This window comes from Calonectris borealis, chromosome 2 (genome assembly GCF_964195595.1).
Source record: "Calonectris borealis chromosome 2, bCalBor7.hap1.2, whole genome shotgun sequence".
NCBI classification, from domain to species: Eukaryota; Metazoa; Chordata; class Aves; order Procellariiformes; family Procellariidae; genus Calonectris; species Calonectris borealis.
The window spans coordinates 95,275,111-95,347,199 of NC_134313.1; the positions used below are offsets into that span (position 1 = coordinate 95,275,111).

The 72,089-nt window shown below is 44.0% G+C and overlaps 1 protein-coding gene across 1 annotated transcript; it reads right to left on the bottom strand.

Moving 5' to 3' along the window:
• Window positions 1-892: 892 nt before the first annotated feature.
• Window positions 893-28,349, bottom strand: PXDC1 (PX domain containing 1). Its single transcript, XM_075142596.1, has 5 exons — window positions 27,966-28,349; window positions 14,697-14,788; window positions 14,305-14,422; window positions 10,310-10,421; window positions 893-3,312 (listed from the first exon to the last, which is right to left on the bottom strand). The coding sequence occupies exons 1-5, from the start codon at window positions 28,219-28,221 to the stop codon at window positions 3,195-3,197; spliced, it is 696 nt and encodes a 231-aa protein (XP_074998697.1). The 5' UTR covers window positions 28,222-28,349; the 3' UTR covers window positions 893-3,194.
• Between the last annotated feature and the right edge of the window lie 43,740 nt (window positions 28,350-72,089).

Sequence of the window (72,089 nt, forward strand, 5' to 3'; positions counted from 1 at the left end):
AACCGTTATGCGTGATGGAGCCCTGCTTTCCTGGAGATGGCTGAACACCTGCCTGCCGATGGGAAGTAGTAAATGAATTCCTTCCTTTGCTTTCCTTGCGTGCGTGGCTTTTCCTTTGCCTGTTAAACTGTCTTTATCTCAACCCACGAGTTTTCTCACTTCTACTCTTTCAATTGTCTCCCCCATCCCACTGGGGGGGAGTGAGCGAGCAGCTCTGTGGGGCTTAGTTGCCGGCTGGGGTTAAACCACAACAGGGACGGTCTTCCTTACTCTTTGTATTTCTTCCATTAGACATAAACTGTTGTCCAAGTCTGAGACTAAGATTGGACCTGGCCACACCTAAGCTCCATCAGGAGTTTAGAAAGCAAGGGGGTGCACTCTGAACTTTGTGACTCAGTGGGAGGGTCTTCTTTACCCTTTGCGTCTCCGATCTCTGTGTGAATCATTCTAACTCGATTCTAACCCAATTTTCCTTTGTATGTTTTTTCCATGCAGTAATTAATAAAGTGAACTTGCCATCAAACTTAATGAACCTTGGTAAACCACTGTTAAACTTTGTTAAATTCAAATTATTATTTTACCTCAATAAAACATATTGCTGCTTCTCTCTTCTGAGTGAGGTGTATTCCACATTTTACGACACGAAGTAATATACATGGTCATTTGCATTCCTTTAATTTATCAAATAAACATACTTCAGCTGAGAGAAATAAATCACATGACATCATCTCTGGAAACTACTTGATCAAAATGGCTTTTGAAAAATCCCAGTGAAATGGGTGCAACGTCTGTTTGTAGATTAGTTCCTTTGCATTAGACTCCCTTCCCTGAAGACTTTACCGTGTACGCAGCTTAGCTGGTTTTCATATGAGGAATGTGGTTGTACATTTTAAAAATTAGCAATACTTCTCTGTTTATTTTTTAATCTATAGATTTTAAAGTGCTTTAAAAAAGATACGTAGTTATCATGTGGTTAAAATTCATAGAAACATTCAAATGAGCCAGGGGACATACTGCATCAAAAGCCAATGACACCTGGTGCTCTTCAAAATATTAATCAAGGAAAAACTCAGGGATAGGGAAATGAAGTAGGATTACCCAAAGCAGCATGGTAGGCTGACAGCAGGGCCAGGAATTGAAATCAAATATTCCAATTCCCAATCCACTGCACATGTTTACTAGATGCTATTTCTACCCCACCATGGTTAACTGAAAGCACTGACAAAAGATTTAAAACTAATGAAAGTAAAACAAATAAACAAACGACAAACCACCCTAATTCCAATTCAAGAGGCTGCTCGGAAAGCCTTTGCATGAGTGAGGACATATCCTTTTCTACTCCAGAAATTTAACATATAAGAATCCGCTTTATCTTCAAAAAGAATAACTGCCAGATTCAATTTCACTTATAGTCTTGAAAATGCAGAATTCCTCTACTAAACTGCGTGGCATTAAATCACATACACCTAGACACAAGATCTGCGTTCGTTATGCGGAGAGGTTTCTCATGAGTATACACTATACTTACAGTATGGGCAACAGCACATGGAGCACAGAAAGAATTGCCAAAACTTAGCATGTTTCCAAAACTACTAGAGAAAGAAAGAAAGAATTTGGCATGGTTGGGAAAGCGTCCTCAAAGGAGAAAAAAAAAAAAGTCGCTGTTTTAAGCTGCAGAAAGTGTATTGAAGGTGAGTTATATTTTATTTCATTAAAATATATTTTAAAAACATACTGTGTAAAAGAATTAGGATTCTCAATAATTTATTATTTACATTAGCAAATTCTGTTTGACTGTTATTCTATAGGTAGAAATGAAAAGTCTGCAGAAGGGAGTTATATCAACTTCTTCAGGACCAAGCAAGCCTCTTTACCAAGAAAGAAGTCCAAAATGCATTCCTTCCTGTTTCGATCCCTTCAAATTCATGTTTGCCAACAGACTGCAAAAAGCTCAATGAAAGGTGATGTTGGCGAGCGTTGAGCACTCACAGTGAGAGCCGGGATTTCGGAGCGCTCTGCAAGAGAGAGACCCTGAGGAGATTTTAACGTTGCACTACTCAGTAGTCAAGAGGCTGCAGGGTCCAATCCCACTCTTGCTCCCACTGTCCTACCTCCACTGAAATCCACAGATGACAACAAGGCCTGCACCCGGCCCTGCAGGTGGATCCTGGAAAGCTAGACAGACTCCTTGAGCCAGGCTGGCAGCGGAGAGAGTGTTTTTCCTGCCACTGTAGACACACTATAGCTTATCATTCTTTTTCAGTCCAAACACAATATAAATCTCATTATCTTCCTCCCCATCCTCTGGGGAGAAATATGCATAGGGAATTATCTCTCTGATGTAAACAACTGTAAGCACCATTCACATTTGCTGGTCCACATGAAAAAATACCATATCCAAGAGCCTGCCATAGCCTTGACCCTTCTTAGCAGGGCAGCTCAGCTTTCCAGATCTCTGAAATCATATGGGTACCCAAACATCATGCACAGTCCATTGCAATGCCAGCTGCTGTCTGCTTTACTATTCCAGGAAAGAGTAGTCGCCTCTTCAGCGATTATATAAAAACCCATGATTAAAAGAAGCAAAGTGGTCAGGTCATGTGTTCTGTTTCCTGGAGGCACTCAATGGTATTTCTGACATCTCGTGTAAGGCACCAGTCATCCGGTAGCTGAGCCAAAAGTGACCCACAAGACCTCCACTAAGCAACCGCAGAGGGAACTGACAAAATTCAGCTGCTTTGCTCGCCTTCTTGCTTACGCAGCATAAAAAGTGTGGTCACGCCATCTGGGGAAGTTTCTGGTGGTATCCTAAAAGAGGAAGCCTCAACTTGCACTGCAAGCTAAGGAGCATGGGTGACAATGTACTACAGCGCAAGTTTCCGATGGCTGCGTCAGAGTGGCAATTCCCACAGAGACAGTAGAGATTTCCTTGAGCCCCAAGAGGACTCTGCTGCCTTGCTTTCACGGAAAACGAGTTTTTTGTCAACTGAACCAGTTACCTCCTTACAAGATGTCTCCATAACACACAACGGAGGGCCAGACTACAAAACCAGCTTTGTGGCGTACTTGCTGCAACTTCTCTGCTGTTGGTCTTGCCCGCACAGCCTTATTCACAGAGATGCAATGCCAGAGATAGCAGAGCCTATGGACGAAGAGGTCGGCTGGATGCTGGCTGACTGCATCACTGAGCAGCCTCAGTCCAGAATATCAGTCTCAAATGGGACCAGGTGGTAGTATGTCAAATTGGTGACATAAGCTGTTGGATCATCACTGTCTTCTAGCTCTGAGGTAAAGTCACTAACACTTTCGAACCTAAGGAGAAATAAGTTAAAAAAAAGCAAAAGGCATTAAGTCATTAATGTTCATTTAGAAAATCAAAGTCAAAAGAATTGGAAGAAAAGTACTGAGGGAGAGGGAGAAGGCTAGGATATCTGAAGACTGACCCCTGGAAATTCTGAAAAACAACATTTGTGAGGGCACTACTTGGAAAAAGGGTTGCAGGCAAGAATGCTTCTGCTGGCACTGCAAGTTAAAGTTCTGAGTAAATGTTATATGTGGACTTGCTTCACACCACAGCAGTGTTGCAGTAGAAGTATTTCTAACGCTGTTTGCAGCTTCAGCTTTATGAAGCTCAGTTTGCAAGACAAAGAGCTAGAGTTCCAACTCTTTTTCCAAAGCTTCAGTATCTCACTCCCTCTCTTGGCAGCCTTAAATTCGAATTCATACTAGAAGTTGTCAAGGAAGCTCTGTGCAGATCAACTATGAATCATGAAGCTATAGTTTCTCTGACATCAGCCTCTGTATTACTATGCTAGCATAACCTACTGGAGACACCAGCGATGACATCTACTGTCACTTTCATAAAGCAAGATTCAATACTTCCTTGAGAGAGTTGAGAAGTAAATGGAAACCATTGCTCTCCATGTCCTTAAATAAACAGAAAGCCTGTTTCTTTATAACCTATGGAAATGAATGGGCTGAAGATTTTGCTTTCAGTAAAACAGGATGGCTATTCCCTTTTAAAACTGTGCTAAAACACAGCTGCGCAGCATACTAGGAGAGCAAGTTCTCATCTCTTTAGATAGCAGTCTTCAGTAAAAGGGACTTTTATGACTCTTCACAGTACTTGTCATTATAATACCTGAACTTCATATCTCATGACACCCGGTTACCACATCGCGTCTAAGATGAGCTGGATCAGAAACATTATTAATTTGTTTTCAGGCCCCAGGGCTCCCCTCCTGCTAACAAATGAATGATTTCCTGGGACATAGCCTTTCTTGTCAGGCAATTCTGGATACCTCTACAATGAGATTTTTACGAGTCTAGAAAAGCTTTCACTGTGGTGTGGGAAAATCTTCACAGAAAGTACTCAGAGCTGATCCCATTCACACCTCCTCCTCCCCACACCCATGCGTATATGAATAAACCACAGGGCAATGAGAACCATAGTGCATGCAAGCAAATCATCTTGTTACCCCTGACTTTCAAAGCTACTAGTGAGGAAGGAAGGAAGCAGCAAGTGAGCTCTGGAAGAGTGAATCATGCAGCTGAGGTCCACATCCTTCCATTTTGTTCTCACAGCATGTGGCAGCAACACAAAATGCCTCAGTTCCCACACAAAAATGGAAAGGAAACTGCCTTTGTTTCCTGTCTGAACTTGGACTCTCACCCTTTCACTTTACAGGTGCCTTCTCTGGGTTTGGCTTTTGTATGAGGCCAAACATCTAACACAAATAGGAAACAATGACTACAGCTTCCTTCCTCCAGAGCCTTGCTGTCCTCCCCATGGCATGAGATTTAGGTTTTGACAAACAGAGAATATCCAAATATAAAGAGATTCCCAAATTTAGTTGCTCTTGTTTTGGTATTTTCCTTTCCAATTCCTAACTCCTGTGTTATAATCTGAACTTTTGCAAGGATTACCCACTGTTTCATGCCTACTCTCAACTAGAAGGCATCTTGTTAAAACCTACACTTTCCTCAGTTACACACATTCCCATTCCAAGGAGGCTTGAATTTCTGCAGTAAGAAGACCTTTTACTTCTTTCCAGATAGCCTAGCAGTTAAAGGCAGTCACTGCAGGCCAAGGATTACATCTCATCTCAGTTCAAGCAAGGGACTTGAAGAACTGTCAAGTTTCTTTTTCCACCACTCTGCCTTTAATATTTCGAAAGAACTTGCAGTCATTCTGACAGAGAGAAAAAAATGAAATAGAAACTCAAAAATTGCACAAGATGGAAAAAGAAATCCTAACCTAGCTCTGAGTATAGGATGTGTCTCTAATACCTTTTTAGGCTGGCGTACTGCAGCTCTCTGACTAGCAGATAAACAGATGAAGCTTTAAAATAATTCGGTTTAAAACTGCATCTCACCTACACATGAACTAGTTAGACTCCTTTAGTTAAGTGAGGCAACTGCAGACATCCCTCTAACCTCACCCTAGAGAGCCCAAAGAGTCAGGTACTTCAGAGGACCCGAAGAAGAGTGGTAGGGTAAACGAACAGATAAATCTCCCTTTCCCATCTCTCCCCAAAACCTTCTTTAGAAGCATCACGGGTTATTGGATAGCATGGCCTATACACCCTGCAATGTATGGACACAGCTCTGTCTTTTCCACACTCCTACCTGGTCCTTCTCACCTCTTTTTTAACTAGGAGGACCACAATGTTTTCTGAGCAGAAAGTCATGGATTTTCTCCTGCAGTGCTGTTACTATACACTTTACTTACAATGAAACAGAAATGAATCTGAACTTTGAACGTTTATTACCCTCATTCCTCTACTCCCTCCAGGCTGTTTGCTTGCCTGCATGTGTGGGAACATGTGCAGAAGGGAGTTGACTTGGTATCTTACAAACACTTCACAGATCACGTTGTGCTGTCTTATGGACTGCTAGTGATCCAGAAACAACAGATTATGAAATCCAGAAACAACAGATTATGAATACCAGACAGAACGAAGAAAGCAGAAGAGGAGTCAAGAAGGCTATTCAGATTCTGCTCTCCTTCTCTTGTCAATTGTATAAAACTAGATTATTACAACTGGAAGGCCCACAGATTTTGTGGTTCTTCAGCCTCACTGATGTGTAGTACAGCAGCATATGAGGTACAAAGCAGTGGCATTCACATGCTGTGGTTATGCAGAAAGCTTTCCTTGCCTCCAAAACGGAAGCGTGGGCACAGAAGTCTGCAAAGCACTGCTCTAGAGTGCTCATATGAAACCAAACCCAATAAACCACGACTGTTTACTACAGCTAGCAGCTGTATAGGACACTCAACAGTCAAAATGCTTTTGTGCTGTTACCAACAGGTCTTCTTCCCAAAATAAACTCTGCAAACTGCTATGGACATGCAGATTCCTAAGTGCCCAAACTGCTCCCCTGCTATTTTTTCCCCAAAGTACCTGGACAGACACACTGTCCTTCACAAGGGCCTACTTCTTGTGCTGTAAGACAACCTTCTTTATCATTTTAACCTCTGTTAATGCATTAGAGTTGCTGCTCACATTCGCCAGGAAGCGAGAAACAAGGTACATCATAGAAGCTAATGGCTTGGACGGGCATACTCTTTGCTAGGTAAAAAACTGGCTGGACGGCCGGACCCAGAGAGTTGTGGTGAACGGAGTTAAATCCAGTTGGCCCTGTTCCCCAGGGCTCAGTTTTGGGGCCGGTCCTGTTCAATATCTTTATCAATGATCTGGACAAGGGGATCGAGTGCTCCCTCAGTCAGTTCGCAGACGACACCAAGTTGGGCGGGAGTGTTGATCTGCTGGAGGGCAGGAAGGCTCTGCAGAGGGACCTGGACAGGCTGGATCGATGGGCCGAGGCCAACTGTATGAGGTTCAACAAGGCCAAGTGCCGGGTCCTGCACTTGGGCCACAACAACCCCAGGCAATGCTACAGGCTTGGGGAAGAGTGGCTGGAAAGCTGCCCGGAGGAAAAGGACCTGGGGGTATTGAATGGCTGGCTGAATATGAGCTGGCAGTGTGCCCAGGTGGCCAAGAGGCCAACAGCATCCTGGCCTGTATCAGAAACAGCATGGCCAGCAGGACTAGGGAAGTGATCGTGCCCCTGTACTCAGCACTGGTGAGGCCGCACCTCGAATACTGTGTTCAGTTTTGGGCCCCTCACTACAAGAAGGACATTGAGGTGCTGGAGCGTGTCCAGAGAAGGGCAACGAAGCTGGTGAAGGGTCTGGAGCACAAGTCTTATGAAAAGCAGCTGAGGGAACTGGGGTTGTTTAGTCTGGAGAAGAGGGGCACTCAGGGGAGACCTCATCGCGCTCTACAACTACCTGAAAGGAGGTTGTAGTGAGGTAGGTGTCGATCTCTTCCCCCAAGTAACAAGCAATAGGACAAAAGGAAACAGCCTCAAGTTGCTCCAGGGGAGGTTTAGATTGGATATTAGGAAAAATTCCTTCACCGAAAGGGTTGCCAAGCACTGGAACAGGCTGCCTGGGGAAGTGGTTGAATCACCATCCCTGGAGGTATTTAAAAGACATGCAGATGTGGCGCTTAGGGACATGGTTTAGTGGTGGACTTGGCAGTGTTAGGTTTACCCAATGTTAGGTTGGACTCGATGATCTTAAGGGTCTTTTCCAACCTAAATGATTCTGTGATTTTATGATGCTTCTCGTTAACTCACAGGAGTAACCCCAGTGTAAACATGGTGTGAGACAACAGCCCAGCTCCTCTCATCACCTTAGGTACAAGCAGTACCTGAACAGATCTCCTCCCATCTAAGACTAAAAAGTACAGGGGAAGTATTTTCTTTTCCTGTCAAGAGTAGGATTTTGTTTTCCTGGAAAAATTTTGTATCTAATTTCAGCATCTCTGTGCTGCTTTTGCATTGCCACCCATGAAAGTCTCTCCTGTGGAACTCAAGATGCTTGTGACAATAGTAGCACCGTCGTGAAAATGTACATCTAGTACTGGAGTGAATCTGCCAAAAAGGTAGCATGTCCAATGCCACAGCCTCTGCTGCTGGCCCGAAAGACAGAAGTGCAAACAGTCCTGGCAGGGGAAGGCATCTGTAACAAAGCCAAAGCATAAGTTTGAATGCATTTATGCAATCCTTTTCTTTCAAAAGGACTGCAGAGTACTCCAAGAACCACGCATAAAAGGACTATTTATGCCACATGGATGCTGAGCACACTGGGTTCACCACATTTTGCAACAGTATGGTGTACTGCCAGCTAAAATTAGACAGAAAATGAAAGAAGCAGAAAGCAACTACTTCAGAACAGAGTAAGCAACTCCAACTTGCAAAAATGCTATAGTTTCTTTTGCAACAAGTATGAAACTTTTCAGCTGATGGATCACTAGGTAGGTAATGCACTGCTGCAGGCCACAACCAGTGCAGCGGAACCTCAGGGAATGAATGCTACCTGCTGAAGCTCCAAGTGCTTCTCTCCAAAAAATACAGGTTTGCTTTGCAAAATGTCTGATTCAAGTACATCAGCAACCAAACCCAAAAGTCATACAGAGTTTAATCTTGCCGAAAGGAAAAAATTCCCATCTGAGGATACATAAATCCACAAGGAATTAACTCTGACTTTAGAATAGAAAACACCAATCCCGTAAATCCAATTTTACAGAGACCAAAAAGGAACTACATCGGATTTTGAAAGATTTTAAAGCTTCATTTCTGGGCTACTAACCTACATTTAAAGCAACAGTATAGAAAACTTCTGCTTTTAAAAAAAGTTCAATTTTTACAAAACAGCTGTGCTACACAAGTGCCATTATCTCCTAGCTATTACTTCTTGGGTATAAAATACAGCTACAGGATGGGCAAATTTAGGCCACCATGTAAAACAGACATTTGAAATTTATTAACGTCTTGACTCTTGATTTAACTTCCTTCAGGGAAGTTAAAATACAAATGCACAAAGCCAGGCTGTTATCCTAAATTTATTTCTTCCACCACAGTTTCTGGGAAACTATGCCTACCATACAGTTTTTATCATATTAGTATTTTCTGGTCTTAATAGTCTCTTACTTCAATGGGGTGACAGTTAGATGATGGCAGTTTCTGATCCCAGACCAGTAAGTTTTGCTTGGGCTGCAGCACATTCTTAAAATCAAAACTATATTTCAATTTTTTTTTTTTTTAATCAAAAATTTTTTAAATAATCAAAATAAGGCAGGAGAAGGCTTTCTTTGGTAATTTGCTCCTATTATTTGTCACTTCAGTACTAAAGAATGATGCACTATGAACTATGACAACTTTAAACTCCAGACATTGGCCTTACAGAATTACCTCCAGTGTGTTGCTTCAGCCTCATTAATAAAAGCTTATAAGCTTAAATGCTGTTAGTAAAGTCAAGGTTCAAAACACTAAGCGATAAGTTAATAGAAAGACTTCAAGAAATTACACCAGAGCCAGAGATACACTCCAGCCCCTGATAAAATCTTGTCAAGCTCTAAAGCTTTCCACAGACTGGCAATGACCACATTTCAAATGTGGCAAGACTGAGCACTGCATTCAAAGATAAAGCCTCCATAAGGCTTTTAGTAGTCTGTTTCCATCATTTTGACTGCTCTAATGAAAAAGTGGGTCAATGTTTCTCATTAAAAATATTTAAATGCTTCACTACCTGAGGCTCATGGAAATATCAATCATCCGCTATGACAGAAATCTGTAGGAGCAGATTTCTATCAATGTCATCTGTCAATACAGTCACTGACTTAAGGCATACATGAAAGCCCTCCTGGTTACAGGTCTCTGACCCCAGAATACCTACATGCATTAGGAGGCAGAATTACAAATAAGACTAATCTAACTTCCCTCTCCCCTAATAAAATACACATGCTTCACCAAGTCCTAGCATGCCGCAGCACCTGAGCAGCTGCTGAGCTTCCTTCGATTACTTTCAGAGGTGTGTTCCCTTCCTCTGAGGATGGTGTTTTCCTTCCCAAATAAAGCATACCCTTCATAGTAGGACATTCCATTTGTAAGGACGTTTGAGTTTCCAAATTTGGGCTCAAACCAGCTCTCATCACAGTCCTGAGAGAAAGAAAAAACTCCTCTATTCTCACCTGGCAGAACCCTATGACAACCACAGCTTTTTTTCATACACAGAGGACTGAGCTCCTTGGGGTCAATCATTCTCACCGACAGCCATTTTATCCATGTTAATAGAAAGAGCTGTGAAGCGTTAGCAATCAGGCCCAGTGATCTTTAACCAGTCAGAATGACAGCTGTACCAGCCTTGCTCCTAGGCAGAGGACAACATTTTGCTAGGGGGGTGGGAAAGCTACAGTTTATCTGAAGCTGACAGCATTACTTATGCACAAACCCCACTTACAAGTGTTCTGCTGAATCTACGTCCAGGTGCTTCTCTTTTCCATTGGGTATACTGTGGTCAATGACTATTGTTTCAGTGTTGGCTAAACAAAATCCATTTGATCGCATGATTTCTGTCGGGAGAAGAAAGAAAACAAGATGAAAAATAAAAAAAAAAGCTGGAAAACAACTGGAAAACAATGAGACGTGTGCATGACATTGAAAATCTACACATGAAAGCAGGAATGAAGAGTTGGTTTCATAGCTTCTTACATCTGCAAACTGCCAGTGCTTAAGCAATTTTATTCACACAATCAATTAATGACACAGAGCATTTGAAGCAAGGCCCAGTTTCAGACCTGTTATTGCCAGTAGCAAAATTCCCATCACCCTTCGCAGAATGGCAGCCCATCCATATATTGCAACCTACCACTACCAAAACAATTGTATTTTTCCTAGACAGTCCCAGGCTTAAGCCAGTTAAGCAAAAATCAAAAAGACAGGAAAAAGGAAATAAAAAGTGACCTTCCAAATGAATTCAACCACCATCTTTAAGTGATGTAAAGCAATGCCATCTTCTACACTGCCTTCAACTCTACTTATTTGTTTCTCACTGTGTAAGAAGCCTCTAATCCAGAATAGTTAAAATTTACACTTAATTCCACTGACTTACTACCATGGGGAGAGTTTATAATTAAAGAATAGTATTTGATGTGAATGAGAAGTTAATCCACGTCTGTGCTACATGGAAAGGCAAACTAGGCAAGTCACAAGGATTTCTTTCGGTCACACAATCTTAGACGAAGCTAGGGCCACCACAAAATGAACATACATGTCTATATAAATCAGCACTGACTTAAGTGGAATGACGCATGATCTGCTTTAGAGTATAAGGACCCTGTCTTACGGCGAGTATAAGGACCCTGTCTTACGGCCTTTCATTATCAGCACAAACAAAAGGAAATTAGTCTGTAGCAGAAAATATGGTAGGCACACAACATACGTACAGGGAACCCCTAAGACCTTGCCTCAGACAGACCAATTTCAACTATATGGTTGAAGTAATGAGCAGGAGAGGAGAGGTAATTTTTTTAAGTGTACATTTACATGTTCCTACATTAAGGTAAAGCCACTTCACTTCCCTATTTTTCTTCAGAAAGTCATCTTTGACTTTTAGTCTGTATTTTATTGCGACTCACTTTAGCAGAATACGTTTGGGGGTGGTAAAAACCACTGAATCCCAGTAGAATCACACTTCAGTCATGACTCATCTTGAACCAACATCGTACTGCAGAATAAGATTTACACCATAAATTCAAATTCAGCTTTCACCTAAGAGGGCGGCCCTTTCTCTCTTCCCTGACACCTGCCACTCTGAACAGGACCATGCAGGGGATAGTTTGTTTTTTCAGAGAATACAAAACATTTTTGCCTGCTTTTCTAAGTCTGCAAGCCATGTAGAAAGCTGCATTATGACTAACATGAATATCACAGTGTTTTCCTAGTGTCCTTGACATGACCCAAGAGTCACAGCATTTCATTGCTCTGTGAACTGCTTTAGACGTTAACATTTACTGCCATCTACTGACGCCAACAGACACTGAAACCATTTCTAGGGTGCAACATTCAGATGAGGCAAATATCAATTATTGTCAAATTTCTGCCTATGTTCTTAAATTCTTTGCAGCAATCACTTAAATGATAAAACTAATTGCCACAAGATGCTTTTGGATAGCTGCATAGGTAGGAAAATCTTCCTCCAATTAATTAGGTATGACTCGTCTCTACCAAAACTAATTTAGAATTAAAACAAAACATGTTATTATTCAGCTAACATGGTTTCCACAGCTCCTCTACGTACAGGCTGGCAGGAGGGTTCCCTTTGCTGCTAGCCTCTGTCCATCAGCCAGGCACCTGCACTCTGAATTTAAGTTCATCTTGACCATCTTCTCTCTGTGGTACCCACCACGTGACGTACTCAGTCATGCACACACAGAGTATGTGTGCCCTAAGGGGCTACACACCCTCACAAAAATTATATGAAACCCTTCCAAACAGCAAAAAGCCCCAAGCCAGAGCAACACTGCAGTTTCTAACCACTGCAATTCCAAATACATTCATTCTTGGTATTTGCCTGGTTGCAAAAAGAACAAGGTATCGCTGACAGAAGCCACCCTTTGAAACATTTTTACAGCATATAGTTTGGGGATCCTTCATTTCATAATGGGCAGGTGCTAGGATCCACTTTGCAGCTCCGGTCTCACGGAGTGGCAACATATTCAAACAAAACCAGTGAATATGCTCTCAAGGGTCAGTGCTGGGAACACGTCCTGGCATTCAGAAGCAAAGCGAGTAACTACATTCAGCCTTCGGAAGATGACTTATGTCAGGAACATATACATGAGGAATTTTACCTGAGGTTTCCACATCGACTCAAGACATCACCCAAATCTCCCTAGCGACAAATGGGGCGTGAGATACACACATCGGCTCCCGTCTCTCGCCCCCAGGAGGCCAGACCTACGTCACCCCGCTTTGCAGTAGGGCGCCGGGGGCTCTTCTTTACAATCCCTGTGCTGCACTGCAGCCTGGGCTCAGGGGCCCTACAAGAAGGCACCAGCCCAGATGGGCTGGCAAGACCACGCTTCTCACTGAGGGTCTGTATTACATGGTACACTTCTGAAGAATTATTGGTGGGCTTGTAAGCCATTTACCATTTCATTAAAAGAATATTTATTTAACAGAGGACTAGTGCGCTTAGAACCAGAGCTCAGGATCAATTACAAGAGTCTACCCTAGGTATAAGATCAATCCTTAAGACACACTGTTTACATCTTTAGCATGTTGACATGCTGACTGGCCATTAACCGATATACTGTTAGTACCTAAGAAAACTGATACCAGTTTCATGCTAAATACTTTATGCACCTTGGAGGACGATGTAGTATTTCACTTTATTTCACTCTCTGAAATAAACTCTTCCGGTGACACAAAACCAGCAGTTCAGTACAGAAATACAAAACCAGGCACAGCAAAAGTTCTCAAGCCTTTTAACAACAGTCAGTCGAAGATGAAGAGGGAAAAGGCGCAAAGAATAGGCAAGGACAGAGTAATACTACTCTCCATTTCACCCACCAGCAATCTGTGGTTTAGAAACTTCCTGTGTCTCCACCTGTGACAGGTCTCAATGTACTTTTCCTCCACTTGCTTGTCTAATTCCTTTTTGAAGTCATTTATGCTTTCAGTTCCACCATATCCTATGACAAGAGTTCCACTTCTTAATTGTGCTCCATATGGAAACAAAACAATATTATGACCTTTCTTTTGTTTGTTTAAAGCCTGTTGTCTGTCAACATTATTGTATAACCTATAGTTCTTGTTTCCTGAGAAGTACAGGGTAACTGACCTCCTTCTATTCACAGCTTTGTAGGCTTCCATCATATCCCCACTCTGTCGTCTCTTCTCAAAGTTGAAGTGTCCTTCTTTATTTAACCTTTTTCTTAGAGAAGCTGTTCAACAATTTGAATCCTTGTCCTTTAATTGCATGCTTTTAAATTCTATTATATCCTTTCTGAGATGGAGAGACCAGAATTGCGCACACTGTTTTCAAGATGGGGTGGTGCTCTTTTCTTCTGTTCTCCCCTCCTTTCCTAATAATATCTAATATTCTCACTGCTGGTTTTGCTCACTGCTTGGCACTGAGCTTGCATTTTTACAGAACTGTATCAATAGCCTCAAAATCTCCATCCTAAGTGCTAACAGCACTATGTGACAATAGTGAGAATTTCCTCACATCCACTTTTTTGCATTTATCAGCCTTCAATTTCATCTGCCGCTTTACTGCCTGAATGCATGTTGCATATTATGTCAAGGCTAATTATGTGGTTTATATTATTAGGCAGACTACGGAGAACTCTCTTTTGAATTGCTGGTAGAGAAAGAATGAGGGGAACAGAAAATAAAGTCATTTTCATTTTGTAATTCTTGTGTCAAATGTAGGAAGCTAATAACTCTTACCTGATATTTTAACTGGACTTTGAAAGCTTGGCTGAATCTTATGGACATTGTCATTTTTCAGAACCTGGTCCAAAGGAGATCTCTCAAAGAACGTGAGGACGACTTCAGATCTTGAATACTTAAAAAGAGAAAAAGAAACAGACATCCGTTTTTACCAGTAGTTTGCTTTGTCCCTCTTCCCCCTTCCCACCCCTTCACAGTACAACAGAAAGACTTATTACAAGCAACAGCGTGGAGACTGTTGTGGCACTCAACAGTTCTCCAAGATACTCAATAAATTGCTGCTTCTTTTAGAGTTTGGCAAAGCCCATCACTTTCTAATCTGCATGAGAGTGCGTGTCACCATCAAGCAGGAGTCAAGCTGGGCTAAATGTGGAACTTGGCTTACTTACCTTCCAGGGCATGTTTATAATAGTCTTCAGAAGCTTTTCCACTTCATTAAGTCTGGCTTCTATATCATGGGCTTCTTTTATTGTGATGAGCCCTAGAAACAAAGTAAACAGATCGTGAGCATAGACAAAAGCACACTTTCATGTGCACACAGACTCCAGCAGCCAGAAGCAGAGCAGCCGCTCAAGAAGATGTGGAACAACCTCAGATATCATGCCTCCCAGAAATGTCTTTTAACCCACACTGATGATAAAGTGTGTACCCTAAACTAGGTGGGTGTAGTTACAAGCAGAGTTGCAAGCCTGACACAAATTCAGCTGTTTATGATCATATTTAGGAGTTGCAAGACGAGCAGAAGTAGAACCACCTACTCCCTCACCCACAGTTTCACTACACAGCATTCCCAGCAGTGATAATCAAACACCCTGTTTTCTGCTTCCAAGAACCATGATTCATCCTTTTTTCTGTCAGTAAAAAAACAAAAGAAAACACAAGAAAACCAAAAAACACAACCCACAGATAAGAGAAAAGGACTAAACACAAGCTAAACGAAAGGCTTTGAGGGCAGTCTTGTATTTCTCTGAACGTAAGCCCCAGTGAGCAGTCCAAGTAAGATTTCTCAGTATCATGTTCTTCAAGTGCAAAACACCTTTTTTGATTTTTTTTTTTTTTAAATCACTGAATTATCACTGTGTTGCAGAAGGGATTAAAATGGAAATTTTGCTGTCCGGTGTCCAGAATGATGCATTACAATGCTTCTAATTTTGAATTGCTCAATATGGGGATCTTCAACTATAACACCGTATCTTGTATGTATAACCTGTAGGACATCTGTAACTTCCCTCTCCTCTAGCAGAGTCAGGGAAATATAGCACAGGTTATATGCACGTACAGGGGATATGAGGAGTAAACCCCAAAATCTTGCATCCCTCTAGCAGCACTTTTATTTCTGATCTTTGTAACCTACTTTTTCTAACCCAATCATCATTTCACCACATTTGGGCAACTTTTCCAAGAAACAGAATACATGCATGAAAATTAAATACCTAAGAGACTACTAAATTTACCAAGCTTCACTGGTAAAAAAAAATACAAAAGCTGGAGCAGAAAAAGACACAATAAATCAAAACCATCAAAACTAAAAATCTGCAAAGCAGTCTGTGAGAAACCACTTCGATATACTAAAATTGTGTTAAACTCTAAGTGCATCTCCATCTCCCTATTCAAAAGGCAAACGTACAGAAAGACCCATCAAACATGCACAGTGTGAGGACAACATCCATAGTTTCAGTCTGCATCAACCCTTGTTGTTTGTTACCGACAAGATATGATCCCATACAAACTTTCCGGACAGAAGTGTGACTTTGAAGCTGTCAGCTCTCCTCCAATTACAGCTCTAAATAAAACTTTATAACTCTAAATAAAACTCTGGAGATTGTCTCCAGAGCAACCAGGTTTGCTTGATGGTTGTCTCACAAAAGCAGTCTGGTTGCATAAGCCTTTCTACTACTCGACAGTCCCTCATTTTGCCTGTTTTTGTCGGCATCGCTACCACCTCACCTGGTACAGCTCGCTCCCTCTTATGACAGCAGAGGAGAGCGTACCAGCAGGCATGTAAGGAAGGCAGCAGCGTATCCTGCTTTGACTGACGTACACTACAATTGGGTAGTTTTGCATGGAAGTTCTCTGAAAGGCTGTACACGCGAATTAACTCATCGGCGTGGGTCCACAGACTGCGTATTAGCTGGGTTGTGCTTGATGTTACAGACCTGAATTGCAGACCAGCACCCTTCATCTTCCTAACTACTGGGTGTGAGCAGGCCTGGGTGGATCTGCTTCGCTCCTCCACAAATATGTTCCCATCCCACATCTGAATGAAGTTCAAACCTTTCAAAAAAAGTGTTTTCATCTTCCCTGAAAAGAAGCTGCAAAGCCCGACGGCTCAGGCACCCACCTATGATGTTAGAAACACACTGTCGCCCTGCTGTAGCCCACATCAGAGAAAACAGAGCTAGCCACCCCGGTGCTGGCTACCGTGGGGTGCCTCCACTTCTCCTGCTGGTCTTGCTCCAGTCCGCATAAATACTGACACAGTCAGAGCAGAGACTGCCCGACTGCAGCTCCCACCTTGCAGGCAAACACCTCATCGCTGACCCACCCGGGATTCGGCATTCAACTGCTCTCTCTCAAATCCACCCTCAACATCAGACACTTTCCCAAATAAGCATTTAGTGTTGAAACTAGTTTTTTACCAGGAAGAGGGATACTCTCAAACAAATGAAGATACTCAGGCCGGGGCAGGGGGGAGGAAAAAAAAAAGAAAAAAACCACCTCACCAACAACACTGAGCGTTTGTCCTGTGAGGAAAACCAGCCAAGCACTTAGGATTTTCTCTCATTAGTAATCAGGGAAAGCGTCTGCAGCTCCACACGGCCTTTTTATGCTTCAGCAAGAGAAGTCGGACAAGGCCATCAGCCTGTTGCACTGTCACAGATCACCCAGTAGGAGGTTTTACAGCTTCTTGCATTCACCAGGAATTTCCAGCCCTGGTATATTCCTCCTTCCAGCTCTTGGAACGGCACCAGCCATGCAAACCCACACTCCGACTTGGAAACTGGCAGAGATGACTTGCAACATCCGACACGATAAAAACTGTTCCTTACTGAAGCTTTTAGTAATATCAAAACCAAAATGCAGACAGTGTAGGAAGGAGAGTAAGTGATACATCTGCCTGGACAGCTTCCTGTATATGTGCTTAATGATTACAGATGCACAGCTTTGGGGTGTAAAGCTGCTGACCTTACATGAATTCCCCGTACAGGGAATTCAGTTTGGCTGGGCGAAAGCCTTCCTTTTCATACATCTACAGTCCAAATACACAGAAACCACTTGACTGGCTATATATACACATATTGAACCCTATAATTTCTTCTGCAATAGCCACAAAGTTTGTAAGGCCCTCATTTTTCTTAATTCTACAAGTCTGTTCTTAAGAGTTAACAGATGCCCTTGTGGTTTTCAGTTAGTTGTAGCCTCTGATCCCACCACCCGAGGGATTGCTCACAACCCCACAGCCACGCTACCCCGAGCAAGGCACTGCCTGCCCAAGCAGCCGGGGGGAGCGGAGGCCCCAGTCCCTCCTTTCGCCCCCTTTCAGCACTCGCTAACTGGCTGCTATCGTCAACCACCGCACATAGGTGCATGAGGAACACCGTGGTTTCGCCAGGTGAAGTCTCCGGTGGCAACACCGGTGCTCGCACCCTCCCCTGCAACTCATTTCCTCCCCCACACCGCAACACAGGGCTGCCTCTGCTTTGCCAGAACAATTAGGTGAGCAGCGGGGAATACCTCGAACCGCTCTTGTCAAAGGCTTCACCTCAGGAAACTCCAGCCTTAGCAGAAGCAGCAAGAGACTGCCGGTTAGGATGCCCGATTCAAACACCTTTCTCACTCAGGCACTACGTATTCATGCAAGGAGCCCGACGGAGTTTGAGCAGGAATCAGGACTTGTGTAAAGAAGGGCCACAGAACTGCACCCGAGCTTTCCGTCTCTGTTCTTCTCTTTGTGGGGGTTTCTCCCCTGCCTGTCGTCTTTTTCCTGTTTGGAAGCTTTGATGAGGCAGAGAGAAAGAAAAAAAAAAAAGGATCTCCAGATGCTGGAAAAGCCTGGACAAACAGATAGGAGGCACATGCCAGCTGACTCTGCAGACAGACCCCAGCACCTCCACCATTCATTAACCCTGACACCAACGCACCACAAGCTGGATGCCTCTGGAGTGCACGGGACTCACTGGCCACGTATACAGCATCTGTACAGCAGCTACAACATGTTCTGAGGCTGTTGTCTCTCTGCCCACGGACCATAAATACGTACCTATTTTTCCATCTGGGGCTTTTAGACCCCAAGAACCCTTATTCAGACAGTTTGCTATAAAATAAAAATAAGTCACCAATAAAGCAACCGGTCGCCTGGAACCAGTTGCGCTTTCTTCCACTTGTTCAGTCCTGCAACAGAGCTGAGCGCCGAGCTGGGAAATCTCTCTGTGAGGTCATGGTGAAAGGCTGTTCTCATGCCTTTTCCTCTGCCCTGGTCCCTGTCTGACTGCTAATGGAAAACATGCACAAACTCCTCCCAGGAAAACTTTCCACAGTTACCCGTACTGTGCTTGGACAATCAGCTATCATTTCAAGGGATTTAAATGCTACAAACACCTATGGTTATAGGGCTTGAGGTAAACTTGAGCCCCACGGGCTCCTTTTTTACCGCAAACTGTGTTGCCAAATACCACAAACCTCTAAGATTTCTTCACCCTGCACACAAGGGAGCCCACACACTGGGTGACAGGAGGGACAGTACAGCACACCGCCTAACCCAGGGTGCCAGGATATTTGCTTTTAGCAGGGTTCTGCTGTGCGCACAACCCCCGTAGTCAGTGACCTCGTTTTAAGAGAGGAGGAGGCAATTCCTTTGACATCTTCTCTGCCCCCTTCCTGACCAAAAGCCCCAAGCAGAGTCCTTAAGACTGGATGAAAAGGGTTTCCCCACAGTTTGAGACCACGCATACATAGCAACTTAACACATAGCAACACGTCTCTGGAAAAACACGGCACAAACAGCACCGGAGGCTTGCAGCATCCTTCCTGCTCTGGGACGCTGGTGCTGCAGCAGCTGCAGGAGGCTGAGAGCGCAGGCCAGCAGCTGCGTACCTGGCACGCTGGCTTATGGCGTGGGAGAGGGGCCCAGAGCCGCAAACGAGCAGGAAACGAGCTCAGCAGAGGAGGAGAACGAACTGGGAGCCAATTCCTGATGTCAACACACAAGCCTTGGTAGGCCTGTCCTATTACTGCCATGTGAGCCACCAAATCTGCAACTAATGATATTTTGATAACCACAAATAATGCGCCGCATGCTTCTACCAAACGAAGCACGACAGGAATCGCAGTGTGTGCTCCATGGCTCGTAAGGAAATCACAATGCAGTCCTGACGGTCAGTGTCCACGATGAGCACGTTGTCTCAACAATCTTCTAGTGCCTCCCAAGGAAGAGTAAGTTCATTCCTAAATCAAGTATGTCTCATATGCCATCTCTCAATGATGACACATAGAAGTCTGTTTTTCTGGAGATGTGTTGCTAAGTACAAGTCACTATGTATACATGATCTCAAACTGTGGGCAAACTCTATTTCTCCAATCTGAAGGACTCCACTTCAGGCTTGTGGCCAGGAGAGGAACGAAGAATGTCCAAGAGATCTCCTACTTTCTCAAAATCAGTTCAATATATATAGGAGGCTGAGCAAGAGCAGAAGCTGAGGCGTACTTTCTGAAGATGTGTGCAAGACGGAATGGTGATACTCCTAAATGCTGTGTATTTTAGTACATATATGAAGATTAAAATATTACATTGAGCCCTCCTCACCTAATCCTCTCTCCATCCCCTGTGGGAAGACTGCAGAGTAGGTATCTTACTGTGTTCTGCTAACCCACACTGCAAGAAAGATTTAAGGCCTGTAGACTCAGAACTTGAGCCCATCCTTATCTCTTTGCACAAGCCCATGAGCAGCAGTTAGGGATTTCAAATCTTCAGGGAAGACACAGAAGACTGCTACTCTGCCCCCTCTCCTGACCAGACTGTATGGCTTCATATATGGAGATATGCTCCTTTTCCCCAGTTACAGTATTCGTTAACACGGCAGTGCTCAATCTTTCTCATCTTGTACCCTCATTCCTCCTTCTTTCCCTCAGATATGTTCTAGCCCATGTGCACACACACAATTCAGGATGCAGATGGAGCAATAGCAGGAAGGTCCCAGCCGCAAGAGGAGGTATACAAAATCACAGACTAATGTCCAATGGAAGAGATTTCAGGCAGTCGTTTGGTTCATCCAAAGAAGGATCAAGTCCAAAGTCAGATCAGGCTGCTGATCTGTCATGTCACCATGTCAAGGTGACTTCTGGATATCCCTGAGGACTGATACTCCACAGAATCATGCAGGAACTGAAGCTACCCAGCTGGGATGTGGACCAGGGCTGAAAGGTGGCAACCCAGCCCAATGATATCTGCTGTTTCGCTCCTTTGCGCTGCTTCCCATTTCCTCCCTCTGCTGAACTGGGCTCTTCTCAATACCACTTCAGCTGGCATCTTTCCCTGCTTCACGGCCACGATGCCTCTCTCCTCCCCAGCAGCTGCCCTGGTAACATCCCTCCTCCCCGCAGACACACATGCCCTGAACCTCGCTGCCTGGGAACTATGGCATTAGCCATCTTAGACTGGACTCTGAAGAGGCCGAAACAGCTCCCACTTACAGCAGCCTCCTCTCTGACAGAGAACAGGATAAAAGGTTATTAGGAGGACAAAGGAATACTCAGTGGTATGTGAAGACAGGAAATTTAAAAAACCAGCAGATGGGAAAGCTTGTTTCACACAACTTTTTGTCAATAACTCTGCAGAAATAACACCACAGGAATCCCTTAAGTCCAAAGACTTGATAAGAACCAGAGAAGGGCAGATAATTACAGGCAATCAGGGATATCAGATCTCCAATTACTAGAGACCAGGACTGTCACTTTTCTGTTCTCTGCCGGTTATTTATGCTGTCTTCTGCAGCATCTGGTTCTTATCACTAGGGACAGGATCCCAGCGCTAGCTACAGCACCGGCCTGACTTAGTCTGGCAGCTCTGGCAACTCCTCTTTGATCCCTCTTGCCTAATTCTATGACACCTCTCTCTTGGGGCAGACACGCTTGCCCCTTGCCCTCATGGGGAAATTCATCCATCTCATACGACAAGAGTCCTCACAGTCTCTAAAGCCTTTACAAAGGGTTTACTATTTACGCAATAGTAAATGCATAATATGCACTGACAAGATCCATCTTGGTGGCATTACTCAGGGAGTAGCCAAAAGGATACGATGGAGTTGAAAAGAGGGGTGCAGGGAGGTGGATTTTTGAAATTTGTTACATGTTGTGCTGCCCTTCTTAAAGTTGATGTTGAGCAACAAAATAGGGACAGGTTTTTTAAAGAGGTATCAGTACACAAAGTGCATGTAAGTCACTCCATACTTTTAGAAGTCCCACTAGGTAGCAATGAGCATATTGAATATACTGAGAGAAATCTGTTAGATGCAGAAAGATAGCGAGCTTTCAAAACCTTGCCCGCACTGTGCTCTAACACAGGCCATTTCTTCTTTTGCAGTTCATATGCAGCAGATGTAAAAATACAAACAGAGCAAAGTCCTATCCAAACAACTGTCCAACTGAAATCCCCCAGAGCAGGGGTTGTGACCGTGACCACCTGAGGACCCTAGCACACCCAAATACCCATGCAAAGCACAGGAGGCAAGTTAAAAGCTGAGAATTCCAGACCTTCCAGCGGATGGGTTTTCCGCACATGTATTATTAGTTATGGGATCTCCCAGGATCTCTGGAGGGGAGACGGCACCTCCTGGTGACAGAACTCAGCAGACAGGCTTTCCCCGCAGAGCTCCCTGTCTTAATGCCTGATGAGCCACAACAAAAAGATGTCAAAGAAGCACAAGATAAAAGCGAACAAAGCAGTCAAAGCCTGATGAAAAATGCAAGCTCCTACAACCATTTTTAGCACTGGTTTCTTATCAGGTGAGAACTGTCATGAAAAAACAACCTCATTTCCATTCCTTTCCACCAAAAGCCTCCCAGACACATTGCCTCCGTCCGCCACAAAAAGGCAACTTGTGCCTAGCTTTATAATGACACAGCCAGCTTCATTTATCTCCATCATTACCGATGAACCATGAAATTCAGCTAATAAAAAACAAACCCAGAAGCCCCAAACTTAATTTTGGTTATACAGCGCTGCTAGAGCCTGATAACCAAGAGCTGCATCCTTTGTCTGCCAGACAGCAGCTCTGAGCAAGCTCCACTAATGAACTGTTGACAATGTCAACAATGAAAAGAGCACAATAGATGCAGTGTATTTATCTGTATTGTCACAGCACCGAAACAGCTGCTGTCTGTGGAAACCACTATGCTGTTTCTGTAGAGCTCCCTCTTCTCATAAATCACACTCCCAGATGGTCTTGTAAACAACAACAACAACACTATAATACAGCATATAGAAAACCGTAAGTTATGAATGTGACATTTGCAAGCAAACATAATGTTTGCTGGCTGGCTGGCTCTTCAGGAACTGCCTTTGCTTTGTGCATGTCCTTCCAACGGCAGTGCTGGAGGAGCTTCCCATGTGCTTCCTGGTGCACAGCCACTCGGACACAGAAAACAGCCGATCATCTGCTTCCCACATGAGGCAACCCCGCCGGAGGGCAGGCACAAGCCTCAGAGCTAGAGCTCAGCGTTAGTCGCCTGGGAGGGACTGCTCAGGGTCTGCTGCAGGTGAAGTGACTACCTCTACGCTACGAGGCAAGCTACAGATGCAAAGTTTCTATAGGAAATCTCCACCACTACTGGAGAACTTCTATGGATGGACAGAGGTTGAGTGCCAGCAAGGCAGAAGGGAATGGAAAAGTTCTGGAGAGCCACAGATATAACCATTGATGGCAGCAAGCTGGTGAGGGAAACCTGGAGGCACAGAAAGGGAACAGAAAGCGGCTCAGGGAAAGCAAATTGGAGAAGCAGAGAGAAAATAACAGAAAGGAGAGCAAGGGGAAAAAAGGCCACGACAGAGCAGAATGAGTCAGAGGAGGCATGGAAAGAAGGAAGGGGGAGGAAAATGAGCACTTTGGGAAGAGAGGGCCCATCTCGTAAAAAAAAAAAAAGTAATCTGTAAGACTGAAGAGAGTTTCTGACTTGACGGCTCAGCGCATCAGAGCAGGACCAGGCGCTACACGTAGGCACAGTATGAACAGTGACATTGGAAGAACATCTGAGCCTCTGTTCTGATGATAGACGCAACAAAACAGTGGCAGAGGAGGATTGCCAGAAACCACCCTGCCACTCCAAGGGCAAAACAAATCCCAACTTCGGAAGGCTGCTAACGCGCTCTTCTGGCTTCCCGGTCCAGCACTTAAGGGGCTGATCCTGCCCACACTGAAGTCTGAGGCAGATGTCTGACTGCTGACTGCACTGAAGCTGGATCAAGGTCTAGGATAAATCTTAGATGAGAACCCCTCAGAAGTAGTATTTAGAGAAAATAGGAGGGGAAAAAAGAGTACTTTTCCAGATTTATACTTCACTTCTGGTGTCTGTTGGGTCTGTTGCAACTATTTCTAAATCATCAATTTTAAGTCAGCTTCTAAGTCCATAGTACTGCCTTTCTCATGAAGACTGATTTAAATACAAAGGTTGTTTATTTTGCATATAGAAACAGACAGTTTAGTAACATTAGGCTGTCTTCTAGCTCTGCTAAGAGCGAACTTCTGTGATCCTCTTTTGTGCATTTGCCTAGAGCAAGGGATGGGCATATTTCAGACACAAATAAAATACTAGCAAGTTACTGATAACATCACAGTGAATCATACTTAATCACCCTGCAGGTATGCACATATCTAACCTTGTTTACCAGCTTACTAGTAAGATGCCTTGTGTCGTTGAACGTCCTTGGTCCTTAGCATCATAGTACGCTCCAGATGCGGAGAGTGCACTTTGCCACGTGTTCTTATTAGTTATCAAAGACAAGACCAGATTGTGTGAATGCCATACTTCCCCCCAGGACCTCCCCTCTTCTCATATCAAAGAAAGGGTAAAAGATAAACAGCCACTGCAGAAAACTATACCTCCCATCCTCTCCTCTGTAATCTCAAAGCACTCAGCAGCTCCGAGAAGTACGGAGAGGGAGAGCGTTGTGGAAGTCAGTCCAAGGTGACAAGGGGTGGAGAAGGGAAAGGAGAGGATGGTTTGCTGTTGCTGAGCAAGAAAAGGAGCACACTCCTGCTCAGTATGAGCTGTTTGCTGAAACCAGCAATAATGGTAACAACCAACTCTTTCTAATATTGCTGATGTTTTAAAAAAAAAAAAGATATCTTCTTTTAAGAAGTTAATAACATCAAATAGCTCAAGCTTTCACTCCTCAACCATATCCCTTAAATGTAATGTACTGCAGCTTGACTGAGCTGTAGGATAATGCTAGTCCTTTTAATGCTCCTTAGGCAAATCTGTAGGGACTTTGGAGTCCTTCAATGCAATGCAAATTTGGTTTGCAACATTTTACCACTTCCTCCAGATAAAAGGCACAGCTAATACTCACCTTCTTTCAGAAAGCCTAAGATAAACACACACACACACAAACTCACATACATACGCATATACATTTGTATGTATATAAAATACTCACACACAAACGTATATGACTGAACGCTACCACACACACAAGTGTGCTTTTGTCAGGTGTTTTTGTTGGGTTAAGTATATTGAGCTTCACTGTAGGCAGCAGGACGTCTGCATTTAAACAGGACATTAAGAAACCATGCTTACCCCATGAGTTTTGTAAAGACCAGACATGCCCCATGCAATCTCTTCTTACATCCAAAGCTTTGCATCAGTGTCACTTAGTTAAATGAGATTTTTATGTTTCAACTTCGTGAAGTTACACAAGGCTGTGGCCAGTCACTTTAAAATGCTGGTATGATGAAGTGTTCTCTATTCAGAGAAGCACACTCTGCAAAGTAATTTTCTTTAGCGCAGGAGCAGCGTAATTTAAAACAGAGTATTACTGAAATTGTGAAGCGTGCTGTGATTGCTTAGAAACTACACCTGATTTTTATTCTGTCTCTGTTGCAAAGTTAACCCCCGCTCCCTCACCAAGCTGAACAGATGATGATCTGCCTATATTGGGTTTCGATTTTTCAAATCCTGGACCGATGCTTTGCTCATTCCCGATTCTACTGAAGCCAGTATGCCTGTTCCTGAGATAAGGGTAAGTGAAGGTTGCTGGCTCCAGGTCTTAGGCAGCAACTGAGCGTCGCAGGCTGAGGATGCTTATTCTTTCCCAGCTGTTCATGCACTAATGGTGTATGTTACCAGGGACTGTCAAGTAAAGCCAGTGCAAGGGACTATAATCCCATCTGGCTCCAACTGCACAAACGAATGCCTCAGAGAGATGTGAAAACAGTTTAGTATTTTGCAAAAGCTTTGGCAGGTCTTGAGACAGGAGAGGAGCCACGCTCGCTTGAGAGAGGCGCTGAGGAATGAGAATGGCTTCAGGACGCGCAGGGGCTCCTGTGCCTAAGCGATGGCGAGGGAGCACGCTGGGAGGGGCAGGAGGCCAGGGCAGCAAGGACCGAGTCCATCTGTGGCCAGACCCAGCACACACCCCAGGCCAGCTGCCAAGCTACTCTTCAGAGCAAGTACAAGGACTACCGGCGCCCTGGGAAGTCAAATTTTAGTCACAGCACCCTGGCAGATGTTGTGCCCCGCAGGCCACAGGCAGGCTCGCTTCAGACCTACCCAGCATCCTCAAAAGTCGGGGCCCAGATGCCATGCTTAAAGGCCATGTTATTTAGAATTTACTGCCGCTCAGCACTACTAAAAATCACGCTTGGAGTACTTTAGGTAGGGCACCTGCAATGGATAATAAATTTTCACAATATTTTAGATCCCTGATCAGCAGCCTAATTGCAGGAGACACTATAAGCACGCTGTGCCGGGCACACAGCAGGGCTGAGAGGTGGGAGGGCAGGGATCTGCAGGAACAGCCAGAGGACTCCCCCATTCCCAGCCTGCACCCAAGTGGGGGGGGCGACAGCCCCCCTCCGGCACCCAACACCCGCAAGCATCTCCCATCCCGGAGCGGCCAGCAAGGGGATGGCGAGGCTGCCGCCACCCCGGCAGCCCTGCGCCCATCCCCGCCGTCTGCAGAGGGCACTCGGGGCCTGCGAGAGGCGGCGGAGCTCCCCCGGCGCCGGCGGAGCCGAGCTGCCACCTCCCCGCAGGGAGGGGGAAAAGCCCGGCGCCGGGGGACACCCGTCGGGGAGCGGGCTGCGGCTCCCGCGACGGGAAGAAGATACGGAGAAGGAAAGGTATGAGCGTTTTTAAATGAGACACAACCTCCCCCCTCGCCCCCCCCACCAGAGGTTAGGGATCTGGCAGGACAATAGAAAAAGACCCGTCTCACTTTAAGCCCCCGACAGAAAACATCCTCGGCGAGTCAGCCCGGGAGAGACCCGCTGGCGCTGCCTCCCCTCTCCGGGAACAGAGCCCGCTGTCACACAGGTACTTCTGAGCCCAGAAATAAGTCCGGTGGATTTACACCGGTATGCACGGTGGCGAACCAGCCCCGAGAATGTCAAAAGGCAGACCCTCTGCAAGGTGTGAGGCGAAGTGAGAGCAGGGAGAACTCCTCCATCCTCTCCCAGAGGAAAACATTCACAAAATACCAGCTTCTCCCCGCTCCTGTTCAATCAAATCATTTATGTGGTTGCTCAAACAACTGGGGAGACTGGAAGTGCTACGCACACATCCGTTTTCAGATGAGCGGATGCTCCGCACCACTCTACACGCTTGAAATATTTTAGAGCAAAACACGTAACTGTATCTAAAAAACACCCCAAACGTTAAACAAATTAAAACCAAACCCCAAGACAGCTTAACAGGTACAGTCTGCTTCTGCACAGAGAGGCCTGAGCATGGTCAACAATCCCCCGAGGTGGGTTAATCCACTTCAGAAACGAAAAGAGAAAACATGGCTCTAAAAGCTGGTGCAATTCCCCTGTTTTGCAGAAGTTATGCGAGGAATTATGCCAGCTCCCAGAGTCGCTCCGTCCACTGGCAAGCGCCGCTGCCTCTTTTTTTTTTCCCTTCTCCTTGTGGCAAACAACATACCAGCATGAGGAGATTTTTCAGCTTACAGCCCTTTTCCTGCCAGCAGCCCCCTCAGCTCTCCGTCGGGAAGCCTCGGGGAGGCCGGAGGCAGCGGGGAGGGGCAGCGCGAACAGGGACCCCTCTGCTCCCCCGGCCCAGCCCGGAGACCCCGTCCCCGCGGAGCTGGGCACAGCGGCGGGGCTGGGGTCTCCCTCCTGCGGGAGCCCGGAGCCCGCGGGGGTCGCTCCCCCGAGCTGCGGGGCGGCCCTTCACCCCCACCGTATATTTACCAAAAAGATAGAACAGAAATCAACAGCCCGGGAGGAATTTCCGACCGCAAAACGCCCGCGCAGCTTTCCTGTCCCTACCCACCCCCCCGCCCCGTCCGGTCCCGCAGCGGCTCCGGCTCCTCATCCCCCTTCCCTCCGCCGGAGGGGACCTCCCGCCCTGCCACCGCCACCCCCGGGGAAGCGGCAGCGGCTGAAAGCCAGCCAGCCCGCCCGCCCAGCAGCGAGGGCCGTGCCCGCGGAGGCTGCTCTAACCTTGGAGCAAGGGGGAGCGGGACAGCTCGGGCCGGTCCTCGGGGAAGGAGTCGAGGAGCCGCTTGAAGAGGCGGCCGAGGTCGGAGTAGCTGCGGTGCAGGTAGAGGATGTTGCGGTCCGACCACTCGGTGCGGATCTCGTAAAACTCCTCCTCGTCGCCCCGCCGGCTGATGATGAGCCGCCGGATCCCGTTCACCCAGCAGCCCCGCACGTACATGTTCACCAGCGAGGTGCCCTCAAACACGGCCGAGGCCATCCCGCCGCCGCCCGCGCATCCCCCGCCGCCGGCGGAGGGCGAAGCGCACCGCCCCACGCCGCCGCGGCCAAGTTAAGAGGAGGAGGAGGAGGAAGAGGAGAGGGAGGAGGAAGAAGAGAGAAGGGGGGTGCCACCCGCCGCACGGCCCCCCCTCCGGCCCGGCCCGCCGGGGCTGTGCCGCCTCCCGGCGCTGGAGGGAGGGCCCGCCGGCGCCTCATAGACGGCGGCCCGCAGCGAGGGGCCGGCCTGGGCACCCCAGCCCCTGCTCCGCCGAGCCCCCGGCACCGAGCAGGGCGGCTCTCACCCCTTCCCGGGGCGGGGAGCGGGGTGGCTCGGCCCCTTCTTCCCCGGCGCCGCAGGAAGGCAGCGCCCCTCCCGTCCCCGGCGGGGGGAGCGGGGCTGCCCGCGGCCGCTGTGACCCCCCCGGCCCCGCAGCCAGCGCCCACCCCCTGCGCCAAACACGCGGTCCCCGCGGCGGGATCCTCCTCTTCCTTCTCGGGACGATTTCGCAGACGCCACAGACACGACGAGGAAATTTTTTGTCCCCTCCCAGTGACCCCAGAAGTTTGGTTTGTTTTTTTTGGTTTTTTTTTGTGTGGTGTTTTTTTTTGTTTGTTTTTGTTTTTGTTTTTTTCCCCCGAAAACTTCCAGCCCGGCCAGCTGAGGGAGGAAGAAGAGGAATTGCTTACGAGGCTGTCAGCCCCCAGCAGCGTACACGGTTGAAAAGCGTCCCTCTGTGCCCTGGGAAGCCTAAACGGAGACCCCGGCAGCCGTGCCGGCATCTCCGGGGAGAGGGAGGTCCATTACAGAGGGGAAAAGCAGGAGAAAGGGAGTACGTGCCTGGGACTCCTTCGGCCTTTTCTTAATAGACGCCATCCCCGAAGGAGCCGCCAGTAGCATCGCATACGGGAGGAAGATGGGGAGGCCTGCGCTTGCAGGTACAGCCCCTCCGTCCCACGGGGACCCCAAGCACTGTCTTAAGGCACAGAGAGCAGGGCGCTGGGAGAGCTGGCGGGGGCTGCAGCAGTCAGAAGCAGTCATCTGCCAAAACCATAGATGCGCTGTAAAGCAAGGAAGTGTGTGGGAGACACATGGATGCCTGAAAATGCTTAGAAGCTGCAGGGTTAAGATATACATACTGAAGGTGAAGCGAATGACAGCGCGGTGACGTGGGATGCATCATCCGGGACGGGCCTCTGCTTGAAGGCAGTGGCCTCCGGCACAGGGCTTTCTGCTGTAGAGGGGCTTGGCAGGGTGGAGGGAGGCGGTGGGCGACTTTCTGGGGTCATGCCGTGGCCCGGGGCAGCAGTCACCCTTCCTGTCTGTATAATTTGGGGAGGTCGCAGGTCGTTGCACTCAAACTACGTATTATCAAATTTAAACCCGTTTTGGTCAGTGTGACATCTGTGGCTCAGGAGGCCAGGAATTCACATGGTAACAATTTGGGTGCTGTTTAACTACTCAGAAAAATCAGCAGAGCCCAGAGACAAGACCAGTGTTACGGGTATCAGCCAAAAAACAGTGCTTGGAGAATACTGGAGATCGCAGCTCGATCAGCTTGGAACAGTACAAATAAGCATGGCGGGGGGGGCACAGAGGTGAAAGATACTTAATAGTTTTCTGTAAAGTGCATAATTAAATAACTAAATCATGCTTTTTTGAATAGATAACACGTTGTTGCTAGTAACTGCCTAAATCATTCAGGTGCCACATGGCTCTGTGGTAAACCAACTCCAAACCAACAAATGCAATGATCCCAATCTCCCTATTCAGATACATAATTGTATATTTTCTCGATTTAACTTCTACGTAACAAAACTGGTTTTAGTTCACTCCGAAGCACAGTCATATGTAAAGAACGCGAACAACTGAGCCCCATCTCTCCAAACAGAAAGGCACGTGCCTGTTTACTGCAGCCTCGCTCTACAGTACCTGCAGACATTTCTTTAGAGAAATCTGCATTTTTCAGACTAGGACAGGCGATACTCAAGATGTCGGAGCGCATCCGGAGGCACTCACCAATTCCTGCCAAACCGACTTCACTGAGAACAGCGCTGGGCCTGTAGCTGCGATGCAAAACCAGACAAAGCAAACAACCTGAAGGCACACACTTTCCAAGGAGAGCTGTGTACCCCTGCCCGGAGAAAAGCGTGTGGCAGAGGCCCACCCACTTCACCTTGGATCACCACAAAAAGGGTTTTCACATCACTGTCGGGCTAGGCATCTCCTGAGTACCCCATATTAGCTGTTCAGAGTATTCAGCGTGGCTTCACAGGAAAAGAATTGTTGTGAACCTTTGTACTGTAGGAAGACCTCCACACAGCTCCTTTTGTTCGGGGCAGGCTTTTGTAATCCCTCTCCTTGTTCCAGTACATGGTGGTCTTCCCAGTTCTTCCGTGTAAAAACAAAACAAGAAAATGAAATGCCTTCTCTTCTGACAGTTGCTGTGGTAACCTGAATTAACCACATATCCTAAGGAAGCAAAACTTCTAGGAAGAGAACTGCGAGAGTAACCCCCCTTTTTTTTAAAAAAAAGCCAGCCTTGCGTTACTTCTATTTAAGCAAGGAAAGCACTTGACTTCTGCTCATTCCGACTGGTATTTTCTGCCTTTGCAATAGAATTATTTTTGCCATTGTCGGCCTGCCCACAAACTGCGTGTCACTCTATAGGCCTCCAAGGCTTTCAGCACCTTGTCAGAGCTCTGGCTTCAGCTGGATTCTGCAAGGTCTTGGTTGGGGGTTCCTCAGCTTCTGCTGGGCTAAGGGTGGCGTGCACCATCTTGTAGGCTTGAGCATTAAATGTTTGGTTCTATTTTTCACTTTCAGTCTGACTGGTGCCACGCTTCCAACTGAATTAAAATACTCAAATTACGCAAAACCCTCTGTGCCTGTCACTGCCTGCTCATGGAAAATGAGCCTATGCCGAAAATTCTACATATTGAAGCTGACATACTGATACCAGATCCTGAATTTCAGGAGTATGAAAGATAGAAGTACTCCTATGCCTAACGCTGCACATGCAGGATGAGTTCGTTATTCCCCCACGAATACGATCCTGTTCCAGAAAAAGGAATTTTAATCCAGTAAGTACAGAAGTACAACATCCCCTTTTTGGAGTGAAAAGTAAAACTGTGGCAGAGCTTTAAATCCTGCCACTGAGCACTTCTGGTGTGGCCACCCGTTGCCTGTGGGTGAGTCAGTAGCCCACCGCAACTTAATCTCGTTCTCAGCTCAGGCGGCAGGACATGTGTATATATGTCCTCTCACCTCCCGGGTACGCTTCTGGGAGTCCCTATTACAGGATTGTAATGCCGTCCAGCTATTGAATCTGGACACTACCGCTGTTCATGAAAGTTGAGTTAGTAATAATCATCTGTTACTGTGTGGCTCCAGAAAAGTTTTGCCGGAAAATGCTCACGCACAGAAAATAAATGTTTGCATTAGACTAGTGGTGTGCCAGGGAGGATGGCAGGACTCGCAAGATTATCTGCAGCACGGAATATAAAATGGACGTGCAGGAAGGTCAGATAGTCCCAAAGGACATCGACATCTTCCAGACGAAATTATTTTTTATTATCAGCACCTTTTATTGTTGCTCTACAAATTGTATCTGTCGTGCACTTTTGGAAGTACATACGGGGTGGGCATTTGCATTTGACAAGTTTTTCGTGTGTATGCAGCATGGTCAGAGGCACTGCACAGCAGCTGCTCTTCAGCAGAAAATGGGAAACGTATTTGCCTTTCTTTAAAGAAAGGCTTTTATCGAAACACACTTTATTCCTTCTTGTGTGACATGTAGGGTTACTATTTTCCATATTTGAGTTTTGAGACAAAAGTAATTAGTGGCAATTGCACCTTAGAGAATAAAGATGCCGACTGAGTATGTGTTTTATCCCCTTGCATTTTTGTGATCTCACCGTCTCATTGGAGTCATAAAATGTTATGGGAATGCATGCATTTTCTTGGCCACTTATTAGTTGGATTTCTACCTAACAGTTTTCCAGTCTTGCATTTTACTTTCTTTCAAGTGGTAAACAATTTCATTCATTGAAAATACATGCAGAGTACCTAACACATACTGTTAAATCAGCTTGCTGAAAGGACTCGGGCCCTGTGAAGGTTACTTTGGCTGAAAACTCACTCTCAAGTCTTCAACTGATGCAAACACAACCAAAGTGATGCAGCAAGATTGTCTGAATTTGAGAAGAGGCCAGGACCAAATCATGGGGCTTAAGAAGCCCAAGGGCAGGTAACTCTGGCCTCTTACACTTGCAATGTGAACCATGGCTAGAAACACAAATGAAGCTGAATAAGCCTGAGGTTCTAACCTTGTGCTGCGCCGTGACATCTGTCAGCCCTGGTTTTTCAGGTCTCTGGCTGCGTGGTGTTTAATTGCTGGCTGGGGTTAAACCACGACAATCGGTGTAGTGAAACTGATAGGGATACCTGCCTTCTGTCATATAGAAGCAGGCTGGGAAGACTTCTGAAAGCTATTTCCATACTATCTACATTTTCTCCACGTGTGAGAAAGGCAGGCTGCGATCTGAAGGCAGCCTGGCTTTGGCAGCACTGTCAAAGAGTTACGTTTTCTGCACTGCAGTGACTACTCCTGCCAGGTGATCTGGGTTATAATCACAGCATTGAGGTATGCAGCAGGAAGAACCAGCCGGGGGCAGAGAGGGGAGGTGTTTCCCTTAGCTGATGCTGCCACTAGAACTCCAGTGTTGGAAAATGCTGATCTGAGGAAGGAGTCCAAATAGCTTTGGTGCATCATCCTGGAAAGAGTCTGAGAGGGGCAGGAGGGGGACAATGCCTGCCTTGGGGTAAGAGGGTCTCTGGTTGTTCAAGTCTTCCTTTGCTCAAGGAAGATGACTTTCTACATTCTTGTAAATAAGCAAAAATTGCATCCAAGGTGCCTGGCTCCATTAATAATTGCTCCTTCTAACTATTCGGGACCCAAAGATTTCATCAAGCCACTTAGCAAGTCAAAAAGCAGTCATAGCTCCCAAGCCTGGAGTCACCAAAGACCTCTTGCCTGGTGACTTTTTAAAATCATTCCTGCTATGAAAACATGGATGGCCTGGACTCTACAGTGAAGGACAGAGTCACGTTTCCAGCCTCAGCTAGCAGATTTGTAAACATGGGAGACCAGAGCCTTTGCAAAGACGCTCAGTTAGCTCATTCTCCTCTATTGCCAGTGCGGTGTTGGAATAAATAAAATGCTCACCTATTGCTCAACAGTACCAAAAATAATTTGGAAAGCAAGAGGGATTGAAGCTTTACCCACTTACACAAACAGTGAAAAGAAGATAATGGGCTTTAAAAAGCAGCCCACACCTCTGTAATAGCTGCAAACAATGTGGAGTGGGCACTCTTCTTCTGTTCTCTCACGCCAAAAGGGGTTTTTTTAATGTGCAATCCAAAGGCAAAGCAGCTCCTCCTGTTTTAGTCGTTAGTTCATGTGACAAGATCGTCCCTTCTGAACACCTCTGGTGAGAGGGAGCCCTTGATGAAATGAGCTACCGACTGAAACATCCTTTCATGCTCCTGTGGGGTGGTTTGACTGCAAAAGGTTTGCATGCACAGCCAGAGCACTGCTGGGACTGTGTCTTCTCACTTTGTTCTCCTCCTCTCTCCCCCAGGCTGATTCTGTGAAGTACTGAGCCCTCCTGGAGCCAATGGGAGTTTAAAAAGTGCTCAACATCCTTTCAGCTTTGGCTACCTCATAATATAGCTATTAATGTATGCACAACCTATTTTTAGAACCTGCAACATGTTTTCTGGGTAGAAAACTGCTTGAAAGACCCCTTCCTCTCCCTCAGAGTTGACATTGAATTTGATTTAGTAGAAGGGCCTGAAATTCTTTCCATTAAAAAGTGTATTATAAATGCTCAAGGAGCTGTAACTGCAGTTGAAAGCTAGGTATATTCCTGCCAAAGGGTAAACTAGCTTCATCTAATAGGAGAATATTTCTAGTGGAAAAATTTACCCCTTATGAGCCTTTTTCCTGGAGACAACATAGAAAGTATATCTTCACTATGTTTCCAGCAGAGCAAAATAAATTAAATATACCTGCAGGTTACTAAAAAAACCATTGGCATAAAAATATGCAAGACAAAATTTATCTGCGTTTTCAGACTCTTAGCCTAGTGCAATCAGCCAGTTGGGCAATAAAAGGCCCACAGTACTGGCCTTCAGTATGGTTTGCAATGACCCTTTGTATGGCCTAACACTGCAAATTTGTATTGCATATCAAAATGGAAAGCCCTAAAGTGTTCAAAAAGACGAGCATTATTATTCTGAGTCTGCAGAAGGGGAGGCAGAGCCACAGAGCAGAGAAAGCAGCTTGCCTAGGACTGCAGAAAGAGATTGTCCTGCAGGTTGAAATATTTGTAGTGCTTGGCACATGGACTTGTATACAACCCTTAGAGAACATACTGTTTTGCAGCAGAAAAAAAAAACAAAACACATAGCATATTTCCACTAGAGCCATAAATGCACAACAGAGCCATTTGCACATGCTAAGAAATCTTAGCTTTTTTTTTCTTTTAAAGGATGAAGCTGTTCTAAGGTTCTTCCATCTTTTTTCTCATTATTGTGGAAGAAAAATCACTCAGTTTAAAAATGGTAAGCAGAGGATAATAACTTCAAGTTGGGCATTTTTTTGCTACTGTTGTTAGTAATTGGAACAAATTCTTCCTTTGCTCTCGCCACACTACCCCAGGATAAGCAATTGGCCTTGTTTTAGACGCTGAAAACTCTGGCTGTATCCTAACCAGTGGTAACTCTCCCTTAAAACATAGGAGCAGTCCAGCTGACCTGCAGTAGGCTACTCGTGCTCTTAAAATTAAGGGCACGCTAAGTGCTTAGCTACGTGAACATGGAGCCCTTCAACGTCTGCTCAAGGCAAGGAGAAGTTCTCAATTAAAGAAATACATAAGGAAGTCACAGCAACAGGAATGCTGAGTATGAAAGACATGCAGGATTGGACCCTGAGCCTGATGAACAAGTATTGCTGAATTGCATTCATTCACATAGCAGCATCCGTAAGATACAGCTCATCAGTGTTTGCTGCTTCAAATACTTCAAGTCAAAACAAGCGTGAGTGATTTGATGTGTCTACACGGCATAATTAGAGATGTAAACAATGACTGCCATTGCAGAAACTAGAGCAATATGCTAAGTAATTACCTGAGTTATTTCAGTCTGGCTATATTCTGCATCATTAGTATAATTACGGGAATTAAATTCAAGCCCATCATACCTTTGGTAGTTCAGTTTGTGCACAACAACCTCATCCTCAATTTTTATGATGTTTCCTTGATCGCCAGGGTGGCCCATGCTCTCCCCGATTTTTTGTTATCTGAGACACAAAGGAAAGACCCATTAACGAAAACAAGGTTAATTATGCTTTCATCAGAATTGCTTCAGAAGAGATTCCTTCTGAGAACCAGCAGAGTGGGGAGTCCATTCGTTCTGTTCCCTTCCTCCTTCAAGAATAAAGTAAAACCACACAATGAATGTCTCTATTTACATTTCAGAGTTCCTTTCATGCCTAATATGCCCATGTGAATGTACCAAACATGAGTGAAGCGTGAATAATATGTGACTATTTTTCCCCTTTTTTTTCCTGTATTGCTCAGCACTCTATTTTTCTTAACTCTTCCCAAGAGCAAGAAGGAAACCATTTCCCTGCCCCCTTCCTCTTTGTTTCTTTTTCTTCTTATTCAGGACGGGACTTGTAGTGAATCTGTTAGGACTATTGTGCTGTATTCATCAGTTCTACTTGGCGCAGCTCATGTGTGAATCAAGGCTCTTTTCTCTATGAGAAAAGATATTTCCCTTTATAGTGTTCTAAGTCAATTACTGTGTTGGCCTTATGTATTTTTTCCCTTCCAGCCAGACATATGATAAGTATTTTCCCTAAAGCCCTTTTTATTATTTGTCATATTATAAAGACCGAAGTACCTTAAATATACATATGGTTTGGTTCATGTATACTTAACACACACTGAAAAAGGACATAAAAGGTAACATAGCACTGTCTTCTTATAAATAAATGATAAGATCTGATGGACAATTCCTATCACTCTCAAATAAGGAGGTTAACAAAGAACCTACAAAATTTTTGTGTTTGCATAGGACAGTGACGGTTTTACCCTTAAACAAATAAGGTCAGTTATTTCAATCAAGGGTTGACTCTGAACTGAACACACAGTGAAGCCTCAGAGGAACATGAAGAATGAAGCAAAAGACATACAGTGGTTTTAGTACAGATATTGCTGAAAAACAACCTCTACCCATGTTAAAAACCTTTGGGCTTGATTGTATAGATGCTCCAAGCACAAAAATCCATTGGGTTTCAGCATTAATGATATTTTGTTTGTTTTATTTCGGAGAAGATGGGACGCAAAGCTAGTGGGAGTTGTCTGGTTCTTGTTTCCATACAATGCAGGTATAAAGCTCATTGTATTCCAGTGCTGATCCCACTGGACACCAGTTTAAGTTTCAAGTGCAGTCAGGCCCATATTAGACCAGCTAAAAAATCTGCAGAAGCCTCCTGGTTTCAGCACACAATGTTGTCATGTCCCATGGGGCAGAGCCAACAAACACGTGCACCGACCCAGCTCAGCCTGTGGGAGAGGGAGGGTCTTTACGGTTAACGTCAAAAGTGCAAGTCCTCAATTTCTGCTGCAAGCGGCGGCTATGCAGCAGAAATTGCTGCGATATCCTACTGCAAGATTACTGTAAATGCAATGCATGTTTTCTGTAGGCCTCTCCAGCACAGTTTTACCCCTAGTATCACTATATGAGCCCAATGCAGTCCTTAGTCCAAGACCATCTTTTCTGTTGCTTCAGTGAAACTAACACAAATAGAAATTAATTGTATTAGAAGTTGGCAGTTGTGCATACAATCATTGACCCCGGAAAACAACTAGAGAGTTCAAGGAGCCCTCCCCTAGAAGGACTAGGTTTTAATGGGAATAGTTAGAAAAGAATTTGACTTAAAAAAATTAAAGATGCAATACAATGAGAAAGCAAAGAATGATGCAGTACAGATTTCTTATGGAAAATGCATATTGTCTAAGCAGAACCAAAAATTAACAAAAGAAGAGATCATAAATATCTAACGATAAAGGAAAAAGGTTTCTGAAGAACTCTAGGAGGGAATTCACCAATGGGGGCTGAAAACCTTACTTGACTTCAATTCAGAGACTAACCGTCAAAGAGATTTTCACAACCTCTGTAGATGGGAACCTCTGCATGAACAGGGGTTCATTGCTGCAGGAACACCAGCTTAGTGCCAGACTCTTCTTTTATGCCAGACCCTAACAGTTGTCATCACTAACATTAAATGATTTAATTATATAAGGCAAAGAGACAGGATAATACAATCTTATCTGGTAAAAAATTGCATCTACTGCTAGTTTGTTGATCAAGCTGCTTCTCTTCAGTTGTTGCCTGCAAAACACTAAGGCTTGTTTTTCCTCTCCTACTGCTTAGGTTTCTCAGTGCTTTTATTTCCCATTACCTAACTCAAGCTGAGGTGACGAAAACTGCCTGGAATGGTTACTTGTAGCTGCTAAACTAGTACTCATATTTTTTCTCCTCCAATCTTTAGTGAACATCCTATGTTCGTTCTTATGTTATTTCATGGTAACCACTGCACTTAGGCCTACTAAAAAAAGTTAAGATTAAATGAGAGGTACATACAGTTAGCTAGATGTTTCTTATCCAAACAAGAGAGGTACATTCCACTATTATGTGCAATTTTCTTTGAATTTTATTTGCTTTTGGAAACCTGTTTGACACTATATATTCCCAGTGCATGCTCTGTTTCAAAAAAAAAAAAAAAATGGTAATGGTTTTGTGAGGATCTCTTTTCTTTGCATTTCAATTGCTTTCTCATAGCATTTGTGATCAAAAACCCATAACCCATAATGCTGCTTCTGCAGTGAACCTGATCTGGAATTAAAAGCACTGTTAATATTATAAGGATACTGTTTGCTCACAGGGTCCCAAATGCAAAGCAAGATTTGTTAGTTGCTGCAAGAAATTTCTGGTAATTCAGCTTGCAGGACTGGATGGGAATAGAGGGCAAACAATCTTTGTGAGGACTAAAGGCAACGGGGGACGCCTTCTCCCTCAGCCCTAAAGATATTCCCCATAAGAATTGGAAGTTTTTCTGCCTCGGAACGTTTTGGAGTGACATAACGACACAAATGCAGCTTCATCAGTGCAAATCACTAGGGAGCTCTGATTGCTCCCATGTACAACTATGTGTCAGCACAATTAAATGCAGATGCCAATTAAGCCCATGAAGAATTAAGCACAGAATTGGAGCTTTATAGCAAAATGCTTCAATGGGACCAGAATTTCAGTTTTCTTTTCCTTCCTAAAAGGAGTCACCAGGAAGGATCTAGAGAAGACAGAGGCTTCTGCATAGATAAAAAGAAGATGAGAGACCTCGGGAAGACCTACAGGGAGTAAGAAAACCGACAGTCTAAAGCTTCAAAAGCACAGCAGCTTTCTTGTCTTTTTAGCTGCAGAGAAAAATCAATGCTAGGGCCTTGTATCCTCCTATCCTGAAAGGAAACAAGAAACACAAAGGCAAAACAGCATAAATATCAGCCATCTGCTTGGGGGGAGCTGCCAGTCGCAAGGTTTCCAATAGGTGATGGACGGACGCAAGCCCGTCCTTCTGGCAGGTGGGGCAGCAGCAAGCTTTTGTTCCTGCCTTGCTTCAACTCACAAATGCCACCTTCTTTCGAGCAAGAAGTTGAGCAACTTCTCTCTTTAGAGTGGCTTGATTCCACCACACGCCAGAAAAAACCCTGTCTCCAAAGCAGTTAAGAACAGAACTATTTTATATATAGCCAGGCCCTTGCGCAGCAGATGAGTAAAATAAGGGAAACTCTTTCAATTTCCTCTTCTCCGCAGTTTTCATTTTGAAAAAGCGCATGTGTGTGTGTGTGTGGAGAGATTCAACTGCCTCCTAATTGTTCCCCGGCTTCCCGTCAGAAAGGTCGGGATCTAAATCTCAGGAAACTTCTCACTCCCTGTCTGAGGCAGGACTCGGGAGAACAATAGCTGGCTACAATCAATGGTGCTGCAGCAGAGACTTGTTAAAATACATGTTTGCATTGCTATCTTCTACTGAGAAGTGCCAGTATATAATAGCAGCACAGAACAGTTACAGCAGAAAAGTATTAGTAATTCTAAGTGCTGAAAATCATCAACTAATTTATCTTTTAGCTTCTCTGACGATTGCTAGCAAGAATGATCTCCCTTTAAAAAGAAAACTAGATGGATGGAATAAAAAGGTCTACAAAGAAATTTACCACAGTACAACCAAAAACCGTGGCACAGTGTGGTTTAAAACAAAAGAGCTCATTTTTCCCAACACCATCATTTTTCATCTTGATTTCAGTTCCAAGCATTGGTGATGCCATAACACCTGAGATGGTGAAACAGGGTGGCCTTAGAGTCATTATTCTTCATACCCTTCTCAATGCTATATCACAACCTTCACAACTGATAAGCAGCTTCTTTCGGTGTAAGCCCAAAAGCTGTTTATCCCATAGCAGTTTTCCAAAGCCATATTTGGTACTCAAATGAGTTGGCCTAATTTTCCCAGAAAAAGCAACCCTTCTTTGACCCCTGGAGCAATGACAAAGTTGTCCAGCGTGGAAGACAGAGCCTGAGCAGCTACCCCTTCACGTGGTTGCCACGACCAGACAAGAGCCCCCAGCACATGCTTGAGGGAAATAAATATTAGAATACGTAACAGGCTATGTCCTTCTATGAAGTTGCCATTGTCTCCAGCTTACTTCCCACCATTGTCAGCATAAAACTATTAAAAATACATAGTGCTTTCCAGGTTGCTTCAATACACATGATAAGATCTCGCCTATAAAGGTCTTCCTCTTCAAATCCTGCTCAGATTTCTTCTGATAGCAGGGGACATTAAAAAAAAGTAATAGATTTGAGGCTGACTTCTTTGAGAAGAAGGTGAAGTGTCATCTCTTATTTTTCTCTCACATTGCTGACAGTCAGTTGAGTCTCCCACTCAGCACTGGGATCATCCAAGATATCAGCTGTTCCCACTGATTTAGAAACTTGAAAAAACAATTCTGAAAATAGCGAACAGGACTGGAGGCCCAAATCCTGTTTGTCTGGCTTTAAGGCAGAACCGCACACTGAATCAGTCCTTCTTTCTGTGAGAAAGCACAAAGCATAGATGTGGTTGTATAGGCATCAGCAGCTTATTCGGGGAGACCTGGTCAGACCGCAGCACATCAGATAAATTAAGAGGCCAAGTGGAGCACAATGTCCTCTGTCCTGTTGAGAACTGGGAGGTTTGATGATTAAACTCTCTCAAAATCAGACTGCTTACTAGAAGCATCTCTGCATATGAATGTCCGGTGCCTACCCACAGGCGCTCAAGCTTGACCAAGTCACACAGCCTAAAAATGTCAAGATCACCAAGGAAATTCTGTGAAAAAACAGGAATAAAACCCTTATTGTCCTATCACTACAAGGCTTGCTTTCTTCCTTTGTTACAGTAATTCATTTTGTACAGATTTAACAAGCTAAATCTTAAAGTCCTTCCTAAAACAGATTTGGATCCAAGCTGCCCTGCATACTAGCTGGCATAACTGAGGTCAGAATTCAGACTTTCATTCTTCCTCATTCCTTTCCAGGCAGCCCTCCCGCTCCTTCAAAATAAAGTGTAGATTCCAGTTACAGAATTAAGAGTTCACCTCTATGCAAGTAATTAGAAGTGCATTTTTTTGCCATACTTTTTGCCTTATTAATAGCACCATGGTATTTCTGAAAAGTAATGGTGGCTTTAACAACTAATGATCATTTTAGAAATAGAAGTAACACTTTGCTTTGCTTTTCCTAATAGGATTCAAGAAACAAAGTGTGCAGTAGAAACTCCTGCTGTGCATCTCAGTCTCCCACAGAGATCATTACCGGGGTGCACGCATTTAACAGAAGTGCCATCACCACCTTTCTATTCCCAAGGAGAGGAAAGACCACTGGAAGGAATTCGTCACAGTTATTAGGCCACAGGTTTCTTGTGCTCAGAAAGGATCACCGAGCTCTTAACTCCTTAAAGAAATGGTCTTCAGAAAGCTCAAGGACTTGCTTCTGCGCCAGGGAGGAATACTGAGAGGAACAACCCCTGGCTTCAGTGCTGGCTGGGGCCTGCCTGGCCGGGGAGCAGCGCTGCTGAGAAGGACCTGGGGGTGGTGGTTAGCAGCAATTTGGGCACCAGCCACAGCCTCCCTGGCAGCCAGGAAGGCCAGCAGCATCCCGGGCAGCAGATCCAGGGCAGAGATTATTTCCTTTTACTTGGCATTCATGAGACTGCACCTAGAATATGGCATCCAGTTCTGGCCCCGGGGCAAGAATGAGGACAGTCACGTAGGACAAGTCCAGGGAGGGACAGGGGCTGGCACAAAGGTCTGTGAGGAAATGCTGAGGGACCAAGGCTTGTTCAGCCTCGAGAAGGGACAGCTTTGGGGACCTGACAGCAGACGTCCAGCACCTTTGAGAAGAGATAAGGAGGGAGGTGCACAGCGGAGAGACAATGGCCACAAATTGAAACAGGGATAGGAGGGGGAAAAATCCGCATTGGGACAGTCAGGCAGTGGCTCAGGTTGCCAAGAGAGGTTGTGCAACCTCGGTCCTTGGAGGATTTCAGGACCTGACTGGATAAAGCCCTGAGCAACCTGGTCTGATCTTATCACTACTCCTGCTTTGGGCACAAGGTTGGACTAGAGACCTCCTGAGGTCCCTTCTAACCTAAATGGTTTTATAAAAAATTCCAAAGCAATAGAAGTTGCAAGATATCTATACAAACAAGTAAGAAAAATCCACCCCTTGTCACAGTAGAGCTGCAGGATATTTGAGATGCAATGTATAAAACCAAAACCAAACACCCCTCCTCTTCCTCAACATGTAATATTGAGCCATTATACTAAAATCTACTCCAGATATCATTATCTGACACTTAAATTTTGTCCTGACCAGTCACTTCAGAGATTAATGCATTTGGGATTCAGAAGAAAGAAATCCTTTCCTTTCTTCTGGCAGGTATTCATAGCAAAGCAAAGAAGGAAGTGTATTATTAAAGCTTAACTGCTGTTGAAGCATTTGAAATAGGACTTTTGCCTGTTTCTTCCAAGAAAATCCCTGCTCCCCTGCTCTACAAACATAAAACCAGGCTAAATCCACTAGTGTCATCCAGAGAGATTCCTATCCTGTTTATACTAGCCCGAGTCTGAACAACTCCCCAAGAAAGAAATTCCTCTTGATCTACACCATGGGGACTGAGAAATGCACGCCCTGCTGAATCTCAGTATAAAGGACTGTACAAGAAAAAAACCAATCAAGCTAGGTATTGCTTAAGAAGAATGAAAAGGCATCAAAAGAAAGCAGTTAGTGCATATCACTCTTTGTTGGCACAGGTAGGAATCTGCATAACATTCTCAGCTCCCAAATTTACATGCCACGTAAGTTGGCCAAAGGGCCCCGTTGGACCTGAGCAGGGAAGGCTGCTCTCCACCATCTGCCCAAGGACTTCTAAAGTCCTCTCAGCCATACGGGGATATGCATGAAATGTCCAGAGTGCTTATTGCAAGTCCCATCAAAGGGCCAGACAGAGTACTGCCTTCTCACAGAAATGAAAGGAGTCAGAAACCACTTGCAGCTCATACTGCTGCATGGCTCTTTTAACATCAAAAACCATGGGCCTGGCTTAATTCTTCATAATGACCTAGATCGGCAATGACCAACTGAGAAACATGTGCAGTATCAGGTTCCACATGAAGAAGAGTTTTTAACTAGGTCCTGGCTGTATTATAGGGTTTTGGTATGGGAAGACCATCTATATGGCAACTTATAGGGTGAAGAGTAAGCTCTGTGCTGAAAACTGACCTCATTCCATGCTTTGAAATGCTACACTGTTTTCAAATTAGCTCCCATTCCTGCTTGAGTAATGCAAGTTTAAATACTCCTTCATATACATCTGTATGTTAAAAAGCGTTCCAGAATAAACCCCCTCCACCCCGCAAGAAAAATGCTTTGGGGAATTTGTAGGAGGATTAGAGCTTTAACAACATGCAGAATAAAATATTAGAATCATATAATGCTTTTTCAGAAACCAGCCTTTCAAAAAGTGGCATTTTCTTTGGCAGTTCTGTGGTTGAAAGCCCTGCCCATGAATCTTCTCTGAAGTCTTAGCACTTTCACAAAATAGGAAAAATTGAATCTGGAACACAGGGACTGTAATTATACTCCATCATTCAAAGTAAGCGGGAATAAAAAGCACATGCTTCCTTGAATCTTAAAGCTGTAATGGTCATGACATGAAGGAGATGGTAAAGCCTCAGGATAAAATTCCAGCTTTGCTGAAGTTGACAAGGGCCCTACCATAAGATTTCACACTTAGGATTTCACTCCAAGGGCTTGAACCTGGCCTTGTGCTGGTGTAGGTCTTGTCTTAATGTTGGCGTGCAATGACGCACAACTCCCACATTTCAAAAGGAAAAACCCTGGATGCAAAATTCTTCTTTTCCTCTGCCTCACCCAGACAAAAAGAAGCATTCAAGTCTCTAGTTAAGTAAATAATACAGGAATTTTCAATAAACAGAAAATAATTTTTTCTACGTTCAAGAAGGACAAATTTCAATTCTAGGTAATATTTAGCAGCCTGTAATTACAAGAAGTTTACAAAGTTTTTCCTTGCAAAACACAAGGGGTAAATAAACTTTTTCCTGCAGAGCAAATGTGATATCGTTCACTATAACCAAAATTATAAATGGGGCTAATGAAGAATTTTATTATGTGTGTGGACTTCATTCTTTTCAGGAGGGTGCTGTGTGTCTCCAACATACCCCTCTAGACAGGGAAAGATGTTCCAGAAGCAGATCTAGTGTCTATAATGGGGAAGAAGGCCAATGATAACTAACAATTACCTAAAACAAAGATTAAACCCAGTATTTTTACATTTTATATACATCCTAGTAGTATTAGCACTCAGAGAATTTAAATCTTCCCTTTCTTGTAACATTTCCAGTGTTAATTTTTGGGGTTCCTACTAACAATCAGCGACAGAAAGGAAAATAAAGAATAACATTTAAAAAGGGAAATCCCATTGCTCAGTTTTGCTTGTCTGCAAAAAACATATCACACGCAAAGGAAGACAGAAGTCAAAAGAGAAAGCGACGGTTTCTCTTGTCGTGGTGGGAAGCAGAAGAAAACCTATGGTGTATTTGCTGGCAACCCCTTGCATACCATCCCAAAGCACAACGTAACAGCAGCTCTTAACTGCATTTAGGAGCAATTTCACCTTCACTATACTGGCGGTGAAAACTTTCATGAACAGTGCCTCATTACAACATGCTGTCATGCCTATGCAGCATCATGTGTCATGCTGTGTAGGCATGCGTAGTGATACACTAAAGATCAGTGATACTGGTCAGACATGATAAGTATTTACCACTTGGTTCAAAAGGAAGCACATTTTAATGCTACTGCTATCTAGTCTTATCACATATATTTTGTTAAGCATTCATACTTTGCTTGCAAATTATGTTTGCATCATGCCCGTAACCCTGTAATTCTGGTTGGATCAGATCATCTGCCACGGATTGTTACCAAGACCTGCCCAGAAGTAATACAGTTTTGGAAAAGCTTTTTTAGAAGTCTCTCAGGTCATTCCTTCTTATCTCTCATCAGTTCTGGTACAGGACTATAGCTACAACCCAAGAGCACCTGTTAATACAGTACACTGCACTTGGCATATAATTTATGTACTCTTTTGCAACAGGCAATATTATGTTGTTGTTATGTTTGATTGTGCCTTGAGTAAATCTCAGCAAGATATTACAAACATTTCAATTTTAGATTTATTCTCAAAGACGTTCTCCTTGGGTAGTTCTCATGCTCCATAATTTACCTTCATTTTAATCTAGTTTAAAGGATTAAACCTCAAATGTTTTTGCTGTACCCAAAGAGAATTAAATGTACTGGAAATGCTAAAGCCTGTAATATCATCATCTGCTCTTCTGCCATGTTTATGGTCATTCCCTGTCCTGTGATACATGATGGAGTCATTCCCCTGAAAGCCAAGATGGGACAGTATAGAAGGAAACAGGTTCTGTTAAACTATTGCCATGCTTTAAATGATGCATAACTCTTATGGTCATTGACTGTGAGTAATAAAGTAGTCATTTAAGTGGCAATAAGTCCTGGTTTTGGACTATGTTAACTCTTCCGGCGTCATTTGGACTAATAAATGAAGTAAGATCTTTCCTTGACATCTATTCCACCCAAAAAAAGAGAGATCAAATTATTTCAAACAAGCACAATATAATATTATTACAGCATGTTGCACTGGATCACTTAATGCTTCCAGACTCATGCTGACCTCTCCCTTTGCTGCTCCAGTCTCCTCAGAAGTAAAGGGACCAAAAATCTTGGGTGCAAGATCTTCCACTATGTAGAAGAATAGTTTTAAAGCTGATATCTGACAAAGCGTCAGAACTCAAGGACTTCAGCAATTTACTGCAGTTCAAAATTAAATAGTCCTTATACCACATAGCAACACAAAAATGTGGTCCAAAAGAAGTTAGGGAAGAAGAGTATCTACTGCATGCTCCATCTTGCCATTTTCATTAAGATCATGAGGATTTATTATTTGTCTTACTGTAGGTTTAGACATTCTAGAAAAAAAAAATAGTAAAACCATCAGGGCCTAAAGACAGGAGGAAAGGGAAGTTCTGATTTGGTGTGCCTATTTAAAGATAAACAAAACCCCTGCTTATGCATGCACTTTCCGCATCTTTCTGACATCACTGGATTTTGGCTTATGTGCTTTTTAAACCCTGCCTGAAGAAAACACTTTCCTAATTGGGGCCTAAATAGTTCAGAAGGTAAAACTGGGGGCTCAAACACATTTTGCAGTTAAGGAAACAAGAGAAAAGGAGAGGAGAGCAGGAAGGCTGCTCTTGGTCTCACCTTGGACCTCCACTGTGGTGTGCTCCCTGCAAATGCAACTAGGAACAGTATTTTTAGATCACGGGAGTAGAAGAGCTTTTCTTCACCCCAAGTATTGAGTCTAGTCAGCTTATTTGTCTTTCTTAACTTAGTCAGTCATAAATGCTGGAGTGAAAGATGACATCTGACTCACTTCCACAGTAATTGATTGTGATTTCATGAAAGCATCGTTATGTTATTGACTCAGACAGAAGGAAATTGAAATAGATAAGTAATAGTTAACAATTACACATATACCAACTATAATCATGCTATGTACTTGTAAAACCCTTCATTCAAGGAACTACACCACGTCTGATTAAATATGATGGAAGATACATGGAAAGCATATATAATAATATATTCTAGCAGTGACAAGTGTCCCTACTTGCTAAGCAGTTCAAGTGTAACACGGACAGACACTCTAAAAGGTTAATTCACCGAACTAGGATCAAGGAGATCCACTTCTAATTCTCCCCAGCAACAGAAATTTCTTCTGAAACTTTTAATAAGTCTCTTCTAATCAGCATTATCTGTGAAATTATTTTCTCTAGTTTAAGAAACTCCAGTATTTCAGTAACTTTCCTTAGTTTGTGTCAGTGCCATAGGCTCTTCACTGGGTTAGCAGAGACCAAGCCTGAATGCATTGATACAGATTAAGAATTCACATGTGATCTTCTAAACTTCAGGACATTTTGTGCGGGTGCAAATGACCAGTTTGCAGGACCTTGCCTTCGATAATTCTCTTCGATAATCAAAATTCTCTTCCCAATAAGAGATTTTCACATCTAACATTTCAGAAGCATGGATAGTCAGAAATCACTCTTCAGTTCAATTCCTCCAGATGCAGGCAACATTTCTCTCGGTGTCTTTACAACCCATAACACCATGAAGTATGCATTTAGCTTTGCTAAGGCAAAACGCCCCAGAAAATGGCATATTCAGGACCCCACGAATACAGCTCCCTTCAGCTGCCTGCAGAGCAGAGCCCAGTGTAGTACATTATGGTCCTTTCTTGCCCACACACAGCAGTTCATTAACCTCTAGGTCATCCTGATGAAAATCCATCTGAGACCAATCCAGACTGCAGACTGGACCAGGTAAAAGAGGAAAGCCTTGGGTTTGTAAAAAAAGAAAAAAAGGTGGTTTCACCTTCTGGTTGCATAGCATGGCCCCACAAGCAATTGCTCTGGCTCCTGTTTGGAAGAGCAGGGCAGCAGAAACAAGCCACACTCTAATTTAGCTGGTCCTGTATTCTAGTTTCTTTTTAGTCAGCAGCAAATCTCACATTTAGTTTATCAGATCTTAAGTTTATACATGTTTGCTTCTATTTGTCACTTCAAAAGCTCAATTTGTCATAACTGGTTCTTACTCTGAGTTTCCCCTTAAGCACTTCAAATGCTCTCTGTCTAGACACTACTTCTATATATCAGGCCAAAACTATTTTCTCAGTTGTGCTCAGCTCTGGGCAATAACTCCCTCCTGTGTGGTAAATGCTACAAAGACCTTCCCCTTCAAAAACTGAAAGGAGGATAAAAGCGGTATTTTCCTCACACAGAAGTATCCCTCCCCTCCCTTTGTAGACCCAAAGAAAGATGTTTAAAAATGAGTTTTCATTGAAACTCTTCCCATTTTCATTTGCCTAGATTTTCATTTTGAGATGTGTTACAAAAAGGAGCAGAAAAACAAGTTTCGGTATTTGGTTCATTGCTTTGAAAATCATCAAAAGTTTTTTCTCCTCAATTTCATATCCAAAATGTTTTCCGGGAAAAGAACATAAAAAGTAATAGAAAGCAATACCAGCTTCTCTTCTCTCCACCAGGAATAAAAAAAAAAAGAAAAAAAAAAAGAGAGAGAGAGAGAGAAGAGGAAGAGGAAATTATGGTCTCTCTACACACATATATACACTGACTCTTATCTTCTCCATTAGAACTCTAGAACATTTAAGAGTATTTTACTACCCTATTCGTTTCCCTTCATGATTTTATTCATGGTTGCAGAAAATTAAGTCTATTTTCAGTTGGCACTCCATAAAATCATACGCATTTTAAAAGCTCGTTCAGTAGAACACCTTATCAGAAGTTGCTCCTGTTCATAGGAGTCAGACACGGCGTTCCCAGGCACAGCGCAACCCTGCTCTGTAAGCAGCTCCAGAGAGAGAGAGAGATTCAACTCTGCTCATTACTTCTTTCTTCAATCAAATTAACTGAAGGGTTGAAATTTCAAGGGTTGGTATGTGTTCAGCCATCAGCAGCAAGGAGGTAACTCCACCCTTGCCAAGCGTGATAGTTGCCGACATCAGAAAGGAGCCTGGAATACCTTCAAAGTCAGGCTCAGCCTTTACTTCACCTATGCAAATCCAGAGGAACGCCATGTATCACCGGAATTACATTAACATCCCATGTTGGATGATGGGATTTGGTCCATGTACATCAGTAAAACTATTTGCAAGTTGAATCCTGGTTTCTGAGGACAACCGAGGTATTTGGGTACACCAGGAGACCAGCACAGAACCAACCTGGGCATGCTGAAACATAATGAATGCCTCTGTGAGGAGGAGAGGAAAAGGAAATTCTTTGCACATATACAAACCAGCTTTTTATGATTTGAAAAGGGTTCTTCTAAGGACACTCTGCAAGGACAGGTTTGGGAGGTTTTTTGATAGCTGCTATGTCACTTCCTTCTCGTCTCGCAAAAGATGAATTGATGCTTTTTGACAAACTCATACTCACAACTCAGATAATTCCTAGCCAGTCATCACATACCATACAATTTAAAACAGCATAAAAATAAAATAATGTGGAAAGTTTGGAGTTTTTAAGAACAACCTTTTACAATTTCAGCTAGAACTTGCTGCCACCAAAGACGGTGCTCTGGGGCTTGCAACAGTGGCAGACTTAGCTTTCAGCTCTGAACACTTGATCCAAAAAGAGCTTATTTTCAGGTAAATTCTTCTGAAACTCTATGTCTAATGGTAGACGACACTACCACTATACTATCACGTAAAGACCATTTGCAGTTACAAGCTTAAGCTATTTTTTAATAGGAAATACTGGACAATATGTGCACTGGGGTTGCTGGTGTATACATTTAGGAATTGGAACAAGGAATAAAGATAAGAAAGATCTCTTTGTATTGCTGGATATTGGCCTATTGCTTTTGGGGAGTTCTGCAAGCTGCAGAACTGCAAACCCCATCAATGGCAAACCTAGCCTCAGTGAACTTAGTAATGCAAGGGAGCATTAGACATTTACAACGTAGGAAAAAGATGACTCCTAGAACACAAGACATGGAAGGTTAACACAAGCCAATGAAAAGGCATTTTTGGTACCTGAACATTCACTTACACTTTTGTTGCAAACATAAATGGGACAGTTCAGCTGTAGGATACAAGAGGAAGACCACAGAAATGCCTTCTCTGAAAACTTTACTAACAGCAAAGCATTTATTCTAATACATTCAGCATGTCCTTTTGAGACCTGTTATCCATATGCATTAAGTTCTTATTGCTGCTTTAAAACCGAAAGGGTCTCTGTAAAGGCCCTGGATACCTTAAGTAATGGAGACTGACTAAGAGCTACTGATGCAGAAGGGCCCACAGAAACAATCTTCTCGTGTTCAGGCTGATGTTCTTGGGCACTCTGTAACTTCCATCATTGCTGAATGATCAGTCCTAATACTGTAAGGAAAGCTGGAGACATCTTTGAGCAGAAACCTATTGATCTGAGTTGGAAGGGGTTTAAGGTCCCCTCCCAAGAAGATGGCGAGATAAAGAATGGCTAGTACCTTGTTGGCAGCCTGGGCCACATCCGCAGTTGTGCGGATCACACAACGGCAGACATTGATACTCCAGTCTGCCACTGCTCCCTCCCTTACCTTAGCTCTGCTTGTCTCCTGCATGCTGTAAAAGGTGACACCCTGAAAGGCCAAATGGCATAGGGGAGAACTGGGCAGTTTGGGGCACATCAGAAACCCCTGGCAGGACGGAGCAGGGAAGGGAGGAAAGGAGCAGCGAGAGACAGGCACTCCCCCGCAGCGAGAGCAGAGAGGGGGCTGCTGTGCAGCCCAGGGCAGCGCTCAATCCCCTGCCAGGCAGCTGCGGGACACGCGCTCTGAAAGGAGGGTGGTAAGACACACGGAAAGTTTGTAGTCGCAAGAAGCACTGCAATGCAAAAATCCTCCCAAATGCCATGAAATACAGCCTATGGGAGCAACGACGTGTGTAACCTTGTAGTTCAAATGCAAAACCAAGTCGTGCCAGTTCTTAGTAGGTGACCTCTTAGATGTACGTACACATGCATAACAAGATGAGACAGTTGTGTGCAAAGGAAGAGCCAGCACCAGTGATCGGATATAAAATGACAAGCCTTTTCAAAATAATGCATTTGTTTCAGATAAGGTTTAGCTTAACAGGCTTTTAGGGTAAGCCGTTGCAGTCCGTCTAATCTCACAAAGGCCACAGAGCTGTAGAGCTGGAAACCAAGGATTAAATCTGAACATGGTTTTAGATCAGTTTTGACAAAAACTTCTAGAAAACTCTTCCGAGGTGGCAACAGCCACTGTGCAAAGAATTCCAGGGCTGTGTCAAGGCTCCTCTCAGGTCAGACCACAGCTCCAAGAGGAGGTGGACCATCTTCTTAGAGTTTCAGATCCTACCTAGAACGACCATCTGCACCTGGGGATTGACATCTGGAAAATACATGCATATATGCAACAGGGAAGAAGCACAATGTGCAACTTGAATTTCTCTCCAGGGGAAAAGAAAATAGCAGGAGCCAAGAAAAAGAAGAGATTCTGTATAAAATAGGGAGGAGGTGGTTGCAATAAATGTATCAGCGCATGAACAGCACTTTTCAGTTTGGAGGCAATAGAAGTGCAGTCATGAGCAAGATTCGAGGCGTGACAGAAAAAGTCAGAAAGGTTAATTGCCAATAAGAAAAACACCAGAAGTAAAGCACCAGCTTATGAAATCATGTGAGTTTTGCCACTGATTTCAGTGCAGTCAAGCCTTTGCTGCAGGTTTCTTTAGGGCAAGATATGGTAATTTCCCTGGGCTGCAAAGGAAAGTGTGGAATTTCCTCTCTTTCCCTCCCTTGAGACATTTTCAAGTTTACTGAATAAGGCACAGTGAGGACTTCGCATATGCCAGGCTAAATCACAGCCTTTGTGTAGCTTCCCCTGCATCTGCTGGAACAGTATTCACTCCAGGGTTAACTTTGGCTTGGTGACCTCAGTGGATGTCTCGCTCTGTCCCTCACAGAGTTTGTTCCTGTTGCGATGTATTATCTGGAAATCTCAGGTCTCTGTTAAAGATTGATTTCCAAACATCTCTTATGTCGAATTCATTATGCTGCACCACAGTCTGGGACAGAAGACGAAGGCAGCATATTTCATTAGAACAACTGCATGTTACAGAGTACGGCACAAGCATTAATATCTAGGACGGCTGCTCTCCCAAACCCATGCCAAACTTACATTTACATGACGTGGAAACCCTCAAAACAGAACCCAATAGATGCTACAGAAATAACTGTGCTCATTTCAAGCCTCAACTCCATGCATCTAGAATATGCAGCTCTCTTTCTGTGACTGCAAACTAAAGGAATCTTGTAGAAAAGGAAGCAGCATCCATTGGTATAGTCCTACTGCCCTTCTGAAACCCTCTTTGGTGCCATGCCTCTTCACCCACAGCAGGTATCCCATTTCTTTTCTGAGCTGCATGCTTACTCTCTTTTGAGAAAGTCAACCACTATTTTCCGTCTTTATATCTCCAACCCAAAAAGGTTGCCTTTCCAGACAACCCGCAAAGCCCACAAGAAGCTGTGTCTCTGCCTCTGGGCTCAATTCCACTTTGGTCCTCCACGGTCTAAAATAGCCTTTCAGCCCTCCACAGGCAACATAATCTCTTTGATAAACCTCCATCAGAAAAACATTTCTTGCATAGCTCCCCTGGAGCTTCCCTGCACTGAGGCAGAAAAAGAAAGAGAAACTTTCACATTTCGCTTGAGATCCTAGTTTGGAGCTTCTGAAACGGCACTAGTGTCTGCACCAGCATTCGTCTTTGTTGTACTAGCTTTTCCTCTTTGCAGGTTTTACATCGCCACAGGGTTCTTTCCCTTCCCCTCCTCCTCTGGCTTGCAGCCCGCTCGCTCGGATAATTTCATTATTATCACTCCTTTGGTCAAGAGCTGCAACATGTCTCTCCAGCAAGTTCCACAGAGAAAGCCAAAAGAAATATGTATTGCACAGTCTTGCAACCAGCAGCCTTTGGCATATGCCCTCTGTCATGAGCCTCTGATCAGGCAGTCGAGATGATATCCTTCTCAAATCCTTTGCTTTGGGCTTGCTGAGGTGGTTCGTGTCTTGTGGACTCCCCCATGAGAGCCAGACACCAGCCTGCTGACATCCTCTTGATTAACTTATAAGCACATTCAAATCAATACAGTTAACATTCAGGTAGTAAGAACTTGTGTAAAGAAGTTTACACAACATTCAGATTTTTGGTGAAACAAAATCGAGAAACAGATACCTGAGAACTAAACTCTGGAGAAACCTCGATTTTGTTATTTGTTCCTCCCTTGGGTTCTTCTCTGCTTTTCCCCTGTTCTGCATGGTTTCAAAACTCTTTCTTTTTTCAGGGAAATATTCTCACCCTTGACTCCTGCCCTCCAGCCTCATGAGTTCTCCTGTTTTGCAGAGGCAGCATGGGCCAGGGGAGGCAGGCGCTCCCTCCGGCCGTCAAGGGGCCACTGCATTTCAGCAGTGACTCAGCCCAAAGCGAACCCCGCAGGTTAGGGCTGGCAGTGATGGTTTTCATAGTCACGGCACTGTGCAGCCACACTGTTTTTGAGCTGTCCTCTCCACAGTGAATGATCTGCACGGGGGAAAAGTGAGGTGTCACAGCCCCCAATTTTTATTATTTCTCCTCTTTTAGCATCTTTAACTTCTGAGGACACTTTCCCTGCAGCTCCAGATTCAAGCCCAAAAGCCCATGCTTTCTCCACAGGAAAACCAACAGCTATTCCTTGCTCCTGAATAGCTTGCAAGAACCTGAACATTGCGTTTCCAACACAGATCAACCAATATTTCCACAGGGGAGGAAAATAATGGTCTGTATTAATACTTTGACTAATACTCAAAGATACCAAGCAACAAATAGCATCCAAAATTTTTCTAGGCAGAAATGAAATGTAAAAGAAATCTCTCCTTCTGCCACCCTCAGCTTCCTAACCCAGGCACACCAGCAACGGCACAGAACTAGGAAGAGTTCCCACAGCCACTTTCAATCATAATGTGATTTTCCTACCATAATATGAATTGTCTCGTTCACAAAACACACGGTTAACTGCACCCTGCATCTCCTCAGGAGACCTGTGAATTGCTTGTTTGCACTATAGCAAGGGAGTGTAAGTGCTATGTTTGGGACTGTTGCCTTGGTTAAATTTTTAAATGTACTGATTTTTTACTTCTTTAGTTAATTTGTTTGTTTGTTGAAAAACACTAACCTATGAGGAAATGAGTTTGCTGGCTACCGTTATATTATTTAGTGCAGTGTCTATGGAGCATCTTACAATCTATAACGCCAGAGTAGCAGCAGCAATCCTGTAATTGAAAGAGTCACAAGGGACAACTATAATAAAAACCGGCAGACCCCTGGATTAGCTAGGCTGAATTTCTTCAGCTTATAAGGGCTTTGGAAAACACTGCAGAAAGAACTTTGAGATGTACTTGGTTTTAATTTCTCTACACATTGCCCAGAGGTCAACTAAATCACTGCTAACAGCTGCTGGGAAACCCATGTGATGCACAGGCAATTTTTTTTTCAACCTGATCACTTCAAACCTCCTCTGTGATTTTTTGGTGCTTGCTGTGTCTCTCATCTGGAGTTCGTATAAGTTTCAAAGAATCCCAAACCTCACTTGAGGCTTGCAGGTGAACAGAAAACGTCACAACCATGCTGCTCTTCTTTGGGAAACAGCTATCAAGTTAGGAAAAATATCTTCTGTTCTTAAATATTTTTCTCTGTCCGCTGTTTTCAATTGACATCAGTAACTCAGTGTCAAGTAATTAGTCTAGAAGGTTCATCAGGATGCAGCATTCACACCATAATGCTTAGGGGAAAAAAAAAAGTGAGTATTACTGATACGCAGTCAACAGTGGGGAGTCAAAGTGTCTGCTTCTTACCTGGAGGCTGAGATAATTGTGTCGTGTGATCTTCTTGGCATCTGCCAGCTCGATGAAATAATAACCCGGAGCTGCTCCTGCACCCTTCCATGATCTCACGGGTTTAGCCGTCACGCAAGCCCTTGTTTTGACTCATGTGGAAGAGGATTAGTGCCAGTCTCCATCCTCTGCACCGACCGCAAAGCAAAGGGAAAACAACGAGGTCTGAATGCATCACTCATTAAAGACTGCCAGGGTTTCCTTTCACTTGAGATTGCAATGCTTGGAGTTAAGAAGTTTTATTGCTATCATGTCAACATGGGAAGCCTTTGGTCTGTGAAATCATTCATCCTCCCAGCATTTCCCTTCCTGGATTTATGTCCTTCAGCCAAGCCAATCTTCCGAGTATTTCACAATGCTGCAATTATCACCATCTAAATAAGCATCAAAGCAAGCACACAGTGAGGAAGCCTGCGTAGGTAACCACAGGAATGGCTCAGGAGAGGCGGGAGAGCCAAGTTTGGTGAGCAGTGCTGAGTGACATTACCTCCCGGAGGGGTTCAGCTGCCTTCCCAGCCTGCAGTAAACACATCTTCCCCTCTGGCAGAAAGGAGGAGTCATCAGTAAGTGTTACCTACTCCTGCTGCTATTTGTGAGCCTAATACAACCTTTGAGGTAGCTTCATAATTTACACAGAGAACTTAATTAACTTCTAGTGGATCCAATTACAGGAGGGAGGGCTGGGCAGAGGAAAGCACCACAGCTTCAATTTTTAAAGGTAATTAGGTGATATTTCCATGGCATTAGGAGGCCTAAATGTCATTTTCAAGAGTAACTTAGGTCTGTGGAGCAAAGTATCAATGACGTGCGAGGGGATTTCAGTTGAGTCACAGCCTGAGGTGAACTTCAGCCGTCCACATCACATAGGACACCCTATGTGGAAGGACACTCAATAACCTGTAAAATCCGAGCCTGGATCCCCCTTCATTGCCAGCACTATTACACTTAGCAAACTACATTTTATTTGTTTTCTAAGGGATTCACCCCTTTACTCTTCCATAGTAGAGGGAGCAAACCACTGATTAAGTGATTAACCTGCTAGAGGGTGCAGGCAGTGCTTCAGATACACTGTTGCTAATTATCTGGTGATCTACCAGATCCAATTTGTTTCAAAACACAAAGGCAGAGTGGTCTTTTCAAATAGTGAGCCAACTAGTAATAATAGAAAGTATTTTCTTTGGAGCTACAACTATTTGGAAAGCAAATGTAATTTATCTTTATATATCCTTTTAAATATCTTTAAATACCCCTCTTGTCTCCAAAGTCCCCTTGGAGAGCATTCCTTTATGTGTCTGGACCAAAGGAAAAAAGGGATGCATGAGAAATAACACAGTCACTCAGGCTATCAGACTATTCAACGGAACATGAAGCCCTTGGTAATGTCAGGAGACTCTGCAACATAAAGAAAGCATGACTCTTTAAGAAAATGGTTTTAGGTAAAAAACCAATACTCCTAGGAACATCAAAATATGGCCAAAGCATGTGATTTGTAGTAAAAGAATCTCAAAACTGTTTTGAGAAAGCATCTTACTGAAAAGCTCAGACTGCAGAAAATTTGCTACCTCTGTGGAGGTATTTGGTCCAGATTTTCAGAGGCACTGCTTTCACGAGAGTCGCGGTTTCGTGGGTCTTCTACTGTGGATCATGCATAAGGAGCAAGAAGTAAGATGAAATTACCCCCTCAAATTTCCCAATAATGCTACGAAACGTTGGAGAACTGCCCACAGTTTGCCAGTGGAAGCCTGGACCCCCTGAAGGCCTTTTGTATGAACCCCCCACTGAAACAGAGCGTAAAAATGCACCCTTTGCGAAAGGCCAGCCCTGCCAGACGCAGGCTGTTGCTGAAGAGCAACGCCCCCAGCCAAGGGCGTGCAACTGGGTATGGGATGGAGCCGCACGCGGGGAAACACACAACGTGGGACTGCAGTGAAGTACGAGAACCGGGTAATGGGATATGGCTATGGTTTCGCATAAAGGCCCAGGTCCTTTTCAAAGCATCCTGTTACTTTAAGCACATGCCCAAAGTCTTGAATAAAGGCCATTTGAGGCAATGATGCAGACCCTGCTAATGGCAGTGACATGAGGAAGAGGAACCATGTGCCTTGGAAAGTTTTATCAGGAAATAGACAACAAAAGCCAAACAATACCCATAAAATTTGAAATTGCCAGAATATAATTTATTTCCCTGGGAAATTAACTTTTCATGAAAGCTTAGAAGGTTCCGTGTATTTTCCCAGCCCCACAACAGCTATTTTCCATATGGCACACGGGCCAGACCAAAATAATCAGTCACATAACTCTGCTCTGGTCCTGAACAAATCCTGGCAAAGTTAATCTAGGTGTGGCCTTCCCCATATAGGCCCTCCACATGCAGTTGGCTTCATTTGCAGACCCCACACATTTCTAGGGGTCAGATAAGACTGACTCACAACTTAGATCCAACTCCAAACACATCAGTAACTTGAATCAAATGCATTTCCTCTTAACAATAGACTTCTGGCTATAGGCTGAAGGATACCAGTGACTGTGTGGACCAGTGCATGCAAGGGAATGTCAAATCCGCGGTGGGAATTGTGAGCAACTGGCTGCTGGGCAAGAAGGGATGGAGATAAGCTAGGATGCCTCTGCCCATGTGGAGGTTCATTCTGCAGCTGGCAAAAAGGTTCTGGGGGAAGCTTCAGAACGACAAAGACGCCAGATTCCTTCTTTGCAGAGAGCATCAGTCTATCACCACCATCTTGTGAAGAAAAATTACTTAAGCAGCTGCCAAGCTCCTGATAAAAGGTCAGTGTTGTTATAATAGAAAAGGCTGCACTGGGGACACCAGTTTTGTAGGCTTAGAAGGCCTACAGTGTAGTTTTTATAGGAAGCACTGAACGTTTTGGTGCCTGGAAAGAAAGCAAGTTGTACTGAGCCAAGGAAAGTATGTGGGAGTCAGGAGCTTCACTGAAATTTCCAGATCATTGCCTTTCAGATCCCTCTTTTGTAAACTGTGGATGAAGTTTCTCTAATTGACGGAAGTGTTTTGAGAACAAGCTAACATTTATGAAATACTTTGAAAGTAGAATAGAGTATTATTTTAATGCATTCATCTTCTCAATTCCTGGGAATCGTTTTCCCGTAACAAGACCTCAAACACCCTTAACAACTGTTTCTTTACATTCACATAGCTGTTCAAAATGGATGCGTATATGAATTCATGCTTGTCAAGAAAGATGAAAGGTTGTAGACACATCTTCATCTAGACCATTAAATGGCCACTATTTCAGGCAAAGAAATTGAGGCACCCATATTCCTCTATTACTTTAATTCATGGCCCAGACTGTGTCTGCTGACAGCATTACAGCAGTAAAATTGTCCTCTGAATGTTCTGGGAACAGATTGCAGAAGCAGCATGAACCAATGAAACAAACAACAAAGAAAAATACAACTGAGTGATTGCCCACAGAAGATTTCCCTGGGTTCTCACATGGGCATTTCCATTAGAGAGAACAATCTTAGGGCTGGTTGTCCACCCTCCAGGTTCAATCAGATGCTGCGCATCATCCGTAGGAAGCAAAAATGGGCTTTCTAGGAATATAGAGGGTGTCTAGAGGAGCTCTTGGAGTGAAACTGAAGTGACCAATAGCTAACAAAAAAAAAAGATCAATAATGCATTTACAAAATAAAAACCCAGACCAGAGGAAATACATTACAGCCATGTACTACCGTCTGAGAGAAAGGGGCAAAACTCACTCATCTGGCTTAAAGGCCATGTAGCTAAGGCTTCTTGAATTTTTGCTGCCAGACAACATACCTAAATAGAAGATTTTTTCCTCTCCCACATACATAGCTAATTAAGAATAGTCGTGGTGTTATGGGACATCTGTAATTGGCCTTGTGTGGAAGCTCTGTATTCCACTGGTAATTACAATTATTCTCCCACTGCAACCAACTTCAGCTTCACTAAATCAGCCATTTATTTTCTCAGCTGTCAGGGTCCTGGCTGAAAACACAGGAATTATTCAACTTCCATCCTCCTCTTTCACACTGTGGTATACAAAAACCATCTACATATTCTTCAGTTTTCATAAGACATTTTATTCCTTTAACTCGGAGCAGATTTCCTCCAATAATGTACACATTCAAGGCAAAATCCAGCTCCTTTTGAAAGGCAGGCTTCAAATGCAAAATAGCTTTTTGCTTCTTTTTTTCCCCATAGCTATGTCTCTTCCATCAAAGTGCTGTTAGACAAACCCCCAAGCTGTAAAACATAACACTGAAAATGTCCAGATGCCACATCAACCCATAGTCTTAAATACAGGTTGGACCTTCAGCCCGTGCAAGAACTAGGCAGTTTCATATGAATTTCACAGTAACAATAATTTGCATTGCTCTGCTTTTGAGGGACTTCCTTTGAAACAGATTTTGCAGACAGTTCCAAATTTGGCATCAGTGCACACCCACAGAGTTCAGTAGAAATAGCCTTATTTACTATGCCTCGTGGAGAAGAAAAAAGACCTGGGATTCTGGAAATCCAGTCCCTTGTAGGCAAAGTGTCAAATTTTTAAAATTAAGAAGCAATACAGTTGTTCCTGGGAATTTCAGAGTGGATGATTTTGGTGAAGACAAATTATACGTGAAGGCGTGTATAGGAACCAGAATTCCTGTTCAGGAAAGAGTGACTAAAGCAGGAGAATGACAATGCTGCTTGCTTGCATCTGGATCTGGGCACGCTTTGGGGCTAAAATAGCCAAAATATATTAAGATATATAATATGTTATATAATAAAAAACTTCACTGAACAATAAAGGGGAAGTGACCTACAAATTTGGAACAAGATCATAGAACAGCTTAAGTTAAAAGAACAGGAGAAAAATTAGGATAGCCAAAACAATTATTTTGACATCGTCAAATAAATTTTTTTCTATTTTGCAAATGACTAAATATAATTTTAAAAGGGAATTAAAGGAGGTTCGAACAAATGTAAATGCCTCAACAAAACTTGGATGCTGCCAAAATATTTTATCCAGTCAAAACAGTTTTGTTTTGTTTGTTTATTTTCACAAGAAAAAGGGAAATGGGGAACTAATTGCTTTTATTTGTGCTTTCCGCATATGAAAATAAGCAATTTGCAGCGTGTGCTAGAGTCACCAGTCAATGTCACATCTTGTGACTTGACGTGACTAACCCCCATAAGGTCTAGTGGTTTCTGACTGGCCGCTGCTGCAGTGGGAGTGCTCGCTAGTCCCCAACGCAAACTCCCTGGTCTCTCAAGGGAAAATATAACTTCCCTCCCACACATAAAGCCGTCCACTGCTGCAGCATTTCCCTCTTCAGCCTTACACTCGCACTACCAGGACTGCTGTAATCTGAACATGTGCCTACAGCGACAAAATATAAGGCTTTAATTAAACTGGTTTTAAACACTCATCATTCCTGAGATTTCCTCCCCGTGAATCACGAGTTTATTTTCGTACCCCTGCGCCAGCCATGCCTGCCGCAGTGGCACCGGAGCTGCTAGCCGGGAAGGGATTCTCGGGGGCGGTCACCTCTCCACCAAAACAGACGACATTAGTTACCCTCTTTGCGCCACCTTTTTTCCTCTTGCCGAACCACATCTTAAAGGTGAAAGAAGGAAACGTGGTGCCTGGGGCTGCTCGCCGGCAGCGGGCAGAGAGGGACCCTCAGCCGTGGCTTTGAATATGGCACAGGCACTGCTGACCTGGTGAGGAGCTCCTCCGAAACCCAGTGCCGGTCGGTGAGGGTACGGTGGGAGGCAAAGGGGTAAAACACAGCGACTTCCCCATTGGGGTTTCTTTCTGCGAGAGCACCTACCACCTGCAGAAGGTCCTTGGCACCAACCAGCTTCCTAAAGCGCCTTTTGCAGGCAGGGCCAGAGAACTCCCCTGGCCAATATAAACACACTTCTGAGCATCCTCACCTGCCACAGCAGGCAATGACCAGACCCCTGCTGCCAGCCAGGAAAGCTTACTTTGGCAAATCACGGCTGCTGCATGCCATCTGCAAGCTGTCGCAGCCTCACCCCAAAAAGCGCACCACCCAGCAGGCTGGGACGCTTGCAACTTCCTGCTGCTGAGCTATTTTTTTGCCTGTGCTATGATTATCACTGCCTGCTTGTGCCCTTTCACCTTCCTCCTACTTGGTCCCATGTCTTTGCCGGTGACATTGCGAACTGACCTGCCCAGCCCCACCGCTGCGGCTGGGTCCCTTCCAGCAGCCCCAGCGGGTGCTCCGCTTTATGCACCGCTTGTGCCTACCACAAATGAGCACAGTCAGGGAGGAATCACAAATCACATGCCAGAGGGGCAGTCTGACTGGCTACACCTCCTTTTTCTATACCTTTTCCTACACTACGCTCCCCCAGAGCAATATAGAGAGCCTGGAGGGGCGCAGGCATCACAGCAGAAGTGGTTGCAGCAGCCCCGGGAGCGTGCACACCCTCTGCCCTGCATTGGCACGATGTCCGTGCTTCGGCTTCACTGTCTCTAGAGCAGAGATGAACATCTGGGCCATGCTGCAGAGGCTAAAACTGGGCCTTTTCAGTCCTTTCAGCAAGAAGCCCATAATGCAGGAATCAGAATCAATGTGGTTTTGTAAAATATTTTCTGTGTTTTGAGCCTATAGTTTTAGAGATCTTTTTTTCACCAACTTGCCACAAGGTGTGACTTTTCAGATCACTATACTATGTCAGTAAAACATCATTACTAACATTAAGTATGTACATTCCTTAAAAACAGGACACATTTATCTGATGTCCATAAATTTATACAAATCAAGTTTAAAAAACAGTTTTGAAATCAGCACATACTTGATTTTTTTCCTCACTGATGTACCTCTGTCACTTTTACATTGGGACATGCTTCTTGCCAGGCACTGCCACTGATTTTTATTTTATTCTTGTATTGTAGCAGCTGCAGAGACAACCATTGTCCTAGGCACTGTCTACAGAGCTACAGCAACATGCTGGATTTCAGAGAGTCTTATCAATCAGCTCTGCCACTGAGTGGTCCTTAAGCCCAAAGCCCACTTTGAAAGGAAAATATGTCAATGCAAACATGCTGCCTTAGCTTCTCAAGATTTTCCAGCTAATCTCTTATGAGATACCAGAAGCACAGTCTCAAGAACGCAGGGATAAAGGATATCAGGTTGTGATGAGTGCCTGGCGGCTTCCTTTTCATTATTCTAGAAAATACATAAATTATTTGCTAGCTTTGTGCTTGCAGAGTTCACAGGAATTGTCACCTAGGTATAATTCCTATTCTTAAGACAGAAAAAAAAAGAAAATCCAGCGAAGCAAACCTGCATTGGCAATCAACAGAGAAATGTAAAGAAGATTAGACACTCCTTACAGTTTCTGTACTTTTTTACAGATGCATAATCACCTGTTTGGATGGGATATTTCTTCAGTACTTTCAGCTGTTTCCCTTGCTACAATTTACACATCTGTATCTCCCACTTGACTTGTCATTACCGATAAACCTTACAAGACTACGTCTAGTGCTATTTTGCAGGACAGCCAAGAAACCAAACCGCTTCTGCCGCCGAGCATCACTCCGCAACCCTTCTCACAGCAAGGGCTGCGATTTCCAAGGCCTGGGACGGGATGCCGAAGCACTGATGTCATTTGCCTGTACTGCCAGGCCCTTCTTTTCCTGTTTCTCTTCGCTCAACAAACTCCTGAATCATTCCAGCTCCACCATGTGACTCACACACAGCTTGTTCCATAAATAATTGGAAGTAGGAGGGAGCCGAGAGCAATAAAAACAGAACCTGAAAGTGCTGGAATGAGATCGGTTGCCTTGGTGTTGTCTTTTTTTTTACTTTTCCATAAGGAAATCTGCTCTTTAAAAAGGAAAAAAGAAAACTCATCTGCTTTATTTAGCAGGAGTTAGCAATGCATGCTTTGTTCCCTGCAACGCGCCAAGCTGATGTCAGCAGCAGCAGCTGGCTGATAAATATTTTTCAGTATAGCTTTGTATATTCCTCAAACCCTTACCCTGAAGTTGGGATGAGAGGATTCCAAGCTGATTTGCCTGAATGCAAGCCAGAGGAATAAAGTTCCTCTAGTGGCTCCATTCTGTGCTGTTGTAGGTATTCATTAGCCACCAAACACCGCACTTGGAATAGCGATAAAACCTTGTAATCCCCTAGCACCTCCCAACCAATACTTAGCAAATATTAATTACATTAACCTTCAAACACTCCTGTGAAGTAAAGTAGAATCTTTGTCTATCTTATCTCTATTTTAAACAGAAGACTACAAGACAAGGGCAAGAATAGATATCTATGCCAACACAGACTGTAAGTCTGCACTAAAAACGTGAGTAGAATAAAAGGACTGCATTTTCTTATCTGTCATATGATGCGTATTCAACTGAAAAGGTTAGGTGGATTGTATGAACTACAGATGAAACTGTTATCTAAGCATCAGGAGCAAGGAGAGGTATCACAGAGTTTTGACATACTATAAAAAGTGTGGGAGTGATATTGCAAGGAAGCAAACAAGCAAGGAAACAAATTGTATTCAGGGCCAAATTTCTTACCAATCATTTAACATGGTGCCCTCCAAAACAAGAATCATTTAGACCTGTGAGAGAGATTCAGCTTGCCTGTTTCCCACTCTACATGACTGATCTGCGCAGCAGATGTTAACGCAGATGTGAGGTTACTGCACATTTGGGGCAGGGTGGGAGCTTTGAGATGCCCCATGCCACAAACAACTTCCAACTCATTTACAACATGAAGATTTTATTGATTATTGATGTTACATGCATACCCCAAATGGGTCAATATTGGTTTCTTGGGGCACTCCTGATTTGTGTGGTCACTGTTTCTTCTGGACAATTCACATCTGAATGTATCACATAATCCATTCTGAATCTCTTACTAATTTCTGTGTTGCCAAATTGGATTAGCAGACCCACAGCCCATGGCGCATTTACGATACGCGCACCTGTGAAAACAGTTTCAAGACTGGCAGGTCTGCATTTCTACAGCAGAATTGTCACTGTGGGAGCATGCGTGCAAAGCAGGTGTGCTTGCGGACAGCTGCACCTGAGGTGTCATTTTCCTTTTGAACATCTCCAAATCACTCCTGAGATTATTAACTCATCCGTGATTACAGCTCTGTTGACCATTGCTACAGGTTCTGGAACGAAATGGGAATTGATGTCAGAGTGTCTCTAGTAAACCTCTGCTAGGAAAGAGCTCTCCCTGAAGTGGTCACAAGAAAAAAAGAAAAAATGTATCAAAATAATAATGGAGCAAGAAAAAAATAGTAAAAATTCTCTACAATTTGGATTTATTTATCACAGAGGGCTATTGTTCAGTTATTTTGCCACTGAGTCTTTTAAGGCATTTCTTTCCCCTCCAGCCCCCCACAGTTCAGGGGATCTGTCATACAGGTCTCTAGTGCCTCAGCTGCTCATGGCTTGGCCATTACTCGTGAGTTAGACCAGCTCCATTCTCCACAGAAAGGCACTACTCTTTTCATCTTCTAAAGTCAGTTTTTCTGCCAAACTGTGGCACTGACACCCTCCGGGTGTGATTCAGCCAATTTTCTCATCCACTTCAATGAGCCTTGACTCTGTTTTAAGAGGGTAATTTCTTTGCACGGCTTCTGGGAACATCAAATGAAATTGGACTGTCACTTACTGGACCCCATTTGTCTTGTTTTTAGGGCAGCCTAAGTCTCCAGTGTACTGGATTTGCTTTCTTTTCATTTCTTTCAGCCTGTGTCAACCTACCCTTTTACCTCTGTTTTTCTTCCACAACACAAAATAATCTGCCTTGTCCTCATATATGGCTGGAAATTCAGCAGCATGGCTCAATCTGCAGGGGAAAAGGTCATCCCAAATTCCCCTTGTGTAGAAGTCTTCACGTACACAGAAGAGCTGCTCTCATGAGGATGCTGCTGCCTGGGCCCTCTAGCAATTCTGCTTGCTGAAAACCCGGCAGGAAAATATTAGAGCAGGTAGGAATGTCTGTTCAAATATCCAGGAATATCTGTTCACATTGTGAAGAAACCTGTCGTAGAATACACCGCTCTCCTTTACAATTGTACCTGCCACCTTGGCAGAGCAGATTCTCTGCCCCTGCAAAGCGATCCCAAGCAAGATGAACTGAAAAGTTTTGTGGGTTTCTCTCCCACAAAAAACTTTATGGGATGCAGGTCTTGGAGCTGACTTCATTAGGATGTCTAAGGTGGGGCCAGGGCCAAAAGAGCCTTCTCTGCTTGTCCTTGCTGTCTTTCCTGCCCTGGAGCAGGTACGTGCTGTCCTCAAAATGCATCGGGCCCATCTCTAGAAGTATTAGGATTTTTTCCCTAAGGCAAACAGTCAAACCAGGAAATGTTGCAACCCATAGCAAAAGAGAATTTAAAATTAGGAAGAGAAACTCCAGCTAAAGAAGGAAGAAATCTGATGGATGTGTATCTTGCTGTCATCACAGTATCATCTCCAAGACAATTTTTCAGCACAGTAATGGCAGGAAGACAAAACTAGCAGACCCCTACCAGGTCATTCAGTCTAGCCCACTGCTAATACACACACCCACATCATCCTTTCCCTTTCATAACCGCAGCAAGATCTATCTTAAAAGCAGTCACGAATCCCACTTGTGGGGCTACTGTTTGAATGCCTAGAAACCATTTTCTAATTTCAATTTATTCCTGGTCATTTGTATTCTAAGGCATCCATGGCTCTTTTTCTCCTTTCTGGTATTTACCCGCCTGATGCATTTCCAGACAGCAAACATATCCCATTTCTGCTTTTGTTTTGCAAGGTTAAACAAATCATTCCCTTCAATTTCCTACTGTAAAACAGGTTCCTTGTTCTGCTGATCTTTCTCCTGGCCCTGTTCTGCATCTGCCAGTTCCAATTCACCTTTCTGCAAAGCGAGTGATCAGAATTATATGTGGTATTGGAGTTAAAATTAACTACCTCAAAATGGGGAGAAGAGGGATCACTTTTGAGAACCAGCTTAAAACTTGTAAAGAAAATCCCATCAACATTTATAGCATATGTTAGAACTGAACTCTTTCACTCCTTATATCCGTGAAAATGGTTTAGTGGACATGGTGTGTTGGGTTGGCGGTTGGACACGATGATCTTAGAGGTCTTTTCCAACCTGTATGATTCTATGATTCTAAAAAGACTTAAAGAACAGCACTATGTGGCTGTTCTGTCTAAGGATTAGATGGTCAATTAGTCATCACTACTAATATCTTGTATAATTGTGTTATAATTTGATCCCAGACTCAAAAAGAGGTTGATAGAAAATAAATTGTAAGGTTTGTGGGACGTCTACTGTGTCATGGTAACATTGCTTCTGTCCCTGAATGTGGCATTAAGGGCTTGAGGCAAGGACGGAGAACTCAAGTCAGAGCCTATGTGCTGATTTCAGCAGGCAGGAAACCAGCTCCAAAGGAGTGTTTTTCATGTTTCTGAACCAATGGACCTTTGCAAGTCCACAGAATTTCCCTTCTTTAGGCAGGAGCAGAGTGTGGTGCGTGGCCTACCGAACAGCTGTGAGGCCCTGTACATCCTTGCAGCTCCAGTGTTTGTCACTTACCGGGATGCATCCCACATAAGCCCTGATGCAACCCCTGCCACCAGCCAAAACTATTTTCTGTAGCCTTCTGACCCTGGAAGGTTTCCCTGATGCAGAGTTTGTGCAATGCTTCCCTAGGAGCACCCGTGGACATGCACAGAAGCTTTCAAAGATAGTTTATGAAAGAGCATGGACACATTTTCTCAGGCCAGATGTAAAAATACACTCATAATGAAAAGCAAAATGGCTCTACCTGGCAATCATTTCAGTGACTTTGTTTCTGCAGTCCCAGGAAGGATTCCTTCAGTTCTGAAGGTAGCACAATGCAACCACAGCAGATACCGTCAGTTTGCCACATTAGGAGTCCTTTCAGGGAAAAAGCATGTCACCTTCTGGTATCATTCTGTCTTGCATGGATGCATTCTCCAAGTGGGAAAAGGGGAAAGGCAAAAGATTCCCACTGCCATCTGCTTTCTGTCCTTTACACCTTGAAAATTTATGTTATGAACAAAGAAAAGAAATATATGCAGGCACTGGAGCCATAGTGCCAGGAACATCCTCAGAGTATTGGCCAGACCTTCTCTGTAGGCTGTTTTTGAAGCCATCAAAAATAGAGGGATTTCTTCCATACTTACAACAGAAATAAAATTCAGAACAGAAAATGCCCCATTGGCTAACCCAAGCAATTCCTCCACTTCAGCACTTACTGTTCCACAGTCCTCAAGAATAGTTATTGTCCGTATTGAACCAGGTTAATTCCAATTGTACATCTTTTGTAAACTAGATTTATGCAGTCAGACGCTAGTGCTCTACTCACACACAGCAGAGAGGAACAACATCCTTGGGTTTCAACTTTTCCGACTTTCAGCATTTCTAAGGTCTGTAGTGCACACTTAGTTGGCTTTACATGGCAACGGGAACAAAAAATGTTTGTTTCTAGGTCTTTTCATTTGGAGATATTTGCAACATACATATTGTTTGTAGCACAAAAGATTTTTCTGGGTAACACATGGACATCAATGAAACACACTTTTGCCAGCATTGGCTGAAGTCACAGAGAAGTCACAATCTCAGAGAGGGTCAGTTGGGCAGGCAAGCCCTCGCTCTCATGCCTGCTCTGTTTTCTTGCAGGAGACATATTTATTCATGGGAGAGAATTGTAACAGAAGCAGAAATCTAATTGAGTTTTAAATTTGCTTAACATTTGTTTGACCTAAGGCCCAACATACTGGGAATTGCCAGAGAGAAAAACATTAAAGTAGCTGTAAATACAAAGTTTCTTGTGAAGGGATGAAAACCAGCTCAAAAGTCTGAGCCCTTCCCCCAAGAATTCTACAGCAGGCCAGTACTAGCAGAGGATCCAGGACATCTAACAGTACTTAATGTCTCAGGAATAGGCATTCAGGTCTCCTTTTCTCATCACAAGGACTTATTAGCTCATCTGCCTTAGAGCATAAACCTCTACTAGTAAATTCAAGCATGCCCACAATGTGCCTATGCACTCCAACACTGTTACCTATGCTAATAAACTGTGAGAGAGTTTCCTGGCATGAATGTAGCCTGCTCCAACTAGTGCTTTCCCAAGCAACTCCTGGACCTGTTTTGGTCACGGGAGTGTGCCAGGAACCACACCCAAGCAGCAGTTTGCTTGCAGCCACCTAGCACAGGCAAACCCAGTTCACCGGCGTAGAGGCAGGCTATTCCATGCCAGTTGGCCTCAATGGCTGGGAACATTCCCAGGCACGTTTAATATAGTGGTATAAACCCAGCCTAAGTCCTTTAACAAAATTACAAAGTCAAATCAAATCGTCACTGAAAAGCTGTTATGCATACGGTTTTAATAGTGCACTATTTTGCAAGTGTCTGGCTACGCTAATAGTTTGCTCCAGTTATATACACTGATACAATTTCACAGTTAACAATGGAGTTGCTGTGATGCAGAACTCCAGAAAGGCTGTGATGAACCGGCTCCTTTAGAACGACAAGGGTGGCAGAAGCTAAAAAAGGACTTCCTAAGGTCAAGTTTGGCCATGACCTAAGTTGCTATCACTAAACCTTTTCTACATGATAATTTTCTGCTGTGTCATTGCAATTGCCTCCCACAGCCAGGCACTACCTGAAACAATTCCAAGAAAGCAACTGCTCTCCTATTGTGAAAGCAAAGTTGGAAACACAGATGTGATTGATTGGAGGTCTGGCAAACTCCAAACTTTATTTTTAACTCCAATCACAAGATCTAGGGTATCCCATTGAATTACTGAAATAAACATGATACCTTATTTCCTTCAAAACCAGCAGGCAGTCATTCCATTTGGACGGGACTTCCAGAGGTCTCCAGTCCAACCTCCTGCTCAAAGCAGGTCTAGTTAAAGCAAGTTGCTCAGGGGCTCGTGCAGCTGTGTCCCCAAGGGTGGAGAGTTTACAGCTTCTCTAAGAACATGTTCCAGTGTTTGACCACCTTCACGGTAAAAAAATTTCCCTACACAAAGTCAGAATTTCCCATGTTCCAGCATGTGTTTTGTTCTTCTCGTCCTGCCATGGTGTGCCTGAGAAGTCTGAGAATCTTCTCTATATTGTCCCACTAGGTAGTTGTAGGCAGCAATAGGATCTCTCCTCAGCCTTTTCTTCTCTAGATGGGACAGACCCAGCTCTCTCAGCCTCTTTTCACACATCTTGTGCTCCAGGCCTCTAATAATTTTGGTGGCCCTCCACAGAACTCACTCCAATATGTCAATGCTTTTCTTGCACTGGGGAGCCCAAAAGTGGACATAGTACCCCAGATGCTGTTTCACAAGTTTCCATGATCTTCCCAGGGCCTGAGCAACCTGTAGCTCCCTCCTTCCTCTTCTTGAATGCAGGTGTGATGCCTTTTCCCAGTCATCAGGAACCTACCTTAGTCTTTCAAAACTTTCAAAAAGGATAGAGAGCAGCCTCTGACATCAGTCAGCTCCCTTCACACTTGGGTGCAACCCATGTGGTCACATGGACTTCGTTATGTCAGGTTGGCTTAGTGCTCCCTACCGTATCTACAGAAAATAGTAAGATTTGTATTCCCGTAGACTCTGCTAGAAGGCACAGGGAAGCAGGAAGCATGAAATTAGATGATTTTGGTTTCTGTACCTTTTAGACACATATCTGGTCAGTCACGTGCATTGAAACTGGAAGAGTCAACAAAGACTTTATTCTACTCTCTATGCCCAAAAGGGGCAAATTCAGATTGCATGCGACTTTAATTCATAGTCTTCTCAGTTCCCAGGGGCGAGACTTTAGCAACATTTTTTTCATAGCAGGATTTAGTATGTATTTGTAATATATTGTAGAATGCAAGATTGAATACGAAAAGTTTGACAGCTAAAAGCCTACCCCTTACTCTGCCTCCCAAATTAGAGACAGACAAGCAAGGCCCAAACAGATTTTCTCCTCCTTGCGCTTATATCTATCTATATGATGCCAGCTATGTAGATGAACGCCAATAAACGCTAATCAAAACGTGCAGTATTCTTTACCAGAGGAGCTTTATGAGATATGATTTGGCCTTTAAAGTAATTGGTCCGGGCCTCTCATAATAAGGACAGCTGAGCTCCGTTCAATTCACTATGATTGATGGTAATTCTGATTGCTTCCATCAGGAGGCTTGCTGTACTATGAACAGTCAGGAAAAAACCCACCACTACCTTCATTAGGAGAAGTTCTATGTCATTTAATAAAAGACAAAGCCATCAGACCTGTGTGTCATAAAGGCTATCCCCCCCGCTAAAGCGCTTGGCTGGGTCAGGGCAGGAGACGATGACACCATTGACTGAGCATTTAGGCCAGTGTAGGCACACCCCACCGCACGATGAGGCCCTAAGAGAGGCATCGAGGACTAATTACAGGACCTTTTTTCCTAACAAAGGTTCAAAACCTGGTGACAGAAGATACACCGTGCCCTGACTACTACCTTGTCTTGTACAGACTGCCAATGAACTTTACTGTTTGGTCTCCGTCTTTCGCAGTGACTCATGTCGTGACACATTTGTCAGGAGAATACTCACATATACAGAAATACACGCGCAGGCCAAACAGGCACAGTATTAAAAAGGGAGGTCAAATTATGGTTCCATTAACCTTGAGAGCAACTTTTTAAAAGGAGATGAAAAAAAAAAAAACAACAAACAACCAAACCTAACCTCCAGCTAAAAGTAGGAGCTCTTCAGCTGAGCTCTTTTGTACCAGAGCAAATATTTATAGGTTGCTCAGAAATCCTGAATAATGGGGGCCTTAATGGAGTCTGACAGGTTCTTAACTAAAATAGTGCTAATGGCTACCATGATGAGGCTTCTCTACCCTTCACCATTGTGCCGGCAGAGGGTTTGCAGTCTCTATAGCCATGGATAATTCATGTTACATAATTAACGACTCCTCAGAGGAAAGCAAATGATCATTCCTGGAGCTTAACGGCAAAGTAAGTGGGTAAATAAATAAATGAAACCTACAGCTTTCAGATTTCTGTCACATCCGTCAGGAAAATCTCAGAATAAAATGCAGAGAGAAAGATCTATTAAAGACAAAACACAAAACCAACAATAGCATGTTTTTGACTGCCATCCATCTGCAACTGGAAGCGATGAAGGATTTGGGGCAGAGGGACAATGCACTCAAATTTTTAAAATTGCATGTTTTTATTTAAGAATTTCCAGTGCTCGTTTTTAAACCTTCCACTGGAAAATAAATGGCTCATTGTAATGTCAAAAACTGTCAAGGAATGAGCAAGAGACCTGCAAAGTTCTTCGTCCAGCCCTAGGGAGGGCTCTCTGGTGACAGTAAACAACCCAGAGTGTGTTTAAATAACTCAGGTGCTAAATCCCATGGAGGAACAGTGGGTTCTATTTGCTACTTGTAGCGTTAATAAACAATTGCCTTTCCATTCCTTACAACCCCGTCCTGCCTGCTTTTTAGGGCACAGGACTTCACAGGAGCCAGCGGGGTAGTTCAGGTCTCGGTGTCAATTCAAAGGACCGAGATATTTGGCTCTAGCGCTTGGATTTGGCTAACTGTAAAGACAGGAGAGAGCAACAGGGACTAGAACTAAGGCTAAACCTGGACATCTCTGGACTCGGCATGCCCACGCTTCACATCTGGAGCATCTGTTCACGTCCACAGCAGGACTGGAGAAGTGCTAACAGTTACAAACATGCAAGATCTGGTATTAATCCCTATGACTTTTATCCCTCCATTTCAGAGCGACTTTGTTTACGACTCAATCACCAAGATAATTCTGGAAGCTTTTATTCTGGCGATCCCAAAGCATTCTTTTCCTCTTATGAAAACGTTAATATTTCTTTGGGGTGTGGTATATAACTTGGATATAAAATTTGGCTGAGGGCTAAGGCTAACTAAGAAGAGTGGGAATGACATTTTGCAAGAGATGAACCTTCCTAATTTCTCTCAGTCATTACTGTGAATACCTTAGGCACTTAATTTTGAAACAACATAATCCAAAATACATGTTAAAAGGCTAAAATATACATTGCAAAGTACTGATCCTTACAATACCGGATTTAGAAAAGTTCAGTGCAAGAAACTGGCTTTAAACCAGTAAATAAAACAATGCCTCTTATTTTGTTTCAGATAGCTGGAGGGGGTGGCCGAATCACAGTTCAAAACCAGAAAAAATCAAGTCCAGCTTTTCTTATTTTGCTAATAAAATAAACATCATTTCATCCTCTCGGGTGAACACTTTATAATGATTGCTTAAAGATTTTGTTACCTTTCAACACACTGCCTCTTTGACTTTGCATATCATTACAGTTCCTCTGAGTGCCAGTCGTAGTAGCAATATGTGCCAACTACTGTCCTTTTCCTCATAAATGGCTGCCTTCCAACAACTTTGGCTATATATAACTACTGGAGTGTTTGAGGAATTTGGGGAATGAAAAATCTCCAGCAGCTTAATTTGCACAGGTCTGTAGTAGAAGCATTTCCTCATTAACGGTAATTCAGGACTATCTATTTTGCTGGCCTCTGTATAGTACATTACATCTACAGTCCACCCAGACCAC

Coding starts and splice junctions, on each gene's coding strand:
- PXDC1 (XM_075142596.1), bottom strand. CDS start 28,221: ATGGCCTCGGCCGTGTTTGAGGGCACCTCGCTGGTGAACATGTACGTG. Junction 14,423..14,696: donor TTATAAACATGCCCTGGAAG/GTAAGTAAGCCA, acceptor TCTCTTTTTAAG/TATTCAAGATCTGAAGTCGT. Junction 3,313..10,309: donor GTAGATTCAGCAGAACACTT/GTAAGTGGGGTT, acceptor ATTTCTCCTTAG/GTTCGAAAGTGTTAGTGACT.